At 31.0% G+C, this 72,089-nt stretch overlaps 4 protein-coding genes and 2 long non-coding RNA genes across 6 annotated transcripts; 5 read left to right on the top strand and 1 right to left on the bottom strand.

Moving 5' to 3' along the window:
• Positions 1-24,557: 24,557 nt before the first annotated feature.
• Positions 24,558-25,151, top strand: LOC111639840. Its single transcript, XM_023385790.1, has one exon. It carries the CDS (start codon positions 24,558-24,560, stop codon positions 25,149-25,151), a length of 594 nt encoding a protein of 197 aa, XP_023241558.1.
• A 49-nt stretch (positions 25,152-25,200) lies between these two features.
• LOC111639839 (patched domain-containing protein 3-like) lies at positions 25,201-29,835 on the top strand. Its single transcript, XM_023385789.1, has 4 exons — positions 25,201-25,420; positions 25,486-25,658; positions 25,719-25,803; positions 29,051-29,835. The coding sequence occupies exons 1-4, from the start codon at positions 25,201-25,203 to the stop codon at positions 29,833-29,835; spliced, it is 1,263 nt and encodes a 420-aa protein (XP_023241557.1).
• Positions 29,836-41,866: 12,031 nt separating this feature from the next.
• LOC111639838 (patched domain-containing protein 3-like) lies at positions 41,867-42,855 on the top strand. Its single transcript, XM_023385788.1, has 3 exons — positions 41,867-42,548; positions 42,619-42,706; positions 42,852-42,855. The coding sequence occupies exons 1-3, from the start codon at positions 41,867-41,869 to the stop codon at positions 42,853-42,855; spliced, it is 774 nt and encodes a 257-aa protein (XP_023241556.1).
• Positions 42,856-52,651: 9,796 nt separating this feature from the next.
• LOC111639826 lies at positions 52,652-53,540 on the bottom strand. The gene is made up of 3 exons (XR_002759150.1): positions 53,468-53,540; positions 53,020-53,095; positions 52,652-52,900 (listed from the first exon to the last, which is right to left on the bottom strand). It is a non-coding gene; the product is annotated as an uncharacterized LOC111639826 (long non-coding RNA).
• Positions 53,541-59,101: 5,561 nt separating this feature from the next.
• LOC111639836 (serine/threonine-protein kinase Aurora-3-like) lies at positions 59,102-61,468 on the top strand. Its single transcript, XM_023385787.1, has 11 exons — positions 59,102-59,165; positions 59,236-59,290; positions 59,423-59,587; positions 59,663-59,866; positions 60,080-60,174; positions 60,249-60,385; positions 60,469-60,554; positions 60,634-60,709; positions 60,792-60,929; positions 61,004-61,083; positions 61,457-61,468. The coding sequence occupies exons 1-11, from the start codon at positions 59,104-59,106 to the stop codon at positions 61,466-61,468; spliced, it is 1,110 nt and encodes a 369-aa protein (XP_023241555.1). The 5' UTR covers positions 59,102-59,103.
• Positions 61,469-61,540: 72 nt separating this feature from the next.
• LOC111639829 lies at positions 61,541-63,563 on the top strand. Its single transcript, XR_002759152.1, has 4 exons — positions 61,541-61,594; positions 61,672-61,749; positions 62,238-62,350; positions 63,374-63,563. It is a non-coding gene; the product is annotated as an uncharacterized LOC111639829 (long non-coding RNA).
• The last annotated feature ends 8,526 nt before the right edge of the window (positions 63,564-72,089 follow it).

Below are 72,089 nucleotides of genomic sequence, written 5' to 3'. Positions count from 1 at the left end.
GTTATCTTACCCATGGAACCGTCATTTTAGGGCTTTTTAATTGTGCAGTTTTTAATTAACTCATAATTTCTGCTCCATGTGAGGTGAAAATCACAATATAATTAAATAAAATTAAATAGAGGTGAATATAAATAGTATAAGTAGAAGGCAATTATGAAAAAATGTCATATTACCCGATGAAAGGACATTAGAAGAATTTATGCTCTATTATGTTGTTNTTGATAATTCAACTACGCTTGTTGGAGAACAATAAAAACACTACACTCAACAAGCCACCAATAAAACTCAACTGCCTAACCTATAACCAAAGTCTCCTTTTAATTTGTTTAAAAAAAAAAGCGCTTGACAAACTTGCCCCGTATGCCGAAGTTGCCCCGGTCTCTCCTATATTTTGGAGTGTCTAGAACGAATTAATTGGATTTACATTGATTTATACGGAAATAATTGCTTCGATTTTCGTCAATAATCCGTCCGAAAAGAAACGAAATCAAAGAGGTATCATTGTAAATATAAGATAAGATTACACCAAAAATCCTCATATTGCTTACCGCCTAATTTTACTAGGCTTTACTACTTTCTTGTTTAGAATGGTTCAAATTTAATCTGTACTCAATCGCATAAAACTTTTGTTTTTTTTTATCTAAATATATAAAAATTACATGTCCTGATTGACTAAGGGTGGGACTATGCAGACGCGAATTTAGAGCGAGCGAGAGGTTGCGAGCGATTTAGTTTTCGCAAAGGAAAACCACCCACAAACGAGAAGCGAGAAACAACGCTGGCGAGAGCGAATTTCTGGTTCTCGCACATATCTGACAGGGTTTGATATTCTCGCCACATATTCTCGCTCGCTTGGAAAATTCGCTCGCTCGCGTCTGCATAGTCTCATCCTAACTGACCGAGTGATTGATTCGTCATCGCCGAGAGCAAATGGCTGAACCTAAAGAAGTGAAATTTGGTACACGGTTAGGATACGTCATGAAAATGCACACTAGAAAGAAATAATTGATAACATTTCAGACATTGTTAAAAAATATTTTTATATATTTTGATTTTTTAACCAAATATTCGAACAGTTTCAAATTTGAATTTGTTATTGCATACTGGTTCGATTATAAAACGATTGTAATAGTTCCAGAAAGTTGATCAGGTTGAAAACGTTCGTTTGAAGCAGTAACATATGATTCTCAGCAATAAGGGGTGTATGTTATATAACAATTACTATGGTTATCGAAGATTACCGTTGATAGTAATAACTTAATTTCCAAACGTACAATATTTACCAAATCATTCGAATCGTTTTCCCAAGCAACGCCGGGCTCATTTGGTAGTTATCTTATAATTGCTCTTTAACTTTCACTCTTTCAAACGTCAACTCCAAATTTGAAATTAAAATCTTAACCGAAACGTTTCCTTGATTTGCTCATAAGAAAACCCTGCCACTTCTCACACACAGCATTGACTTCCCTACATTGCTGTCGTATGTAGTACTTTAATTCGTAGCGCGCACCCTGTACATTACATGAATATAAATGACATTAATAGTACATTTGTCTACGCAACAATTCTCATCCGCAGGGTTCGTACCGCAGCACTACGTAATGATTTTGTAAACATTCCCATTTTCTTATAGCGCATAGTAACGATTATCTGCATAACCATCACTTATATCTGTGTCGTAATTTAGGAACCGCCCGTTTTCAATAAATTCATATCCTATCCTTTCTCACTGAAAACACTTATAGAAAACTGGCTAAATGCATAATGCCGTACAGTAAAAATTCGTTCTTATTGTCGTTTAAACATTTCCACCCAACTATCGGGAGTGACTAATCTATTGGGTTTATATAGCGACGAATGTGAAGTATAAATTTCCGTACTTTTTTAAACAAATAATTTTAATCTTAAAGAGAAAAGATTTTCTTGTAAATTTGAAAACTATTACTCAGTGATTAAATTACATTTATTTTACTGAATTTCGGTACCTTGTCCAACATGTTCGTATAAATATTTCATAATGAAACATGACTCAGTTTTGCATCTAACACGTTCCATTAATTCCCTCGAATTTCATTATCGTCATAGAAATAAATGTGAAACGACACGACAAAAAATAAATTAATGTGATAATGTACTAAGTACATATTTTGTTTCTTTAATAAACTTCGATCTTTTAACCGCAAGTGATCATCTTTATAAAGCAAATATGTAACGAAGATAATGAATATTATTGATGTGTTTTTGATATTATGATGAGAAAAAATTATCGATTTATCGCAAATTATATAACTTCCGTGATATAATTCGAGTTTAATTTATAGCGGAAAAAAAATAAACATAATCAGTAGCCTTTTTTGGAAAGACATTGAAGACTAAGCAGTTACATGGACATTAGTCTTGCTGTGGAAAGGTCACTTATTTTAAATTTCTAAAATGAATAATTTCAGTGCTATTTCAACAGTTCGAGAAATTTCTCAACCGAATAAAAACATAACAAATAAGTATTTAAAGAACTGGAATCCATTATTGCGGAATTTATGTGTTTTTGGATTAGAGATTAACCAGAAAGAATTTGGTTTTCGTGGTATTTTAGTGTTGATATTAATGAAAATAATGTTATTTTTTGATCTTTGCATATTTATTTTTATTGTTAAAAATATCTATAGTTTTATTACTTTATGTTTCGCATTATTTTTTATTGCAGCAAAGATTAGCACTATCACAAATTTCTATCACTTTCATTTCAGCAAACAAAAAATTCTTAAGCAGCTGGATATAGTATTTCAAATATCGTCTAGTAGCGGAATAAATAGTACAAGATTGAACATAAATATCGGCTTAATTTGGCTTTATTTTCTTGTAAGTGGTATGATTAATGCTTACTCAAAAATCTTTGATAATAATCAAAATTTAAAACTCTCGGAAAACAACAATTTTATTAGTTGTGTTTTTATTTTTACGGAAACAATGCTAAATTTTTTGTTTATTATGCCACAGAATTTTCTGTTTATGTATTTTGATGCCATCTGCCAGGAGTTAGAAAATGCTTTCAAGCGACTGAATGAAAATGAACTGAAAAGAAATGACCAAAAAGAAAATATTTACCGTGCAATCTCAACAGCCAGCAAATTAATGCAATGTATAAATGTTATTGAAAACATTTTCTCATTTACATTATTTACGTGGACGATATTAATTGTAGGGTTCGTTACAATACCTGCTCAATATGTTATGTATACGCCAGATTCTTTAACTTGGATTCAATATACAAATAGGCTTAGTATTGTTTGTCTTCCGGCATACCATTTCATTAAAATTTGCTGTTCAACTACTCGTGTTTCAAAGGAAACAAAGAAATTTTATTCCTCATTGTTCAACGCGTGTAATCCGCACGATGCTAAATCCATGGACTATATGTTCCGAATATATGTAAAATCTTTGCAAGAATTGCCATGTTTTTCTGCTTGGGATATGTTTAATGTGAACAAAAGTCTTCTACTAACAATTGTGAGTTTTCTTTTAACGTATCTTGTAATCTTATATCAATTCAGCAATCTTAATTGAATGATAATTAACGAATAATTGTTCAGAAATTGGCATCATTTTCTTCATCGAAACACTTTTGCATGAAGTATGCGTGCAGGTATAGAATGAGAAAAGAATATTCTTGAGGCTGAAAAAATTCAATCATAATAAATTATACAGATAAATATGAACGAATATAAATAAATAAGATGGATTTTGTTCAAGAGAAGAGTTTATTTATTTGCTACCTTATCAACTGTGTGGTCATTTAAGCAGGACTTTATTTGTACTATACGAATAGAATTATTTTAAATTCAGGCTGATTGAGCACAGTGTCGAAAGAATATAATATATAATAATAATTTGGATGTACAAGTTCATAGTATATTGCAACTTACACATTTCCACCGAACAGCTAATTTCTTTTAATCAGGAATGGATGTAAATTGATGGAAATCTTCTGTATCTATGAGATGGATTTTTATTGTAAATGGTTGCCAGTAAAAAATTTATTAAAAATCCAAAAATACCTGCAATGACGGCAAAATTATAGAGTTTTTCTATAATTTTAAAGCTGAGTATAAGCCTTTGATAATCTAAACGTTTGTAAAACCTACGAGACAAAAGCATTCCACCTTTCTAATGAAGATGAATCCAACGTAAAAGACAGAACAAATATCTGAAGATTAGTTATTAAGAATATTCGTCTAGAGATATATCTTAGATAAATAATTACTTACAAGACACTATTGTTGACAGACAATAGCTCGAGTCCTTCACTTTTTCTTTCTCAAATTAAAATGTAATGGTTATGTTTCAAACTCCACTTCATAGATTACAGGATGCACTCCATGTATGTGAAAATGACTTTTAATGCAATATGAACTGCTGTGGATGCTATTTAAGAACATTGACTCTCTGATTTCTGGGGTTCGTAAAATATAGTTGAAGCCTTTTGAAAATAACATTAAAAATGAGAGAAAATATCACTGCATATCTATGGAATGTTATCGCGGGATTTTAGCAAGGAGAAATCTTTTACAGTAGTGTTTAACGTTAAGATACACGAAGAAAGAAAAAAACTTAGCAATTAATACTACTTGAATTACTAATACGAACCATTATTAACTTTTCACCTTTCAGAGATTCCAAGCCAGCAACTTTATATATTGTTTAACTTTTGCTATTATCTGTAAGATAAAGAGGTTGAATAAATATTTGAATTCGAATTTAAGCTATTTTTTATTTTTTAAAAGTTATCATATAAAAATAGGTTAAAACGTGTTCATTTAATATGCAAGTTAATTTTTTAAATAAATATATGATTAACTAACAGGTAAGCCCGGCATTGTCCGGGAGAAAAATAAGAACAAACATTAAGATTATTATATTATTTAATACTTTTAACCTTTGTATTATATCATATTGTAGTATTTAATTTATATAATTACAAAGATCTTACGTAAGGGTTTATCGCACCGAGTAACCAATCAAACACATTTAAAAAATTTTTAAAATTGCTCGCTGGTAGCCTCGTATTATGAAATTTTCCTATTCGATTTGAAAAAAAAAAATTCAACTGTTATCTGTTTGTTTCTGTCCTTCTTTAATCTGGAGAACGGAGTTAGATAGATAAAAGTCGAGACGAGATATGCAAAACCTAAGAGCAGGAGACTCGGATGAACTTTATACCAACTTTCTGTTTTTACTGGAAATCAGGTTATTTCAATTGAAATAACCTGATTTCCAGTAATTATGTACGTCATTTAAATTTTAATTTTAATTTTTTCACAAAAATTTAAATATAAATTAAAAAACATTAAACTTATTTAACTTGTATTCATCAATATTAATTAATACATTGGAAGTTGGATTTAGTAAACAGGCAAAGGTGCACTAGCTTTAGTTCATTGTACCCGAACTTCATTTAACCATGAACGATTAAAATGCTTTGGAAGATGAAATAATTTACTTTATTCTACAGAACAGCGTTTCTGAAGCACTTTTGTTGTCCTTTATGTTTATTTCATTTTTTACAATCATGAAAAAATCTCTAAACGATCCTTGTTTGTAATTTTTAATGAGATTTTAGTTTAGCACATTATCTAATTAATTAACAAACCTTGTTTGAGAATAAATATACATTTGATTCTTCCTAAAGTTTGACGAGTCCTTATATTTGTGTTATTTCCTGTGCCTTTCTTGCTTCTTCAGTACTCAGAATAGAAACAATTGCTTCATATTCATCACTTCCTTTTTCTTCCTCCTCTATATATTCCTGCATTCTTTTTCCTTCTGGAGCAATTACAGATAAAAAAATTTCATCGTCTGAAAAAACTCCAGTAGCAAGATAGTTGTCAACGCTCACATAATCCCGCATGCTGAAGTTACCCAAGGATCCTTCAACTTCAGTCAGCAAATATGTAGCTTCAGCTTCTTGGTTCCTGTACCTTCATCTCTAAAAACATTCATAAAATGCTTTTAGTGTATAAAAAATAGTTTTGTAACTTGCTAATCGCGTTTCATAATACTTTTTCCTTACTAAAATAAACGAACTTTCTAAATACAGTAGAACCTCGATTATCCGGACTAATTGGGGATGAAGGTAGTCCGGATAAGGAAAAATTCGGATAATCGAAACAAATACTTTAATCTGTCTTTTGATGATAATACAACACGTTTTATTTTCGATGACATATCGGTAATATTAAAAATAAATACTGTATTTAAATCCTGATTAAATTTTCAAGAAACAAATGTTTGTATTGAATTTGGACTACTACTGACCTGTGCTAACAGACTACCTATTGTTTAAAAGGCCCTCTGGTGGCGCAAGAAGACGGATTTTATAAAATAAAAAGCAGTTGAAACTGCATTTTTATGAATAAAATTTGACAAACTATTTATCGTTTTATGATGAGTAAAATGTTTTCGTTTCATTCCCGGCTTTTAAATAATGCATAAACCTTCGAGGCGCGAGGCCCTTCGGACCGCGAGGCATAGGCGGTGGCCCACGTCGTCCATGCCTTACGCCGCCCTTGGTCATAGAAATGATGTAATTTGAATATAAATTATTTATAAATACGTATGTCAAGTTATATTTTTATTACTACGTAAAATATATTTAAGAGTTTACGACCACTGTGCTGGGTGAGACGCTGTTGAAATAAAAAAAGTTATGCATTTCATCACGTACATAAACAGTGTCGTAATTCGCCAAGTGCAAATCAGCAAATTCGTAAAATTTTTGTTTATTTTGAACAATTCGGATAATCGAAAATCCGGATAATAGAGGTCAAGATAATCGAGGTTCTACTGTATACGGAAAATGATACTTTTTTTTCTTTTATCAAGCATTAATTGACAGATACAATAAAGTAAGCTAGACAATATTTTGTTAAGAGCTTGCCAAACACGAATATTTAAGTTTTTGTTTGTCATATTACATCTCTGGATCTTTAAGGAAAAAAAAATTTTGTCATAAACAGAAAATCTTTCAACATCTGCACTGCAAGCAGAAAAAGTAGTGCCTTCGATGCGAATTTACTGAGCAATGGGATATTCCTTCTTAAATTTTTCTACCCCCTGTGAGCAACGAGTAAATCTAAGGGTGTGAAAAGAAGCAAGTCAGTGGAGGGGGCGTTGGAGGTGCGGGATTAAACGGTAACCACAGGCGAAGATTGGGACACTGAAAAATTTCTCTTTCCTGTGTTAAAACGAATAAGAAAAATATAGCGTTAAATGCTTTTAAGATGTGAAGAAAAATGTACGATAAGTGTAAAATTCATAAAAAAGTTTTCTAAAGATATTTCCATGCAAAAAAAAAAATGGATTAAGCAGCGTTGGGTATAAGTTTACAGAACCAAGGGGCAATGACTCGAAAAACATTGGAAATTACTGCGTTACATCAAGCAACTTCACACTTGCTGAAACTGTTTTTCAGAAAATACTGCCAGTTCTGTAGGCAAAAGGTAATCTATTTACTGCGTAACAAATATTTGGAAATATCTGCTGCACATTTGTCCAAAACGGCATAGTTAATTAATTTATTCATTGCAGAACTTGTCTTAGAACTGTGAGAATTTTCGATCCATTCGGTAATCACTTTCCAATTATCACAGTAATATCCAAATAGATCGGGACTCGAACGTTATCTTACCCATGGAACCGTCATTTTAGGGCTTTTTAATTGTGCAGTTTTTAATTAACTCATAATTTCTGCTCCATGTGAGGTGAAAATCACAATATAATTAAATAAAATTAAATAGAGGTGAATATAAATAGTATAAGTAGAAGGCAATTATGAAAAAATGTCATATTACCCGATGAAAGGACATTAGAAGAATTTATGCTCTATTATGTTGTTTTGATTATTATGGCCTAATGTCTATATAGAAAATATTTTTTACATATATTTTTAATTACAGTTACAAATGTTATAAAATTCAAGATTCATTTAATAACATTGAAATAATAATGGTTTTTAAAATACTTACAGGATTAATAGAAGATTCCAAATTGTGTTTGAGGAAAGAAAAGAAGGCAATCATATCGATAGTTATACTTTAAATTAAATTTAGGTAAATTAGTTCACGTTTTATGTCTCTCTTTTGTTTTATCTTAATATTACGATACATGTACTTTTGATCTTGTAAATGTTTTTATAGTAAAAAGTAAAGTTTTATATTCTTTTACTTTAGGATTTGATGGCCACGTCTCCGTATGGTATGTAACTGAGATACCAATGTCGCAGAAATTGATAACTAAGCTACACCCTACCCTTCAGTACGAACTGCACGGATGCACTATTTTCTATGAACTTTACTCGTTAAAAATCTGGCATTGCAAAAGAAGAAGTGGAAAATACAATTTTCTCTCATTTGCTCATACCTTTCTGCATTCATATCGAATGCAGGCAGTAAGGCCCAGTCAAATTCCCAGGCAACTGTTATCGGCTAGGAACAAGGTTTTCGCGGTTANAAAATATTATAAGTTTTTTATCATAAAATAAAAATGATATAGTATTAAATACAGTGGTGCTTCATTGTCGAAGTTTTCAAATTTAATTTATCTTAGCAAACCATTCGAACTCAGAATCGATGTCCGAAGCAAATTTCTCACTATAAATAAAGGAAAGTTAATTAATTAATTAAACTATTTACCGACCCTAAACGATATACGTCGGGCCCCGTCTTTCACTGCCTGGCGTCCTACTGAGTGGCTGGTCTAACCCATAATGGGCTTGCTAACACATAAATCCTAGTACTCATGAAGTGGAAAGTGTTAAATGCCCTAATATTAAATTAAAAAGAAAACAGCAAATAAAGTACTTGGATATAGTATAATAAAATGAAAATTGCATTAATTAGCAATGATTATATTGGGTTCTCCGTATGATTAAAAAACGAAGTGAATGGCTTTGTGTCTGAGATTTCTAGTTAACAGGACAATTGAAATTTCCTTGTATGAATAAATTTATTATTTAGGCTGGTTATTACTTTATTTGGAAACAAATTTATAAGGAAATGAATAAGATCTTTAAAAGTAAAATTTATGAAGTTAATAATTAATGGAATAACTATATGCATTGTGTTAAAAAATAAACAAATTTTATTTAATAGAGTTGATTAAAAACGTGTTTTAAATGACCTCATATATAACTGCTGATTAAACTAAAGTTGAAGCTATATTTTTCGTCTGTTCTATTTTTTCTTTTTTCCTTCTTTGATAAACACTTTATATTATCTATAAAGCTTTGAATAATATTAACACTACAAACATTTGTAGCAATGAACAGCGATAAAATTTCTGGATGTTGAAATCCAATTATTATACTAACAATACAATGATCTTAACAATTTTTTTTTTATAATGAAATTACTTCAAACATTTTTCGAAAGTATTTAAGTGAGAAGAAGTAAGGAAACTGTCTGAAACACTGCCAAACATTTCAAATCTAACGGGGTCAAATTCAAGAATAATGACCTTTAAAAACTTGTCGTAATTATAATCTAAGAAATGATAAACGGACGAGAATTAAATAACATAAAAAACTTGCTTGAATAATGTCGAAACTTTGAAGAACAGAGAAAAGAGAAAATAAGAGAAAAGCTCTCTTAAACGTATTCGACTGTCATAATTAGTTGTCGGAAAATAATTAGATTTACAATAATTAGAATAACGATGTCGGAAAACAATTAGATTTACAATCGTTACGATAGATAATTAAAATATCGGATTACATAATGTATATAGGTAAATCTAAACCTAGTATTTAAATTATCTCCAGAAAACAGAAAACAGAAATTACTATTTATACAATATCGCGTATAATCAGATTAACTTTCAATAGAATTTCTTTCACTTCGCTTATTTTAAAGTATTTCGTCGCAAAGGAACAACAGATGACGAAAGTAATAAATGAAAGGTCGCGCAATATACACATTAAAAGAAAAATTAAAACACAAACCTAACTTAGAGTGATAATCTCACAGACCAAAATCGATCTACCATGCTCCTTTGGTGTTATCTAAATTGATGATGTTAGAGCTAATATATCTGTGAATAATTCCTATCGCAGTCAGAAAAGATTTTCAATTGAAAAGAAACGAATAAATATATTTATAAATAGTATCTTTATAATGCATATAAACAATAGCCGAAGTAATTTGTGCAGCGATAATTTTAGCTGCAAAAGTGATAAATTTGTCTTCGTTTATTCGCTAGTAATTGCGAATCGTCTTTAAGGAAAAACACTTATTTGCAGGTAGATGATCTATAGAGTAGGGAAATTCAAGATAAAAATTGTTAATGTTTGTGATGCGTGTTTAAAAAAGTTAAGCGATAAAATCGTTTTTATCTTAATCTTACTAAACTTACAATCTAAAAAATGAGAGATAAGCATAATGGGTAATCTTCATTTTGTTGACCAACAAATAACAATTCAATGCTTATAATAGCATATGTTTGATTCTTTCTGCTTGGGATAATATTTTGTAATCTTCAACGTTCATAACTTCTAAATAAATGCTCATAGCATTTTTCCTGTGGTTATGTAATACAATTTTCGCCGTAGGCCGATCAATTGCACTCAACGTACAAATAATATATTCACCACACGAATCAACAAAATGCTACAATTAAATTTGAATTAAACGTCTTATCTTATAGACTATTTTAAAGTATTTCGTGGAAAAGATAAAACAAACTTTCAAATAATTCTTTTAGATAAAAATCATATTGATAAAAATCATCTCATCAGACATAAAAAGCTCATTCATTCGTGTGTTAACTCAAATAGATATGTAGTGTAAAATAAATTACTTATGTAAACGTTTTAAATAAAACCTAACTGTTTTCAAACATTCTAAAGCCCTCGAGTATAAAAATCATAATACATTCTTATTCACTTTTAGAATTTGTACAGTAATTTACACATTCTTGTACGAGTATACATTCGACACCCCTCTATAACACTGTTGATAATTCCGTTTTATATGAATTCCATCTTGTACGAGTCACTTAGATTTTACAAATACGTGTGCCGGGCTGTAAACGGCTCAACATTGACCGAGTTATATATCACATATATAACTCGGTCAACATATATGTGAGAATACGGACGAGGGTCCAGGCCCGATAATCGTCAGATCTGTTAGACCTGCTCACCTTGTCACTGAATGGCTTAATTTTTAACAGAACCCGAATGGTAAGATTCTGTGTGGGGTTGTGCATAAGGAATGAATACCAGACAAGAAGGACTTTACATATAAAATTAACAATTTTAATCAAGGAAATAACATTAAGGACAATTAATAATACAACAAACCATAAAAGATAACATAAGAGTGCACGTATACCTTACGACTATACTCCGTATTACCGAGAAAGTAGAGGATGTGGACGTGATAGGAATTATCTCGTATCACTATCCTAGGGTCTATCTTAATCTAAACCGAGAGAGAGAGTTTTACAATCATATTACCTCGTTGTTCATGTAGACCTTTGTTGATCTCTTCGAAGGAAGGTGGAGTCGGGATAGGACAGGTTCAGTCGTTGGAGGAGTAGCACTCCATATGGCAAGTCTGGGGGAACTGCCCTGAGTGTTTGAAAACCAGCCTTTTTATCTTCATATTCTGCACCATCATGATTATCAGAAATGATGTGTCAATGGACCAGGCGGTGTGCAAAATTCTGAGATACGAGAAGTGGAGGAAAAAACATCCTCATTTCTTGCTAAACTGCTGAGTTACATAGCAGTTTTGCAGGATGTTAANTTTCAGCAAACAAAAAATTCTTAAGCAGCTGGATATAGTATTTCAAATATCGTCTAGTAGCGGAATAAATAGTACAAGATTGAACATAAATATCGGCTTAATTTGGCTTTATTTTCTTGTAAGTGGTATGATTAATGCTTATTCGAAAATCTTTGATAATAATCAAAATTTAAAACTCTCGGAAAACAACAATTTTATTAGTTGTGTTTTTATTTTTACGGAAACAATGCTAAATTTTTTGTTTATTATGCCACAGAATTTTCTGTTTATGTATTTTGATGCCATCTGCCAGGAGTTAGAAAATGCTTTCAAGCGACTGAATGAAAATGAACTGAAAAGAAATGACCAAAAAGAAAATATTTACCGTGCAATCTCAACAGCCAGCAAATTAATGCAATGTATAAATGTTATTGAAAACATTTTCTCATTTACATTATTTACGTGGACGATATTAATTGTAGGGTTCGTTACAATACCTGCTCAATATGTTATGTATACGCCAGATTCTTTAACTTGGATTCAATATACAAATAGGCTTAGTATTGTTTGTCTTCCGGCATACCATTTCATTAAAATTTGCTGTTCAACTACTCGTGTTTCAAAGGAAACAAAGAAATTTTATTCCTCATTGTTCAACGCGTGTAATCCGCACGATGCTAAATCCATGGACTATATGTTCCGAATATATGTAAAATCTTTGCAAGAATTGCCATGTTTTTCTGCTTGGGATATGTTTAATGTGAACAAAAGTCTTCTACTAACAATTGTGAGTTTTCTTTTAACGTATCTTGTAATCTTATATCAATTCAGCAATCTTAATTGAATGATAATTAACGAATAATTGTTCAGAAATTGGCATCATTTTCTTCATCGAAACACTTTTGCATGAAGTATGCGTGCAGGTATAGAATGAGAAAAGAATATTCTTGAGGCTGAAAAAATTCAATCATAATAAATTATACAGATAAATATGAACGAATATAAATAAATAAGATGGATTTTGTTCAAGAGAAGAGTTTATTTATTTGCTACCTTATCAACTGTGTGGTCATTTAAGCAGGACTTTATTTGTACTATACGAATAGAATTATTTTAAATTCAGGCTGATTGAGCACAGTGTCGAAAGAATATAATATATAATAATAATTTGGATGTACAAGTTCATAGTATATTGCAACTTACACATTTCCACCGAACAGCTAATTTCTTTTAATCAGGAATGGATGTAAATTGATGGAAATCTTCTGTATCTATGAGATGGATTTTTATTGTAAATGGTTGCCAGTAAAAAATTTATTAAAAATCCAAAAATACCTGCAATGACGGCAAAATTATAGAGTTTTTCTATAATTTTAAAGCTGAGTATAAGCCTTTGATAATCTAAACGTTTGTAAAACCTACGAGACAAAAGCATTCCACCTTTCTAATGAAGATGAATCCAACGTAAAAGACAGAACAAATATCTGAAGATTAGTTATTAAGAATATTCGTCTAGAGATATATCTTAGATAAATAATTACTTACAAGACACTATTGTTGACAGACAATAGCTCGAGTCCTTCACTTTTTCTTTCTCAAATTAAAATGTAATGGTTATGTTTCAAACTCCACTTCATAGATTACAGGATGCACTCCATGTATGTGAAAATGACTTTTAATGCAATATGAACTGCTGTGGATGCTATTTAAGAACATTGACTCTCTGATTTCTGGGGTTCGTAAAATATAGTTGAAGCCTTTTGAAAATAACATTAAAAATGAGAGAAAATATCACTGCATATCTATGGAATGTTATCGCGGGATTTTAGCAAGGAGAAATCTTTTACAGTAGTGTTTAACGTTAAGATACACGAAGAAAGAAAAAAACTTAGCAATTAATACTACTTGAATTACTAATACGAACCATTATTAACTTTTCACCTTTCAGAGATTCCAAGCCAGCAACTTTATATATTGTTTAACTTTTGCTATTATCTGTAAGATAAAGAGGTTGAATAAATATTTGAATTCGAATTTAAGCTATTTTTTATTTTTTAAAAGTTATCATATAAAAATAGGTTAAAACGTGNAAAACCAGCCTTTTTATCTTCATATTCTGCACCATCATGATTATCAGAAATGATGTGTCAATGGACCAGGCGGTGTGCAAAATTCTGAGATACGAGAAGTGGAGGAAAAAACATCCTCATTTCTTGCTAAACTGCTGAGTTACATAGCAGTTTTGCAGGATGTTAATGTTTTATAACCTTTTTTGGTTATATTAACTTTATTCTAAATTTTTATCCTTTTTAAGCATTTTTTAAGTGAAATTAAAGTAAATTATTTAATTAAGTTTGTTTAGGGTAAAAATTATGTAACTCTTGTTAAGAGTACCTCCGGATTATCACATATATATATATACCGTATATCAATATTAAATATAGCAGTACTCCAGTCCTATGAATGTATATGGTTTCTGTGCTGAAAAAGTGCTTATGGTACGTCACGCGAAAAGAATTATTGATTTAATATTAAAATAATTTCTATGTTAAGCTATAATAGAATAATGAATTTATGTATAAGATTTTGATATTTAGTTGACTGAGAAGGGGCAGTTCCCGAAACGTGTTATTGTACTAATAACCGGATCAATTGAATAAATATGGAATATCGCCAAATGTTGAAACAGAAACACAAAAAATATTTATACTTATTTTTTTACTTAACTTTATAAAATCATCAGCTTCTTGCCTATTAATTTATTAACAGTAATAAGTAATTATACAAGTAAAAGCNTAAATTAAAAAACATTAAACTTATTTAACTTGTATTCATCAATATTAATTAATACATTGGAACTTGGATTTAGTAAACAGGCAAAGGTGCACTAGCTTTAGTTCATTGTACCCGAACTTCATTTAACCATGAACGATTAAAATGCTTTGGAAGATGAAATAATTTACTTTATTCTACAGAACAGCGTTTCTGAAGCACTTTTGTTGTCCTTTATGTTTATTTCATTTTTTACAATCATGAAAAAATCTCTAAACGATCCTTGTTTGTAATTTTTAATGAGATTTTAGTTTAGCACATTATCTAATTAATTAACAAACCTTGTTTGAGAATAAATATACATTTGATTCTTCCTAAAGTTTGACGAGTCCTTATATTTGTGTTATTTCCTGTGCCTTTCTTGCTTCTTCAGTACTCAGAATAGAAACAATTGCTTCATATTCATCACTTCCTTTTTCTTCCTCCTCTATATATTCCTGCATTCTTTTTCCTTCTGGAGCAATTACAGATAAAAAAATTTCATCGTCTGAAAAAACTCCAGTAGCAAGATAGTTGTCAACGCTCACATAATCCCGCATGCTGAAGTTACCCAAGGATCCTTCAACTTCAGTCAGCAAATATGTAGCTTCAGCTTCTTGGTTCCTGTACCTTCATCTCTAAAAACATTCATAAAATGCTTTTAGTGTATAAAAAATAGTTTTGTAACTTGCTAATCGCGTTTCATAATACTTTTTCCTTACTAAAATAAACGAACTTTCTAAATACAGTAGAACCTCGATTATCCGGACTAATTGGGGATGAAGGTAGTCCGGATAAGGAAAAATTCGGATAATCGAAACAAATACTTTAATCTGTCTTTTGATGATAATACAACACGTTTTATTTTCGATGACATATCGGTAATATTAAAAATAAATACTGTATTTAAATCCTGATTAAATTTTCAAGAAACAAATGTTTGTATTGAATTTGGACTACTCCTGACCTGTGCTAACAGACTACCTATTGTTTAAAAGGCCCTCTGGTGGCGCAAGAAGACGGATTTTATAAAATAAAAAGCAGTTGAAACTGCATTTTTATGAATAAAATTTGACAAACTATTTATCGTTTTATGATGAGTAAAATGTTTTCGTTTCATTCCCGGCTTTTAAATAATGCATAAACCTTCGAGGCGCGAGGCCCTTCGGACCGCGAGGCATAGGCGGTGGCCCACGTCGTCCATGCCTTACGCCGCATTTGGTCATAGAAATGATGTAATTTGAATATAAATTGTTTATAAATACGTATGTCAAGTTATATTTTTATTTCGACGTAAAATATATTTAAGAGTTTACGACCACTGTGCTGGGTGAGACGTTGTTGAAACAAAAAAAGTTATGCATTCCANTTATCAGTCATAAAAAGCTCATTCATTCGTTTATTAATTTAAATAAATATGTAGTGTAAAATAAATTATTTATGTAAACGTTTTAAATAAAACCTGTTTTCAGACATTCTAAAGCCCTCGAGAATAAAAATCATAATACATTCTTATTCACTTTTAGTATTTGTACATTAATTTACATACTCTTGTATATAGTAACTGTTTGGATTATGCTTATATATTTAGCCGAATATATATATAAACGTCTAAGATAAGCTATTAGACAATCGTTTCAGACATGCATACAAATTAAAATGTATTAGAAATAGCTGAATAAACCAAAAACTCACTAAAATAGTCAACTATCATCAATTGAATAATGTTGCTAAATGCTTAACTATCTTAAAGTTTCTATATTTAATTTATTATGAAAGCTTCATGCCCATGAATATCCTATCAATTAAAACCCTGATACAATTCAACATTGACCGAGTTATATATCCCATTAATACAATGCTAAAATGTGAAATTCATCTTTGAAAAGTTTATTTACCAAATAACTAATGCATTGTGCACGTTAAGATGCAAAAAAAGTCTTTTTTATTCGCAAAGTGAACGTTTTGCCATTAGTTTTTCCTTTCGAGAATTCAGTCAAAAATTTCATGTAGGCTTCACTAATGTACAGTACATACAGTATTAGTTAATATTAATTAGTATACACTTAGTACTGTAATAATTAAATATTTTAAAATTACTTTCGTGTTTATACCTGTTAGAGATTAAAGTGGCTTTTATAAAAAGTCCAGCAATTAGTTGCTTAACTCTCCTCAACATTTAAAACATTTAAAACCAACATCTGTTACGATATATTATTATTGAAGTTTTTATATTTTTAACTATTATAAAATGGCAAAGGGCTTAATCTGAGAGTAGGGATGGGTTTTATAAAAAATGTGCTAATATGGGTTCTCATCTGGCATTACAAACGCTCCTAGAGAGTCTGCAATGCCAGATGAAGAACAAGAAAATACAGCTTTTTTGGCAGTTTTTGCTCTTTTCGAATCCTCATATTTTGGCAAACCATTTACAGAAAAATTCGAAATTGAGCGTAATACATAAGAAAGTATTTTTCGAACAGATATTCTGATTTTCTATAGGTATTTGGGAGCGGGAAATCGGCGTGATTTCTATATATACAGTCATTCAGTAACTTTTTCATCGAGCGCGGAGTCACTGCAACTCTCGATAGCGTAATATCCGTCCCCTTTACAGTGCGGTTCTATTTTAACATCCAAATAGTGTTATAAAAATTTACAGTCTTATGTTTTTAAAAACTTTTTAAGTATATAAAAGACGATCAAACAAAAATAGAACACGCGAGAAGTGTAAATTCTTCTTATTTCAATCACCCCCGGTTTATATGAGGTTATACAAAAATAAATACAAAAAGTATTAATCCACTTTGTATGATAAAATTTATTCGCGTTTAAGCACAATATTTGTAATTATATTTTTACTTAACTTTATAAAAATTTCCTTGAAAAATACCATTTATTTCCCCATACAGTATTTTCTTTTTACGTGATAAACTAATTTATTACCAGTTTTTCGAATGATGAATTTATCTCTTTCGTAAGAAGATTAAACAAAATTGCCTATTGCAAAAATGTTTTATAAGCAGAATTTAATTTCTACAAGGAAATTTCGAATTTTTTCTTCTTAAAATCTGATTTAAAGAAACTTACATTTGATTTCTTGATTATTACCAGTGGAAACGCCGCAGAAAGACGTCACTGTTTAACGAAGAAAAACACGACACTAAAGTAAATTAACCGATAAATTAGTCGAATAAAGACAAAGGTAAGAATTAATTTTGGTTAAATCATAAGCTTCTCGCCTATTAATTCATTAGAAGTAATAAGTAATTCATATATGATTATTGAGTAATAAGTAATTCATATATGTTTATTGAGTAATAAGAAATTATACAAGTAAAAGCATACAAGACATCAGTTAGCATAATAATTGTATACAATTTATAGGATATTATTAAATTCTATCAAAAATATTTCTACTGTTACCTATATATACTAATATAAATTAAACTACTTTTAGATTCATCTAGCTACTATCAATTATTTTTTTTATTCATTAAATAAATTCACTATTTTTTTACTTTTCTGGCGGTTATATCTAACAGAAGGAAAGTTGACAATCAGGCACAAAATGACCCCTCCTAGATTTTTACATTTTTAGACATTGAACACGTTGAAATGTCAAAAAATGCAAAAGATCGCGAGGGTAATTTCTGTACGTATGGATGTTAGTGTATGTGTGTGCGTGCGAGAGATGTGTGACTCGATTTTGCTCACCCTGTTGGAAGCTTAATAACTCCTGTTCTTTTTGTCGAAAATTTCGGAAATTTTATGAGGAGGTTTCTTTATTAGCGGGATTGATACGTTTCAAATTTTACGGTTAAAGGTGAAGGGAGTGGGAAATAATGTGGGCCGTGTGTATCTCCAATAGGGTTTGAATTAGTGACGATTTTACTCATTATTAACATTTACAATTTTTTTTAATATCAAATTCATTCCTATCCTGAAAATTAAGTTGTTTGCCATTTTGTAATAGTTAAAAATATATAAAAATTTAATAAAATATGATGACTGACGGAGTTACCAGAATTTCAAATGTTACCGGGAAAGAGCAACTCGTTGCTGGTATAAAACTACTACATAACTATTTTAATCATTGTTACCTGTTTTTTTTCTATTTATATAATTATCATTTATCCTCTTATTTTAATACTAAAATGTTCTAAAAGTTATCTTTTATTAAAGTTACGTTTTCTAGTAATAATATTGTAACAATTGTGTACAATTATTATGCCAGCTAATGCCTGTTTATATCATAATCAACTAAAAGAAACTGAAAGGAATATAAAATATTGCCGAATTTTAAAAAGAAGGAATGTGGAAAGATATTTTATTTATGCTAATAATTAAAAAGAAAACTTGACAGCGGTTACAAGAAATGAATACTGTATTAACATTATGTAATGTTTTAAAGTACGATTACAGTGTCTGGTAAGTTTGTTGAATTTTATATTATTGTAATGTTGAAGATCATAAAATAAAAATGAGCACCTGATAATCTTACCATGTTCAGTTCAATGAATTTTAGAATAATTTTATTATTATTGTAACATAAATAATAATTTATATGGCAGCTGAAATTCATTTATAGTTTAAAATCTTACATTTTACAAATCAGTATTTTAAATTGTAAAATTAATAATTTGATATTGTAAAGTTCGAAATCAAATATGTAACTTGGCTGAAGACATTGAAAATTTTGCCGAAAAATGCATTCTGCAGAACTTAGCGTTACTAGAGTAAGAGAAAAGAGAGTGATTTGTGTAAAATATATTGTAACAGAGATGCAAATATGCTTGTATAGTTACTTATTACTCTACGTTTGTTTTTTCATTGATTTTTCTCGTTTGCTTTTCATTATAAAATAATCAGGAATCACCAGAAAGGAATTGTTTTCAAATTATAACCATTCACGAAAATATCGGGCATGCATTCAGACTCATTTCATTTTCTGCAGCCATATTTTCATAATGACGATTGTAGTCTTTCGAAAATCTGCTTTTGCATAGAAGATAGCACAAAATCAAGTTTCGAAGGCAAAATCTGCATTTACTGACATTATTGTCACAAACATTAGAATTTCGAGCTAACGCGATTACTGTACTGTACGTTCTCTGCTAGTTCCGATTTCTACTAGAACGCAATCTTTTGTGAAAATTAATTATTAATTTTTCTATTCTGTGCTTATTTTACGCATAATTAACTTTTCTGTATTTTATAATTTTTATTATTAACTCTGAAGTAACGGAATTTCTTTATAATATGCAAGGTGCGTGCACATTTTCTCACAACACAAACTTCCCCGGAAAATGAGTATTTCTTTGTTTTATTAATAAAGTTATGGCAACACTTGGGCAATCTGCCTAGAAGAAATGCCTTCCGGGAAGTCTTTTTAAGGGTACTTGCCCATATTCAGGCGTAATACTACGTTCGCACACAATCCACGACTCACTTCGATCTCGATTGTAACTGTCGTTAGTCGAACGTCGAGCTGTTCGCACAGGTAACCCGCTTGAGAATAACCCGGTTATTCGCATTTTGCACCGGATGCGCGCCCTCTGGTGTTTAAAAACAAAACTATTCTATCTGGGTCGTTTGATTCATTCTTGTGTATTATCAGCAGTAAAGATGAAAAGCGATAGAAAAAGCAACGCTTACTGTTGGTTCCAAATTGCAATTTCAAAGCCTTACGAGAGTCTGATATAAGTTTTCGTCTATTTCCACACGAAAAACGGGAAAAACAGATGATTATTCGGAAATTGATCGGTTATATATATGAGCTCTGAATTCTGAAAGAGTGGATTAGACTGTTAAGAATTGGCAGTTTCCCGGTTGTCCAGCTTTCACGAACAAGTTATGCTTTCAATTTTAAAACATTTTGTTAAAGTTTAAAATGCCGGTAATTTTGTGTAGGACACGGGGCCGGATTTAAGCATTTCGAAGCCCTAAGCCGAACTCTGTAAGGCCCCTTACCAACCCTTCACAATTTTAGAAGTCAATCATAAGAAGAAAAGAATTAAATCACACTATGACTCTGATTTAATACGGATATTGGAAGAAAAAGACGTGAGGTTTTACTAGTCTTCTGTTTTATAACTAAGTTTAATTAAATTTTTATACCCATTCCATTAAAAAAATTTTTTTTAGATTGGTTTTATCAAATTTTTTAAAAAAGATCTTACGCTAATTCTCAGAAAAAAAATTAATGAAATACTACAGAAAATAAACAGTGAAGTATATTTTGTTGGTTTGTAAAAAATGCTTATTACAAAATCTGACTTCGATTTTCTTTTTTGTATAAATGTATGAGGTCCCTTGAAAGTTGAGGCTTTTTACTTGTAAATCCGGCCCCGATGGGACAATGTCAAACTTGATGTTTTTTAACACAAAGGGCACAAATATGTATAGAACGATCTCACTGATTTGTTTCGATACCACATAATGAAGTGTCCCGCTAACAATAATTGTTCTCATTCTATAAAATTTCTCGATAAACAGCTACAGGCAGCATATATCATTATATCGGACAGTAATATATGATTAATTTTACATTACTAATTACAAGAGACCCAGATAAAGTAGCCATTTTGTAAAAATGCAGCGCCCTCGATAGTTCATGAAAAACGCGAATTGCTAGCGATGATAAAACTGACATAACTACGCGATTAGTCACGAACAGCAACAGACAAAGTAGAAGTTTTTGTTAGAAATAAATACTTTATTTTGCCATATATCTAATAATAGACGGATGTCATCGTCTCTCCAGATGTCTTTTTTTATTTCTTTGCCGATACCACGACACGTGTTCCGCAGCCATCTTGTATTTTTTGCGCGCGTGGGATTATGGGATCTCTCTTGAGTCGATCCCGATTGAACCTCGTTTCAGTCGAGATTGAAACGGTCGAGAGACATCCCACCACGGTATAGTCGCCGACCTTGGTCACAATCTAGGTCGAGATGCTCGGTAAGTATTTGAATAATTAAAATATATTTGTTCTTCCTATTATACTAATATTACAATGTGCCAGCGGCGGGACAAGACCTAAATTTGCTGTGGGCAAGGTACAGTACATTTCGCGAGGCCCTCTGGTGGTGCAAGAAGACGGATTTTATAAAACAAAAAGCAGTTGAAACTGTCAAATTTTTATTCCTAAAAACACAAACTTCATTCTTTAACTAACATTAAAAAAAATTATAGAAACAGAAATTTCCTGCTTTTAGCCTTACTGAACTCCTTAATAATTGTATCGTAATTCAGCTTATATGCTATATATGCTTCAATAGATAAACTTCCAAAGCCGAAAGTCTTTCCTGACCGATTGTATTTCTTAAATAATCTTTTATTAGTTTTAATTTTGAAAAGCTCCTTTCGGCGTAGGCAGTACTTACCGGTATTGTTAACAAAATTCGAACGGCAACGTAATATATTTGGTTAAATTTCTTACAAGTTATTTGTTGTTTTGTATTGGAGCAGCTATTTCACATCTTTAATGAAGTTGGGTAAATTTGGGATTATTGTTTGTAATTCTTCATATAACTCGTAAAGTTGGAAGTCACTGCTCTCAACCACTCGTAAGACTGAGTGTAAATCTTGACTTTTGAAAGAATATTTTTTAACTTGCTTAGATCATAGAGAAAACCAAAATTTTCAAAATGTTGATTTAAAGACATAAATCCCGAATCCACATTGCTTATTATAGAATCAATCATGATGTTAAAAACATCTGTTTCATACCTACTTTTGGAAGACTGTATAGGTTGATCGCTGCCTTTATCATCGAACATTCTTTTCTTTTTGGCTACCCGTTCGTTTTTAGTCTTTTGGCAGTTCATAATAGCTATTCTCAAGAAATTGACGAGAGTCAGACAAGCATTTTTCGAATCCAGATTGTCGATATTCTTTGATCCAGTCACAAAATGTACAGAAATGTTCAAGAGCATTGCTTAAATGGACTTGTAAAGATTGCCATAATTTCCTTACGATATTAACACGCGATAATATCTCATACCATACATGTAATGATATGATAAATTCTAAACTGAGCTTTTCGTTTAAAACCGAATCACAATCACTGAATGTGCCTGATTGTTCCGTTTGATTTTTTAAGCTTTCGATGCATTCAACATCAAATTGCAATAATACGGTCTTCACTGCCTCGATTCTGCTTTCTCACCTTGTGTCAGATAAAAGCTTCATAGTAAGCTTTAATTTGCGTTTGATTAATTCCCAGCGTATGCTGGAAATTGAAAATAGCAAATAGATTTTCTGAATAAAACCAAAAAATGTTTTTGCTGCCACAGAAGAATTAGCTGCGTCTACCAACAGCAGGTTCTAGCTATGACATCCGAAAAGTGTGAAAAATGCCCTGGGATTAATATTTAATATTCGAGTTTTAACTCCACTGTTTACGGGATACTTTACTGCGATACTTTGATTGGCTTTCTAGCCGTTGAGAATCGTGAAAGTAACGTAAACAAACACAATGAGAAATCCCCAGCTCTGGCTGGCAAGGATTCCCCGCGATAGCAACAAAACGCCAGCAAATGTTGCTAGACAAATAAAAACAAATTTGGTATGTCAATACATTTATCGTTTTATGACAAGTAAAATTTTTTCGTTGAGTTTACGGCTTTTATGTAATGCATAAACCTTTGAAGCGCGAGGCCCCTCGGACAGCGATGCCGTAGGCGGTGGCCCACGTCACCCACACATTACGCCGCCTCTGCAATCTGCAATTTTAGAAACTTTCCTACAAAGCTTTTCGTTTGTAATTTATATAAAATGATGTTTCATAAAAATATACCCTTTTTATTTTACATGTTATTCGATATTAAATTTGTATAGTGCCAACACATTGTTACTGACCGTAGAAAGTTTTCCGCCCAATTTGAATGAGCTATTGTATCAATATGTCGAGATCAAGTGCAACAATACATGACTGACACACAGAAAAGTAGGGCAGTTCTAATGACGAGATTGTTAAATGTTATTGCCTGCATTTGGCAATGAATGCAGAAATGTCATTGCACATGAAAACAAATTATATTTTCTACATCGTTTTTTGCATGGAAAGAGCAGGAAAAAGTAAGATATTTTATAATGTTCAAGCTTAGAAACAGCAATTTTTAATCCACAGTGTTCGAGAAATTAAAAACCATTAGTAATTGCATTTCTGTTTGTATATCAATTTGGATATAAAAGTAAATAAGGGACCTGTCTGTGACATCATACAAGATAAGTTTACATAATGCAGATACGTAGAAAAAGATATACATTAGAAAAAAAATCAGTTTTTGAGTGCAGAACAAAAAAATTTAATACGTTTATATTATTTTCAAAAGCTTCTTAAATTTAACAGCAAAATACTTCTAAAGACTCACGCTAAATGATATACATGAACGATTCGGTGTTGAGAAATATGCGAAAAAATGCAACATTGCAATAAATGGACAAATTTCAATATATTTGTTGATTTTTGTCTGCATGAACATTGAGACAAATATAAAAATAATGAAAATTAATTGTCTCGATACAAACTCAAATAAGACGGAAAAGATATCCAAATACTAATATTTATCAAAGTGTCAAGAAATTTTTCAAATTAAAATCAGACAAAGAATTTCAAAACAAATTTCTTGAAACATGTTTGATTAAAGCAATACGTGATAATTGAATTTTTTTTTGACACAATTGAAATAAATTTGTATAAATCCAGATTGAAATTATTTTTAAATTTATTTTAATTTATAGTTTTTAATTAACTTGTAACTTAATTAATTTTCCAAAAATTGTTTTAGGTTTTCGCACAACGTTACAAGATGCTGAAAAACACAAAATTTACGTGTGTCAGTGAAAGTCTATGCAAGTGTTTACGATATCTCGGCAGAAATATTGCACGACATCCGTATTATTACATCATTGCATCTTCCATTGTCTGTGCTTTACTGTGTATTGGATTTTTCAATATGAAAATCATTCATGATATCAATTATTTGTTATGTGCTGACAGAGGAAATATTTTTGACATTCGACAATTCATAGACAAAACATTTCCAATGAACACTTCGGAATTTGACGATTTACAAAGGATAACTCATCTTGCAGTCGTACCTGCGATCTACATAAAACACAAAAAAGACAAGAACGTATTACATAAACATATTTTACTTGAAGTTCAAATGTTAACCGAAATACCAAATAACGTCACAGTGTATGTTGATGAAAGACAAATTGGTTACAACGATGTTTGTGGACGAATCTATGAAAAATGTTTCGAAAATCCTATTTCCACTTTGTTAAATCGTGCGGATGATGTACTTTCTAAGAGACTGAAATTCAAGTATCCCGTAGATATCGATCCTCTAACGTTTTCATATAAGATAATGTTATTCAATTTAGGAGGTGTGATCGTTGACAAAAACGATTATATACAAGAAGTATACGCCATGCGTTTATCATATCCATTAGATTATACCAACACAAGTAAAGCGGAGGGGAATAAAGCATGGAGCAAAGCTCTTCACAGCAGAATAAAAAAAATGCAATTTCAAGTATATTGACACTTTTTTCGAGCCATTCGCTTCGACTGATGATAATCTTATATTAGATATGCAGGAGATAATACCATTTATAAGCGTCACTATAATCGTGGTATGTCTTTTCAGCATGCTGAGTAACACGACTAATAGTTGGATTAGAAGCAAACCGTGGATGGGTGTAGCCAGTGTCATGTCAGCCGGAATGGCTGTAGCTGCCTCTTTTGGATTACTATTTGCGTGTGGTGTAGAAACTACGTATTATAACGTTGCTCTCCCATTTGCAATTCTGGGTATATAATAGGTTATATAATGTGTACATGTATTTTGTGACTAATATTTTTAAATTGCTTTTCAGTGACAGAAGTGGACAATTCTTTCGTAGTGATCGCGTGTTGGAGAACAACTGATACTCGCGATCCAGTTGAAAAGCGGATGAAAGATACGTATTCTAATGCAGCAGTATCCATAACTATAACTTCGTTAACCAACTTTTGTTCTTATTGTATTGCAATGAATTGTCTATTTCCAGTAATTAGAATATTCAGCTATTATGCCGCTACCTGCATCTGTTTTACGTATTTTTTTCAGCTGACGTTTTTCGGCGGTTGTCTGGCTTTGAGTGAATACAGAGAGGAGAACGGTCTTAATCCCATTTATTATAAATCTGTTTCAGGTAAAGTAAAACTTATTAAATAAAACTTTTACAATTAATTTTTTTATCATAATTATGTTGTTGAATTTAAAAAATAACGTAAATGATCTGAAAGATAATGAAGCAGAATTTTATTATAAGAGATGTTTATTCCACACTAGACACGTAATGTTTTGAATAATAATTATACTAAATGAAAATATGAAAATCATAAAATTGATATTATTAGGTTATGATCAGACATACATTATTCAATCAAGAAAACTACAAATAGTTAAGAGTATGCGTTTAAAGAGTATGAAATGAAAAAAAATGTTATTTAAACTCTGTGAAAAACGATTCTTATTTATTAGTAACAAACAATTATTACAATGTACTTATATGCTAAATTTTCGAATGTATGGCAAGACCTTTAAATGAAAAATACTTCTTATAATAGCGGTGAATGATTTTAAGTCAACAAATGAAATTTTACTGTTATTATTTGTAAAACACAAAAGCAATCTAAGTAATGTAACAAAACTCGTGGTTCTTATACACAAAAATATACCTATAAAATGTACTAAACCCATTTTTTTTCTCAAAATTAAAAGTCTGTATATGTTTTTTGACTTACTGTTTTATTGCAGTCTTATGCTATGGAAGAATTCTAACCACGTTTTGTGTGCAGTTACCATTAGTATTTCATTGTTTTCGTTTTTCGTTTATGATCTTTTCATTTTTTATCTAAAATAAAGAGACTTGGTAAAAAAAATTGTGTGAAATCAGTTGAAGCGGACATGATATTCGCATAAAGAAAAGCAAATATTACTGATATAGAATTGTTCAATAAAATGAATTTTTTCCCTGCATGGTACAGGAAAAATCGATAATGCTATATACAGAAATACAAATATCTTAAGGTATATTGATATATTCTCACTGCGTAATAACCTGTCATTTCCATCTTTGCCTTTGAAACTGTGTCTTCCTTGTTGTTTGTTTATTCGACACGATAAAGTGTAATTTACATATGACACAAGGCGTTCTTTACATTATTTTATATACAGTAGAACCTCGAAAACTCGGCCTAATGTGGACCGAAGGATGGCCGAGTTTGTGAAAATGCCGGGTTATCGGGAATGGGGTTAAAAAATATAAGTATGAGTGTTTCCTCAGAAAATACTGTACTGTACTTGTATGTATTGTTTACTTGAGTATATAACAGAAAATAAACTGCCCAAATACCCTTAAACAAAGGGAAAGTACGTACTTTATGAAGGCATAGATCCTTTACTACATGAAAATGAAAATTAATGAATACACTGTGTACAGTAATTTATCTGATAAGACAGACCTCAGAAAAATACTTTATGAGAGCTTTTATACTTTTATAAAGCTGTCTATAATATAAATTAATTAACTAAGGATTTTTTTGCCCTGCCAGGGTGTGGCCGAGTTATCCGGAGTGCCGGGTTATCGAGAGCCGAGTTTTCGAGGTTCTACTGTATTTGTTTTTTATTGCCCATACGCGTTTCAAGTCTATACCCTTCTTCTGTCGGTTACATGTAATTACAAAATACATTAAGATATAGTATTATATCAAAAAAACGAATGTAATTATTCAAAAAGAGTCGTACCTTTTAATGTTTTTAGGTGTTGAGCATATTAAATAAATTGTTGAACATTACAATACATTTTGAAAGAGTATGCTATTTTTTAAATTGAGCTGCAATTTCCAAATTGCACACCTATAAGTTTTCACTGGCCTCTGTGTGTTTTTTTCTCAATCTCGGTAACGGTGATAGATAGTTTAACAGCATATATGATAAGATATGGAGTACGTAGGTACAGAAAACCCCGACTAATTAACTATATACGAACTTCTGGATTGGATCGAAAAGCACGTCATTTCAGTTCAAATATTTTTTCTAAAACAGAGTTAGATAGATGATTTATATGACTCTGTTTTTAACAGGAAAAGCACCATAGGAATAATTCCTAGTTTGGAGGTTTTATACTCCAAACTAGGGAATATCTATGAATACCTGTATAGGTCCACAGGGGTTCCTTGCTGGTTTAATTATGTATGGTAGAATACTTCTTAAAAAAAGAACGAAAAACTGTTTATAATAATAATAATAATGAACAAATAAAATTTAGAAAATTAAAATACGTAAAAAATATTTTTGAAAAAGTAAAAGAAATATTTAAAAATTATATTATAGCGACACCTGAACAAATAAAAATATTAAAACACATAAAACATTAGAACTTAATAACAAATAACACCAACTTTGGAAACGTTTTGTATAAACTGTTAGCGAGTTTACAGCGATCAATCAATAAATGTTTTCTCACCATTCGGGCCACAAATTTTTTTGGGAAAGACCCTACCGTTGAAAAACAGTGACAGGTGAGTTGTAGGCAGATAATTGTAGAGTTACCATAAGTCCGTATTTAGTACGGAGAGCCTATACTTTAAACGGTCTGTAAGTGCCCGTACCGTACTTAGAAAAAATAGTGAAACTGTCAGAACTTTTCAACTGATCGCGCACTTAATAGTTTAATCATAATTACGTAGATTTAAATCTTATAATAGGTGCTAAATTTTTCATAATTATAATTATATTTATCATTATATAAGTAAATGTAACGATTCTGTTGCTTACAGAGCATGCACACATTCATTATAACTGTTTTTTAGTTCGATAGTACTCGTTGCCTACGGTGTAGAATTATTATGTATTATTAATCGTAGTGAAAAAACAATTTCTTTTATTTATTATCTGAAATTTAAATTTACTGTTAAAATGCGAATAACAAATGAAATCTTTATTCAGTCTAACCCTACTCGACCTTCTATGTTCACATTCCTCGAACAAAATTTAACAGAATCAATCGTTTAAATATGCCAACATCCCTGCATAATTTCAGAAATTTTTCGACATAAATTACAGGAGTTATTAAGCTTCAAAGAGGGTGAAGAAAGTCTTGCTTCCCACAAATACACACCCATACACACTAATATTTATATATACAGCATATACGCAAATTCTCCTGCATTCCCTGACGCTTCTATTTCCCAGGTACAAAATTGACTCGTCAAATATTTCAAAGACAGGAAAGTAAAAATTAATTAATATTGCTATAATGATTCTGATAGGAATTTAATATGTTTGGAATTTTTCATTTTCTGTAAAACTTTATAATTTATTTCAATTTAATTAAATTTGTTTTACTTGTTTATGGGTAAAAATTCAACAAGTTTGTTTTCAATATTTTCCAGAATACGGCATTAATAACAGTTATGAAGAAGAGAAGCAGGAAGACATTTTTATGGAATTCTTCAAGGAAAATGTCGCATCGTTTCTGTTTTATTTTTCAAATCAGATTATTATAATACTTTTGTATGTCGTTAGTTTATCATTTAGCATATGGGGAATCATTTTTTTGAACGAAGGTCTTAATGTATTCGGTTTTTATCCCGAAAATTCCGAAATCACCCGAGCATTTAGAGTACATTATAAATATTTTACTGAATATCCATTTACTATTCACATAGTGATTAAGGAAACTTTGGATTATTCAAACGAAGTCGTTCAGAAATCATTAGACGACATGATTCAGATGTTTCGGTCTCATCCGAACGTGGCAGATATGGATATTTCTTGGTTGAAGTATTTCAAAGATTTTCAACAGCATTCAGCAGCGAAATATTCTTTTAAGGGATACGATTTATCCACTAAACAAGATTTTATCGATGCTTTACGAAATGTTTTTTTGAAATTTCTAGGAGCCAAACATTACCAGAACGATATCGTATTTAATCATAATTATACCGATATTATTTGCAGTCGTTTATTTCTTTTAGCAAGAAATGTTTCGGATAGAAACACAGAGAAGAAATTAATCAAAGATATACAAACGATGGCAGAAGAATTTCCTTTCTCCGTTCTTATTCACACCATGATATCGCCATTCGTAGAGCAAAGTATCGTTATTAGAGAAGTGGTCTTTCAATTTTTTTTGGATGACGTCGTTAATAAATCTTGTTATTTTTATTTTCTTTAATCCAAATATTTTGTATTCGGTTGTCGTTGCTCTGTGCATTTCGTCTATTACGATCCAAACCCTGGGTTATATGTCTTTATGGGGTGTGGACTTGGACATCGCTTCCATGTTCTTCTTAGTAATTTCTATTGGGTTTTGTGTTAATTACCCTACTCACATATGTTATTCTTTTCTCACTTCGTCAGATAAAACCATAAAAGGTAAATTGAAACACAGTTTATATAATGTGGGATTTCCGATATTTCAGGGCGCATTCTCAACCGGTATAGGTGTGTTGATTCTTTTACACAAAACTGTGTTTCTGAATAAAATATTCGTTAAAATAATTGTAATAATTTCGGCTCAAACTGCGTTTTATGCATTATTTTTAATTCCTGTCGTATTATCGATTATTCGGAGTTTTTTTTTTTGTGTGTGAATCAAGCTGGAAAACATATGGTACATAAGGAGTAATGAAGAGTTTCAGAAAAGCATATAAATCCGTTAATTGTCGAAAATAAAACAACTCAGTCTTTAGCTAATACATTTGTTGTATTTCAGATCGATATACTTTCTTGTCATTTGTGTATGTAAAATACATAATTACAAGTTGTAGAGTAGGTTTTTGTTTATTAACTCAATTTAATTTAAAACAGACTTCTTAAAGTATGTAACTCTAAAAGCTGATAATTTAAATTTGATGGCGTTTAATTGTATGCATTGACATAACACAATTAATTCTTTCCAGAAGATAGAATCAATGCAACTTTTAAATTTGATAAGTGGATTTTTGGTTTTAAATTACAACTGATACCACTAAAAGAATTAAGAACATGGTGACGTAAAGTTGCAGCCAGGCATTTCGACGATATCACAATAAATTTTCGATCGTTAGAATTAGTTTGGTTTATTTGGTTACGGCAACGGATTTCGAAGCGAATCTTCTTGTCTTTTAACTGTCTTTGCACTGTGGACACTAGCAAGGCATTTTTGCAAGCCCATTATGGGTTCGGCCAGAACTACAATTGGAATTCCAAGTGATGAGATATAGGGCCCGATATATCGTGACGAACCACCACCCGAAAAATTGTTGGATTTTTTCCACTCATCCGGATTCCAATACGAGTCTTCAACAGCGGTAGGCTGCCACTTAGACCGCTTGGCCATTCAGCCAATCTTTCGATACTGTCATTTTTGACATACGTAACAAAGTTACATTTATTTAAATTGTATTCATCAATATTCATTAATACGTTGGAACATGGGATTTAGTAAAAAGACAAAGGTCTGCTAGCTTTAGTTCATTGTACTTGAACTTCATTTAACCATGAACGATTAAAATGCTTTGGAAGATGAAATAATTCACTTTATTCTACAGAACAGCGTTTCTGAAGCACTATTGTTATCCTTTATGCTTATTTTTTACAATATTGAAAAAATTTCTAAACAATTCTTGTTTGTAATTTTTAATGGTATTTTAGTTTAGCACATTATCTAATTGACAAACCTTGTTTGAGAATAATTATACATTTAATTCTTCCTGAAGTTTGACGAGTCCCCATATTTATGTTATTTCCAGTGCCATCCTCGCCTCTTCAGTACTCAGAATAGGAACAATTGTTTCATACTCATCACTTCCTTTTTCTTCCTCCTCCATATATTCCTGCATTGTTTAATCTTCTGGAGCAACTACAGATCAAAAAATTTCATCGTTTGAAAGAACTCCTGTAGCAAGATAGTTGTCAACGCTCACATAATCCCGCATGCTGAAGTTACCCAAGGATCCTTCAACTTGTCAGCACAAGATCATTGACATATGTAGCTTCAGCTTCTTGGTTCCTGTATCTTCATTACTAAAAACATTCATAAAATGCTTTTAGTGTATAAAAAACTTTGTAACTTTTGTAACTTGCTAATCGCGTTTCAAAATACTTTTTCCTTACTGGAATAAACGAATTTTCTAAATATATGAAAAATGATACTTTTTTCTTTTATCAAACTTTAATTCAAAGATACAATAAAGTAAGCTAGACAATATTTTGTTAAAAGCTAGCCGAAAATGAATGTTTAAGTTTTCATGCCATATTAGATCTTTAAAAAACAAATTTGTTAAAAACAGAAAATCTTTCAACATCTACACTGCAATCAGGAAAATTAGTGCCATCGGTGCGAATTTAATGAGGAATGGAATATTCCTTCTTAAATTTTCTCGCCCCCCTTAGAGCAGCAAGTAAATCTAAGGGAAAGAAAAGAAGAAAGTCAGCAGAGAAAGCTGGTGTGGTATTAAACGGTAACCACAGGCGATGATTGGGACACTAAAAAATTTTTCTTTCCTGTGTTAAATCGAATAAGAAAAAATATAGCGTTAATGGTTTCAAGATGTGAAGAACAATGTACGATAAGAGTGAAGTTCATAAAAAAGTTTTCTAAAGATATTTCCATGCAAAAAAAATGGGTTAAGCAGCGTTGGGTATAAGTTTACAGAACCAAAGGACAATGACTCGAAAAACTCTGGAAATCACTGCGTTACAGCAAGCAACTTTACACTTGCTGGAACTAGTTTTTTAGAAAATACTGCCAGTTCTATAGGCAAAAGGAAATCTATTTACCGGGTAAAAATATTTGGAAATAACTACTGCACATTTGTCCAAAACGGTATAGTTAATTAATTTATTCATTGCACAATAAGTCTTAGAACTGTGAAAATTTTTAATCCATTCGGTAAATCACTTTCCAGTTATCACAGTAAGGTCCAAATAGATCTGGACTCGAGCGTTGTCTTACCTATGGAGCCCTCATTTTGGGCTTTCTAATTGTGCAGGTTTTAATTAACTCATAATTTCAGCTCCATGTGAGGTGAAAATCACAATATAATTAAATAAATATAGAAAGTATATGTTTTTTCCAAATTATAAATTAGAAGTTTGTAAATAGTCTGAACTTCTAATTTATAATTTGGAAGAAAAATATCCTGAGTTCATCATGCATTTGAAACTACATGCAAATTACAGATAACTCGTATCCACCACTAGAGGGCTTGAACCTGATACAAAGTGTATAAACTTGACAGTTGGGTATGAAGATTTACTTTGATTTTTAATGTTATAGGCGTCAGAACCTAAAATGAAAGGCTGACGTCTGATCATTTTTAATAATGTAATTTTTATCTATTGTTAATTGTTTTTAATGAAGTGATTTCTTCAAACAAATCTAAAAGGTGTACTTATATGGTGCGTGAAAAAGATGAATTGATAGACTCAAAAATTAAATTAATTTTTTGTAAATAGTCTAAACTTCTAATTTATAATTTGGATGAAATAAAGTTTCATATTATTTTTCTATAACATTTGATGGCCACTTCTCCATACGGTATGTAACTAAGCTACTAATGCCGCAAAAATTCACAACTGAGCTACTCCCTACCCTTCAGTACGAACTGCACGATGCCCCATTTTCTATGAATTTCAGTCGTTAAAAATCTGGCATTGCAAAAAAAAAGAAAAAAGAAAAAAAAAAAATTGTGGAAAATACAATTTTCTCTCATTTACAGATACCTTTTTGCATTCATATCGCATACAGGCAGTAAGATCCAATCAAAGATTTAATAAGATTCTCAGGAAACTGTTATCGACTAGGAACAAGGTTTTCGCGGTTACACAAATTTGATATCACAAAATATAGGCAATAAACAGGGAACTCACTTATGAAACACCTTGAAATAAATGCAAATTTTGCTTTTGAAAATCGACTAACTGCTATTTTGATAAGGACGAGAAAAGTGTGATAGAAAATACGTACTGAAAACACTAACTCATCTACAGAAATTTAAATAGATGTGAATGCATGCTCGATATTTTTAATAATGGCTCTAATGTAACACGAATTCTTTTCAGAAGGTTTGTGGTTATTGTGTAAGTTTAATGAGAAATAAAGGAAAAACATACTTTAAAAAATATTCTGCCCTTTCTATATACCTTCTTATAAATTTATCTGTTAATTCACATTAATAAATAATATCATATTTCTTCTGCACTAAATGTCGATATTTCACTGTAGTCTCACTTACGAAAGGTTTAAAAAACAAAGTGAATGGTTGCTTTGTATCTGAGATTTCGTTTAAAAATTCGATATTTAGTTGATAAGAAAATTGAAATTTCCTCGTATGAATGAATTTATTATTTAAGTTAGTTATTACTTTATTAGGAAACAAATTTATAAGGAAATGAATAGAATCTTTAATAGTAAAATTTATGAAATTAGTAATTAATGAAATAACTATATGCATTGTGTTAAAAAAGAAACAAACTTTATTAAATAGACTAGATTAAAAGCGTGTTTGTAGATGACCTCATATATATAACTGCTGATTAAACTAAAGTTGAAGCTATATTTCTCGCCTGTTTTATTTTTTTTTCTTTGATAAACACTTTTTTATTATCTATGAAGCTTTGAATAATATTAACACTACAAACATTTGTAGCAATGAACAGTGTTAAAATTTCTGGATGTTGAAATCCGATTATTATACTAACAATACAATCATTTTATTCCTCAATTTTCTTTTCATAATGAAATTACTTCAAAGATTTTTCGAAAGTATTAAAGTTAGAAGAAGTAAGGTAACTGTCTGAAACAGTGCCAAACATTTCAAGTCTAACGGTGTCAAATTCAAGAATAATAACCTTTACAAACTTGTCATAATAAATTTTAACGTTTTCCAGTATAAGTTACGTAGATCTAAGAAATGATAAACGGGAGAAAATTGAACAACATTAAAAACTTGTTCGGATAATGTCGAAACTTTGAAGAACAGAGAAGTGCGCTTTCTTAAACGTATTCGACTGCCATAATTAGTTGAGAACGTAATAATATCGGAAAACAATTAGATTTACAATCGTTACGATAGATAATTAAAATATCGAATTACATAATGTATATAGGTAAATCTAAACATAGTATTTAAATTAACTCCAGAAAACAGAAAACAGAAATTACTATTCATACAATATCGCGTATAATCAGATTATATTTCAATAGAATTTCTTTCACTTCGCTTATTTTAAAGTATTTCGTCGCAAAGGCACAACAGATGACGAAAGTAATAAATGAAAGGTCACACAATATACACAGTAAAAGAAAAATTAAAACACAAATCTAACTTAGAGTTATAATCTCACAGACCAAAATCGATCAACCATGGTCCTTTTGGTGTTATCTAAAATAATGGTGTTAGAGCTAATATCTCTCTGAATAATTCCAATCGCAGTCAGAAAAGATTTTCAATTGAAAAGAAACCAATAAATATATTTATAAATAGTATCTTTGTAATTCATATAAAGAATAGACGAAGAAATTTGTCCAGCGATAATTTTAGCTGCAAAAGTGATAAACTTACGTTCGTTATATTCACTAGTAATTTCGATTCGACTTTAAGGAAAAACACTTATTTGCAGGTAGATGATCTATACTGTACAGTAGGGAAATCAAGATAAAAATTGTTAATGTTTGTGATGCGTGTTTAAAAATGTTAAGCAATAAAATCGTTTTTATCATAATCTTATTAAAAGTATTATCTGAAATATGAGAGATAAGCATAATGGATAATCTTCATTATGTTGATCAACAGGTAACAATTCAATGCTTATAATTGCATATATTTGATTCTTTCTGCTTGGAATAATATTTTGGAAACTTCTAAATAAATGTTCGTAGCATTTTTCCTGTGGTTATCTAATACAATTTTCGCCGTAGGCCGATCAATTGCAGTCAACGTACAAATAAGGTATTCATCACACGAATCAACAAAATGCTACAATTAAACCACTCTCTTACCCAGCAGAAGTAATAAAGATTGTATTTAGCTACAATTAAATTTGAATTGGACGTCTTATCTTATAGACTATTTTGAAGTATTTCGTGGAAAAGATAAAATTAACTTTTAAATAATTCTTATAGGAAAAATCATATTGATAAAAATCATTTTATCAGACATAAAAAGCTTATTCATTCGTTTATTAAATCAAATAAATATGTAGTGTAAAATAAATTATTTATGTAAACGTTTGAAATAAAACCTAACTGTTTTCATACTGTTTTCATACATTCTAAACCCTCGAGAATAACAATCATAATACATTCTTATTCGCTTTTAGAATTTGTACAGTACTTTACTTTTGTATATAGTAACTGTTAGAATTGTGCTTATTTATTTAGCCGAATATATATATAAACGTCTAAGATAAGCTATTAGACAACCGTTTCAAGTCTGTGTACATATTAAAATGTATTAGAAATAGCTAGATAAACTAAAAACTCACTAAAATAGTGAACTATTCTGAACTGAATAATGTTGCTAAATGCTTAAATATTATAAAGTTTATATATTTAATTTAGTATGAAAGCTGCATGCCCATGAAAATCCTATCAATTAAAACCCTAATACAATTAAGCATTGACCGAGTTGTATATCACACCAATACAATTCCAAAATGTGAAACTCACTTTTGAAAAGTTTATTTGCCAAATAACTACTGCACTGTGCACGTTAAGATGCAAAAAGGGTCTTTTTTATTCGCAAAGTGAACGTTTTGCCATTAGTTTTTCTTCTCGAAAATTTAGTCAAGAATTTTTTATAGACTGCATTAATGTACAGTACAGTACATACGTTCAGTATTAGTTAATATTAATTAGTATATACATAGTACTATAATAATTAAATATTTTAAAATTACTTTCGTGTTTATAACTGTTAGAAATCGAAGTGGTTCCTATAAAAAGTCCAGCAACCAGTTGCTTATCTTTCCGTCAACATTTAAAACATTTAAAACCAACATCTATTACGATATTTTATTATTAAAGTTTTTATATTTTTTACTATTATATAATGGCAAAAAGCTTAATCTGAGGGAAGGGGTGGGTTTTATAAAAAGAGAGTTAATATAGGTTTTCATCTGGCATTGCAAACGCTCCTAGAGAGTTTTCAATGCCAGATGAAGAACAAGAGAATACAGTTTTTTTGACGATTTTTGCTCCTTTCCAATTTTCATATTTCTGCAATCCTTTTACAGAAAAACTTGAAATTGAGCCAATTACCTAAGAAAGTATCTTTCGAACAGATATTCCGACTATCTATAGGTATTTGGGAGCGAGAAATCGGCCTGATTTCTGTGTATACAGTCATTCATCGAGCGCGGAGTCACTGCCACGACTCTCGATAGCGAAATATCCATCCCCTTTACAGTGCGATTCTATTTTAACATCCAAATAGTGTTATAAAAGTTTACAGTCTTATGTTTATAAAATCTTTTTACGTATATAAAGTACAGTACAATCAAACAAAAATAGAACACTCGAGAAGTGTAAATTCTCCTTATTTCATTCACCCGGTTTATATGAGGTTATACAAAAACAAATACAAAAAGTATTAATCCACTTTCTATGATAAAATTTATTCGTTTTTAAGCAAAATATGTATACGTATTTTTCTTTACTTTATAAGAATTTCCTTGAAAAACACCATTTATTTCCTGATACAGTGTTTTATTTTAACAAAATAAACATGTATTACTAGTTTTTCGAATAATGAATTTATCTCTTTCGTAAAAAGATCAAAATAAAATTGCCTATTGCAAAAATGATTTATAAGCAACATTTAATATCTACAAGGAAAGTTCGATTTTTACTTTTTAAATCTGATTTAAACAAACTTACATTTGACTTCTTGATTATTACGAATGAAAACACGGCAGGGAAAGGTAGCAGTTTAACAGAGAAGAAACACGACACTAAAGTAAATTAACCGATAAATTAGTGGATTAAGAGATAGGTAAGAATTAATTTTGCTTAAATCATAAGCTTTTTGCGTATTAATTCATTAACAGTAATAAGTAATTGTACAAGTATAAGCATATAAGATGTTATTTAGCATAATAATTGTATACAATTTATAGGATATTATTAACTTAAATTCTACTGTTACTTATATATACTAATATGAATTAAACTACTTTTAGATTCATCTAGCTACTATCAATTATTTTTTATTCATTAAATAAGTTTACTATTTTTTTCACTTTTCTGGCTGTTATATAGGCCTATAACAGAGGGAAAGTCCGTAATCAAACTCAAAATGACCCCTTCTAAATTTTTACTTTTTTGGACATTGGACACTTTTTAAAGTCGAAAAATGCACAAAATCTCGGGAATAATTTCTGTATGTATAAATATTAGTGTATATGTGTGCACGCGAGAAGTGTTTGACTCGATTTTGCTCACTCTGTTGGAAGCCTAATAACTCCTGTTCTTTTTGTCGAAAATTTCGAAAATTTTACAGGGAGGTTTGTTTATTAGTGGGATTGATGCATTTCAATTTTGATAGAAAAAGGTGAAAGGAGTGGGGAAATAATGTGGGCCGTGTGTATTTCCAATAGGATTTGAATTAGTGACGATTTTACTCATTATTAACATTTACAATTGTTTTTTTTTTTTTATAAAACCCATCCCTATCCTGAAAATTAAGTTGTTTGCCATTTTAAAATTGTTAAAAACATACAAAACATTAAAGAAATATGATAACAGATAGCGTTAAATATATAAATAGCCTGGAAAGAGCAACTCGTTGCTTGTATATTACTACTACATAATTATTTTAATCATTATTGCCTGTTTATCAATTCATATCATTATCATTTATCTTCATATTTAATCTGGTAAGTTTGTTGAATTTTATAATAATATTGTAAAGGAGGTTGAGGACCATAAAATGAAAAGTAACACCTGAAAATCTTACCATGTTCAATGGATTTTAGAATAATTTTATTATTATTGTAACGTAAATAATAGTTTATATAGCGGCTGAAATCCATTTATATTCTAAAATCTTACATTTTACAAATCAGTATTTTAAATTGTGAGATTATAATTTCATATTGTAAAGTTCGAAATCAAATATGTAACTTCACTGAAGACGCCGAAAATTTTGCCGAAAAATGCATTCTGTAGAACTTAGCGTTAATAAAGTGAGAGAAAAGAGTGTGATCTGTGTAAAATAAATTGTAACAGCAATGCAAATATGCTTGTATAGTTACTTATTACTCTAGATTTGTTTTTTATTTTTCATTGATTTTTCTTTTGAAGTTTGAAGATTGAAGTTTGCTTTTTTTTTATAAAATAATCTTGAATCACCAGAAAGGAATTCTTTTCAAATTATAACCATTCACGAAAATATCGAGCATGCATTCAGACTGATTTCATTTTCTGCTGCCATATTTTCATAAAGACGATTGTAGTCTTTCGAAAATCTGCTTTTCCACAGAAAATAGAACTAAATCAAGTTTCGAAAGCAAGATTTGTATTTACTGACATTATTGTCACAAACATTAGAATTTCGAGCTAACGCGGTTACTGTACGTTCTCTGCTAGTTCCGATTTCTACTAAAACGCAATCTTTTGTAAAAATTTATTATTAATTTTGCTATTCTGTGCTTATTTTATGCATAATTAACTTTTCTGTATATAATATATACAGAAAAGTTATATATAATATGCAAGGTGCGTGCACATTTCCTCGCAACACAAACTTCCTCCGAAAATGAGTATTTTTTTGTTTTATTAATTAAGTTATGGCAACGCAACACTCGGGCAATCTGCCTAGGGGAATGCCTTCCGGGATGTCTTTTTAAGGGTAGTGGACCATATTCAGGCGTAATAGTACGTTCGCACAATATCCAAGACTCACTCCCATCTCGATTGTAACTGTCGCCAGTCGAACGTCGAGCTGTTCGCACAGGCCGCTTGAGAATAACCCGGTTATTGCAAGCGATGATAAAACTGAAGTGGTTAGTCACGAACATCAACAAAGCAGAAGTTTTTTTAGAAATAAATACTTTTTTTTGCCATACATTTAATAATAGACAAATATCAACGTCTCTCCAGATGTCTTTTTTATGTCTTTGCCGATAGCCCGACACGTGTTCCGCAGCCATCTTGTATTTTCTCGGTTGCGTGGTATTGTGGAATCTCTTTTATGACTGGTTCTAGTTTTAAGAACTCTCTTGAGTCGATCGCGATTGAACCTCGTTTCTGTCGACATTTAAACGGTGGCGAGACGTCAAACCACGGCATAATCGCCGACCTTGGTAACAATTTAGATCGAAATGCTCGGTGCCTACGGGATATTACAGACGTAGAGAAAACCCGGAAAATTTCACGTTGCCAGCCCGTCCTGGCCAGGCGCGAACCATAACTGAACTCCAGTGTTTAAGAAACAGAACCGCTTTGCCACTGGTGGGTCCCGAAAATGGGTATTTGTCTTTTTACATTTTATAACAGTTTGTTAGAAATGTTTTCTTGTAAAGTATTGCAATAATTAAAATTTATTTGTTGTTTTTAATATACTAATATTACAGTCTGCAATTTTATAAAGTTTCCTACAAAGCTTTTCGTTCGTAATTTATATAAAATGGTGTTTCATAAAAATATACCCTTTTTATTTTACATGTTATTCGATATTAAATTTGTATTGCTTTTAACACATTGTTTGACAGTAGAAAGTTTTTGAATGAGCCATTGTATCAATATGTCGGAATCAAGTGAAATATTACATGACATAGACACGGAAAAGTAGGGCAGTTCTAATAACGCGGTTGTTGAACCTTATTGCCTGCATTTGACAATGAATGCAGAAATGTCGTTGCACATGAAAACAAAATATATTTTCTACATCGTTTTTTGCAAGGATTGATTTCTAAAAAGTGCATTTGAAAAAAGATGGGTATTTCTTTGTAGGAACGTGCTTAAAGATCACGTTTCAGTATAATACGTTAGGTTACGAGATGTTATGGCGTGGTCAGTGAGAAATATTGACTTTTGAATCGGACGCTTTTCTCAAACACTCTAAAAGAGCAGGAAAAAGTAATATAACTTATAATGTTCAAGCTTAAGAACAGCAATTTTTAATCCACAGTGCATGATGCAATAAGCAGAAGCTCAATCCATTCTGTCGGGAGAGATGTTTGTCAAATGTTAAACCTACTGGTATTACGTGTATTCGAAAAATGAAAAATATTAGTAATTGTATTTTTGTTCTTATTCAATTTGGATATAAAGGTAAATAAGAGATCTGTCTGTGACATCAAACAAGATAAGCTTACATAATGCAGATGCGTAGAACGAGACACATACATTGGAGAAAAAGCAGTTATTGAATGCAGACCAGAAAAATTTTATACGTTTATATTATTTGCAAAATTTACTTAAATTTAACAGCAAAATACTTGTAACTTTTCATGCTAAATGATATACATTAACTATTCAGCGTTGAGAAATATGCAAAAAAATGCAACATTGCAATAAATAGACAAATTTCGAGATACTTGTTGATTTTTCTCTGTATCAACATTGGGATAAATATGGAAATAATGAAAATTAATTTTTTCGATACAAACTCAAATAAGACGGAAAATGCATTTAAATCCTAATATTTATCGAGGTGTCAAGAAATTTTTCAAATTAAAATCAAATGAAGAATTTCAAAACAAATTTTCTTGAAACATGTTAGATTAAAGCAATACGTGAATTTTGAATTTTTTTCAGACAATTGAAATCAAATTTGTATAAATCCACATTGAAAGTATTTTTAAATTTATTCTAATTTATAGTTTTTAATTAACTTGTAACTTAATTAATTTTCCAGAAATTGTGTCAGGTTTTCGCACAACGTTACAAGATGATGAAAAACACGAAGTTTACGTGTGTCAGTGAAAGTCTATGCAAGTGTTTAGGAAATCTCGGAAGAAACATTGCACGACATCCTTATTATTACATCATTACCTCTTTCATTGTCTGTGCTTTACTGTGTATTGGATTTTTCAATATGAAAATCATTCATGATATGAATTACTTGTTATGTGCTGACAGAGGAAATATTTTTGACATTCGACAATTCATAGACAAAACATTTCCAATGAACACTTCGAAATTTTACGATTTACAAAGGATAACTCATCGTCCAGTAGTACCTATGATTTATATAAAACACAAAAAAGACAAAAACATGTTAAAGAAAAATATTTTACTGGAAGTTCAAATGCTAAGCGAAATAGCAAATAACGTCACCGTGCATGTCGATGAAAGACAAATTAGTTACAACGATGTTTGTGGACGGGTCTATGAAAAATGTTTCGATAATCCTATTTCCACTTTGTTAAATCGTGCGGATGATGTAGTTTCTAAGAGACTAAAATTCAAGTATCCCATAGATATGGATCCTCTAACGTTTTCATATAAGATAATGTTATTGAATTTAGGAGGTGTGATCGTTGACAGTAACGATTATATAGAAGAAGTATACGCCGTGCGTTTATTTTATCCATTGGACTATAGTAACACAAGTAAAACAGAGTGGACTAAAGCTTGGAGTAAAGCTCTTCACAGAAAAATAAAAGAATGCAATTTCAAGTATATTGACACCTTTTTCGAGCCATTCGCTTCGACTGACGTTAATGTTATATCAGATTTGCAGGAGATAATACCATTTATAAGCGTCACTATAATCGTAGTATGTTTCTTCAGCATGCTGAGTAATATGACCAATAGTTGGATTAGAAGCAAACCGTGGATGGGTGTAGCCAGTGTCATGTCAGCCGGAATGGCTGTAGCTGCCTCGTTTGGATTACTATTTGTTTGCGGAGTAGAAAGCACATATTATAATGTTGCTCTCCCATTTGCGATTCTGGGTAGGTTATATAATACGTTATATAATGTGTACATTTATTTTGTGACTAATATTTTGAAATTGTTTTTCAGTGACAGAAGTGGACGATTCTTTCGTAGTGATCGCGTGTTGGAGAACAACTAATACTCGTGATTCTGTTGAAAAGCGCATGGAAGATACGTATTCGAATGCAGCAGTATCCATAACTATAACTTCGTTTACAAACTTTTGTTCTTATTGTGTTGCAATGAACTGCCCTTTTCCGGCAATTAGAATATTCGGCTTTTATGCTGCTACCTGCATCTGTTTTACGTATTTCTTTCAGCTGACGTTTTTCGGAGGTTGTCTGGCTTTGAGTGGATACAGAGAGGAGAACGGTCTTAATCCCATTTATTATAAATCTGTTTCAGGTGAAGTAAAGCTTATTAAATATAACTTTTACAATTAATTTTTTTAATCATAATTATGTTGTTGATTTTAAAAAATAACGTAATAAATCTTAAAGAAAATAAAGTAGATTTTTATTATAAGGGATGTTTATCTCACACCGGACACCTAATGTTTTGAAAAATAATTATAATAGATGAAAGTATAAAAATCATAAAATAAATTCAATTTGGTTATGATCAGACATACATTATTCAATCAAGAAAAATACATGTGGTTAACAGTATGCGTTTAAAAAGTATTCAATAAAAATAAATGTTATTTAAACTCCGTAAAAAACGATTCTTATTTATTCGTAACAAATAATTATTGCAATGTATGCTAAATTTTCGAATGTATGACAAGCAGTTCAAATGAAAAATACTTCTTATAGCAGCGGTGAATGATTTTAAGTCAACAAATAAAATTTTACTGTTATTACTGTATTTGTAAAACACAAAAGCGAACTAAAGTAATGTAACAAAACTCGTGGTTCTTAGACACAAAAATCTTCCTACAAAAGTCGCCTGTATCGAAATCAATATTTTTTCTTTCCTTCAGTCGTTGAGTCTAAAACTTGATATTTGAATAAAATGTGGTAAACCCAATTTTTTTTCTTAGAATTAAAAGTCTGTATATGTTTATTGACTTACTGTTTTATTGCAATCTTATGCTACGGAAGATTTCTAACCACATTTTGTGTGCAGTTATCATTAGTATATCATTGTTTTCACTCTTCCTTAATGACCTTTTCATATACTGGTACTGAAAAGTCGATGACGTCATATATAGGTAAACAGATATCTTAAGATATATATTCTCACTCCGTAATAACCCGTCATTTCCATCTTTCCTTATGAAATCGTGTCTTTTTTCTTGTTTGTTTATACGACAAAATAAAGTGTAATTTACATATGACACAATGTGTTCTATGCATTTTTTATTGACGATACGCGTTTCAAGTTCACACCCTTCTTCTGTCGTCTACATGTAATTACAAAATGTAATAAGACACAGTATTATATTAAAAGAATGTAATTATTCAACAAGAGTCGTACCTTTTAATTTTTTTAAGTGTTGAGCATATTAAATAAATTGTAGAAGATTGAAATACATTTTGAAAGACTATGCTATTGTTTAAATTGGGCTACAATTTTCAAATTGCACAACTATAAGTTTTCACTGGCCTCTGCCTGTCTGTTGAGTGTCTGCTATTTTCTCAATCTCGGTAGCGCTGATAGATAGGTAAAAAGCATGTATGATAAGATATGGAATACGTAGGGGCAGAAAACCCCGATCAACTGTATATACAAACTTCCGGCTTGGATTGAGAAGCACGTCATTTTAATTCAAATATTTTTTTCCAAAACGGAGTTAGATAGATGATTTGTATGACTGTTTTTAACAGGAAAAGCACCATGTACTGTACGGTTTTTTATTCCGAACTAGGAAATATCTATGGGTAACTGTATAGGTAGGTCCGCAGGTGTTCCTTGCTGGTTTAATTATGTATGGTAGAATACTTCTTACAAATAGAACGAGAAACAATTTATAATAATAATACTAATGAACAAATAAAATTTCGAAAATTAAAATACGAAAAAAAATTTTAGAAAAATTAAAAGAATTATTTAAACATTATATTACAGTGACACCTGAACAAATAAATAATATTAAAACACATAAAACATTAGAACTTAATAACAAATTACATCAACTTTGGAAACGTTTTGTACAAACTGAAGCGAGTTTGTAGCGATCAATCAATAAATATTATGTCACCACCACGGGCCATAAAATTTTGGGAGAGACCCAACCATTGAAAAGCAGTGACAGGTGAATCGTAGGCAGATAATTCTAGATTTACCATAAGTCCGTATTTAGTACAGACAGTCTGTACTTTAATGGGTCTGTAAGTGTTTGGACCGTACTTAGAAAAAATAATGAAAATGTCAGTACTTGTCAACTGATTGCGCACTTAATACTTCAATCATAATTACGTAGATTTAAATCTGCTAATAGGTGCTAAATTTTTTATAATTATAATTTTATTTATCATTATACAGTAGAGCGTCGATTATCCGAATCAATTGGGGAATGGGGTTGTTCGGAAAACCAATATTTCGGATAACCGATTATGTACGAAAAAATACATTAATTTATCCCATGTTGAAATTTTTTTCCATTGCGTGACGCTTCGCGTTAAATTTTCGTCGATGTTAAGCCTAACGAAGACTATTTTATCGTTAAAAATTATTTTTTATTTTGTACAAACCAGGGCTGTGGAGTCTCGTAAAAATCTACCGACTCCAACTCCGACTTCGACTTTTCCTTACCAATCCGACTCCGACTCCGGCTAAAACACCAAAACTCCACGAATCCGACTCCGACTCTCCGACCCCGACTAACGACTCCACAGCCCTGGTACAAACAAAATAAATTATATCGAAATATATAAAAGCAATAAAAAATTATACTTCAGAAGTTAATTTACTATCAAAAACGTAAAATATTTGAGTAGCTCAAGACATAGCCAAAGATTGCAGCTCCACAGCACTGGGGAAAATTTAAATTTGCCGACTGGAATTCTTTCGGATAATTGACGCTCTACTGTATAAGAAAATATAACGGCTCTGTTGCTTACAGAATATGCACACATTCATTATAACTGTTTTTTAGTTAGATAGTACTCGTTGTTTACGGTGTAAAATAATTATGTGTTATTAATTATTATAAAAAAGTAGAAATGAGTTTTATATATTAAAAAAACAATTGTAAATGTTAATAAACGAGTGAAATCTTCATTAAGTTCGACCCCACTCGAGATACGACACGTGATGTATCTCCTCACCCCGTTGACATTTAATCACCAAAATTTAACAGCATTAATTAGTCTAATACGAGATCCTTCTTGCAAAATTTCAAAAATTTTCGACAAAAAACACAGGAGTTATTAAGCTATCAAAATGGGTGAACAAATTCGTGCCCCTAACCGACTTTAACAAAATTATTAATTTTAATCAAGGACAGACATNAGATAGTACTCGTTGTTTACGGTGTAAAATAATTATGTGTTATTAATTATTATAAATAAAAAAATTGTTTGTGGTACCATCTGTTATGATATTTTCTTATAAAATGCGAATAACAAGTGAAATCTTCATTAGGTTTAACCCCACTCGAGATGTGATACACGACCCTTCTATCTTCACACCCATCGAATTTTAACTTCCAAAATTTAACTGAATCAATCCTTTAATTATGCCAACCTCCCTGCATATTTTCAGAAAATATTCGACATGAATTACAGGAGTTATTAATCTTCAAAGAGGGTGAAGAAAGTCTTGCTTCACACAAATACACACTCATACACACTAACATTTATATAGGCCTATACAAAATAAACGCAAATTCTCCTGCATTCCTCGACGCTTCCATTTCCCAAGTACAAAATTGACTACTCAAATATTTCAAAGACAGGAAAATAAAAAGTTGATATTATTATAATGATTCAGATAGTTTTTATATTTATTATTTTTCTACAAATGAATTTTATGTGAAAATGGCAATAGCACCAGAGGACTTTTTTTTTAACCATATTTGCATTTTATTGCGGAGGCAGTAGCCTCTAAAGAAAGGTCGCCTCCGTGTTTGTAAATTTGTGGACTGTCAACCGGAGCGAACGATGGATGAACAAACGGAAACAAAGTATTGTTAAACGTTGGAATTTTATATTTTTTATATTTAATTAGATTCAGATAGTAATTTAATAAGTTTGAAATTTTCCATTTTTGTTAGAACTTTATAATTTATTTCAATTTAATCAAATTTGTTTTGCTAGTTTATGGATAAAAATTCAACAACTTTGTTTTTAATATTTTCCAGAATACGGCATTAATAACAGTTATGAAGAAGAGAAGCAGGAAGACATTTTTATGAAATTCTTCAAAGAAAATGTCGCATCGTTTCTGCTTTATTCCTCAAATCAGATTATTATAATACTTTTGTATGTCGTTAGTTTATCATTTAGTGTATGGGGAATTATTTCTTTGAACGAAGGTTTTGATGTTTTTGGTGTTTATCCCGAAAATTCCGAAATCACCCGAGCATTTAGAGTATATTATAAATATTTTACTGAATATCGATTTAGTATTCACATAGTGATTAACGAAACTTTGGATTATTCAAACGAAGTCGTTCAGAAATCATTAGACGACATGATTAAGAAGTTTCAGTCTCATCCAAACGTGGCAGATATTGACATTTCTTGGTTGAAGTATTATAAAGACTTGCAAAAACACTCAGCAGCGAAATATTCTTTTATGGGATACGATTTATCCACTAAACAAGATTTTATCGATGCTTTACGTCAGGTGTTCCTGAAATTTCCAGGTGCAAAACATTACCAGAATGATATCGTATTTAACCATAATTATACCGATATTATTTGCAGTCGTTTCTTTCTTTTAGCAAGAAATGTTTCGGATAGAACCACGGAGTCGAAATTAATCAAAGATATAAGAATGATGGCAGAAAAATTTTCTTTCTCTATTCTTATTCACACTATGATTTCGCCTATGGTTGAGCAAAGCGTCATTATTAGAGAAGTGGTCTTTCAATTTTTTTGGATAACGTCGTTAATAAATCTTGTTATTTTTATTTTCTTTAATCCAAATATTTTGTATTCGGTTGTCGTTGCTCTATGTATTTCGTCTATTACGATACAAACTCTGGGTTATATGTCGATATGGGGTGTGGATTTGGACATCGGTTCCATGTTTTGCTTAGTAATTTCTATGGGGTTTTGTGTTAATTACCCTACGCACATATGTTATTCTTTTCTCACTTCGTCAGATAAAACCATAAATGGTAGATTGCAGCACAGTTTATATAATGTGGGTTTCCCGATATTTCAGGGCGCATTCTCAACCGGAATAGGTGTGTTGATTGTTTTGCACAAAACTATGGTTTTGAATAAAGCATTTGTTAAAATACTTGTTATAATTGCGGTGCAAACTGCGTTTCATGCTTTATTCTTAGTGCCTGTCGTATTTTCTATTATTTGGTGTTGTATTTATATAAACAAAGCAACAAACAAGAATATATTATATAACATGGAATGAAGGGTTTGTGCATAGGCAAATAAACATATTAATTGGTTTATATAAACTAATTTACTTTTTACAGAATGATTTTCTTCTTTTTCAGATTTTTTGTTTATTTTCATTTTGTTTTTTCTCAAAATGACAACAGATTTATACAACAAATATGTATAATCACCAGTCGTATAGTAGTATATTTAGTTATTTATATCAACTGATTATAGTTGAATACAGAGCAAGTTTGTTTAATAAATAAATTTTTTTGTTTCTTATGGTATTGTTGCAGTGGGATGCCGTCATTGGAAGCGGTGGATGCGCCGCTTCTCTTGTATTTTTAAAAAAATAAATGCATATTAATTTTAATTATATGAAAATAATCGCACAATATTTTATTATAACCGCATTATGTATTTAATTACAAACTTCTATACTACACGTGAGAAAAAAGAAAAGATCGCTATTGTATATTCGAATATCAGTGGCGGAGTGGAAGCGCTGTATCGTCAAGCGCAGCATCCGAAAGCCAGATTCGCGCACGCGCTTTACAGAGCACCAACCTCACCGGGGCCGTATTCTGGTTACTTATCTCTCGTCTCTTCTTTCACCGACGAGTGACGTCAAAGCGAGAGACGAAAGTCGTCTCTCGTACAAAGTGGCGATTCTGGTCGTTCGAAACAATCTTGTCTTTGTCGTTGATGTCACGATTTTTTTCGGTTGATTATACATGTTTGGGTTATCTGCGCGCGCAACACGGTATAGAACTCTAACGAATGAAATTGTACAATTTTCGAAAGTGCAGAATACGAAAATATGGAGCACGTGGTACGGCACGAGGTAATCAACGTTATCCTCGGAACAGATGGAAATTTTGATAATTGAGCTTCAAAAGCGTCGAAATTTAGGTAAAGGAAAATCGAACGAGAATACAGTAGAGCCTCGAAAACTCGGCCTAATGTGGACCGAAGGGTGACCGAGATTGTGAAAATGCCGGGTTATCGGGAATGGGGTTAAAAAAGGATAAGTATGCGTGTTTCCTCAGAAAATATTGTACTGTACTTGTATGTATTGTTTGCTTGAGAATACAACAAAGAATACATTAGTCATTAGACCAGATGATTGAGAAATTTCAGTCTCATCCAAACGTGGCAGATAAGGATATTTCTTGGTTGAAGTATTACAAAGATTTTCAACAGCATTCAGCAGAAAAATATTCTTTTATGGGGTACGATTTATCCACTAAACAAGATTTCATCGATGCTTTACGAAATGTTTTTTTGAAATTTCCAGGAGCCAAACATTACGAGAATGATATCGTATTTAATCATAATTATACGGATATTATTTGTAGCCGTTTCTTTCTTTTAGCAAGAAATGTTTTGGATAGAATCACGGAGTCGAAATTAATCAAAGATATACAAACAATGGCAGAAGAATTTCCTTTTTCCGTTTTTATACATACCCTGATATCGCCTATAGTCGAGCAAAGTATCGTTATTACAGAAGTGGTCTTTCAATTTTTTTGGATGACATCGTTAATAAATCTTGTTATTTTTCTTTTCTTTAATCCAAATATTCTGTATTCGGTTGTCGTTGCTCTGTGTATTTTATCTATTACGATCCAAACCCTGGGTTATATGTTTTTATGGGGTGTAGACTTGGACATCGCTTCCATGTTCTTCTTAGTAATTTCTATTGGGTTTTGTGTTAATTACCCTACTCACATATGTTATTCTTTTCTCACTTCGTCAGATAAAACCATAAAAGGTAAATTGCAACATGGTTTATATAATGTGGGTTTTCCGATTTTTCAGGGCGCATTCTCAACCGGTATAGGCGTGTTGATTCTTTTACACAAAACTGTGTTTCTGAGTAAAGTATTCGTTAAAATAATTGTGATAATTGCGGCTCAAACTGCGTTTTATGCATTATTTTTAATTCCTGTCGTATTATCGATCAATCGGAGTTTCTTTTGTGTAAATAAAGCTGGAAAAACATCATATGCTACATAAGATGAAATGAAGAGTTTTAGAAAAGCATATAAATCCGTTAATCGTCGAAAATAAAATAAATAGTGTTCAGCAAACATTTGTTGTTTGTTAGATCGATAAACTTTCTTGTCATTTGTGTATGTAAAATACATAATTACAAGTTGTAGAGTAGGTTTTTCTTTTTGTATATTAAATCTTCTCACTTCTTCTACAACTCTTCATCTTTCCTTTTCCAAGGCTATACCTATTGGTGGTGGCCTTCTAATCCTATAGTAAATGTAAATGTATATTAAATCAATTTAATTCAATACAGACTTCTTAAAGTATGTAACTCTAAAAGCTGATAATTTAAATTTGATGGCGTTTAATTGTGTGCTTTGAAATAATACAATTAATTGTTTTCAAAAAATGGAATCAATGCAACTTATAAATGGTTTTTAAGTAGAGTTTAGGTTTTAAATTAAAACTGATAAATGTGCAATATTTGATAGATTATCAAATACCTAATAAAATAACGAAACAGAAGGTACAAATTAGATAATTATGTGTTTTTCTACACGTATTGTCAAATAATAGCGATTAATTCGTATCCAAAATATTATTGCAGGGTAGATTAGTGAAGTCGATAAAACTGTAAACCCTTATAAATCATAATTATATAAGTAATATGTGATCGTTTTGTCAACTTTTTTTATTACGGCGAATTAAGGCCATAGTAAACTTAATGATTTTATCTCCTGCTTTGGTGTAGCTTTTAATTTAGTGGGTGTGTCTAGATTTAACTACTATAAATATTTCCAAGTGTCAGGTAAGATGCGCTATAACTGGTATGTATTATCGTAGAATGTATGAATATCAAAGTGATCAACGTTCCATTAGTTATTTCCACACAATAAATAAATGAAATTGTTGTTGCTAATTGTGAAATAATTTGCTTTTACACAGTTGTACACAGTGTGTAATAAATAGATAATGTTGGCTTAAGGTGGTAATGTGTTGATTAGTTTAAGTAATTACGATAGCATGAACATACATTATATGGCTATTAATAATAAATACAATTACCGTATAATAATACTGCACTTTCCAAACATTCTAAGAAGGGAACGAAATTAGTTTTCCGACCATCTAAATAATAAACAGGAACTTGTTCGAAAAATAACTATAAAAACATTTAAAAATTATGAAAATTAAAAAAAATATAAAAAATAAAATGATAAAAAAGAAAAAGTAATAGAACTCTGACATAATTACTGATATATCAGAGAAAACACTAACATTAGTAAAGGTGGTGGTGAGTTCATTGAAGTATTTTAAAATATAAATAAACAAGATTTAGAAAGTAGGATAGTGATGTAAATACAAGTTGTAAATAGTTACAAAATTCAGTACAGTAATGTGTTTCTAATGTTTTTAAATGTAAATAGTTAATTTACTTTACATCTACTTTTGTCGAGGTCCTCTTTGAAAGAAATCTATGTTTGATAATTAGTGAATATCTGGTTAAAAATTAATGGGTCATAATTGCGGAAATCTTATGGATAGCAGTTAACTCGATATTTATATAATCAATCAAATTATGTGAAAAGTTAATTGTAAGTTATTTACAATTAAGTTTGAATAAAAGCCACTTATGAAAAGCTATCAATATTTAACAGAATAATACAAGAAGAAATGTAGATCTTACTGGAAAAATGGGCTAACATAGACGATTATTGATGTAAATCAAGAAAGCCAAAACTACTGTGCATATTAGGGCATTGTTAATACAAAATTTGGTAAGTTTATTTTTTTATAAAAGTCTTAATTATTGAGTAGTACCAGTCATCCATCTAACATCTTACAGGGAAAAAGTTTAACTTGAAATAACATGACATACATTTTATATCGAAAGCTATTGTATAGGTAATCCGCGCTTGCTGCCTCTTTCGTTTTTATATTTGGTATCGACTTTTATCTGTCTAACTCCGTTCTCGAGATTTCAGAAAGACAGACGGAATAACAGAACAACAGTAGGGATTTATAGATGTAGAATTTTTTTAAATTGCAGCCTAATAAACGTCATTAATTCCGACTCTACACTAGATATGGCATACGACCGTCTTTATGTTTTCACTCCTTCGACCTTTAACCCTCAAAACTTAATATCGTCACTCTCCCTAATATACGAACCTCGATGCGAAATTTCAGATATTTTCGACAAAAGGCACAAGTGATATTAAGCTACAAATTGGGTTAACGGAATCGTGACTGCCACACACATATACACCCATCCACAGCATACACGCACATAGTATTATCCATACTTATAGAGAAACTCTGAAATTTTTTCACTTCCCAATGCTACTAAGTTTCCTGCCAAAAATGTATAAATCTTCGTCGTTTTTTGACCGATTGCCACACTTTCCCTTCGTTATATATAACAGCCGAAAAAGTAAAAAAGCAAACGTATTGTATTAATGTTCTTACACGTAAAGATAAATATATAATAATGAAAAAATACTTAAGAAGTAATAAGAAGTAATTCCATAAATCAATTAAGATTATTGCTTCATAGCCTCTGAAAGCACATAAGAGAAAATAAATCAGACAATTTAATACAACACGTATACTGTCTTAAAAATCAAAATATATTTATTGAATTATATATTCTTACATGGATACAATATTGATTACAGAACTTTACACATTTAAATTTATTACTGAATAATTTTGAAGTTCGTTTTCTTTTGTATCCAGTTCTTACCAGTTACAAATACAGTGAATTCCGGAGCAATAGCCTCCTCTGTGGCCACGAGTTATGCAATATATATTGCAAGATCTGGGAACACATATTTTGTCTTGCATATAAACGAACCCTATAAGATAAATTAAATATTAACGTATCCTTATATTTTAAGGTTACATAAGTGTTATGACTATTATTGTATGTTAAAATGCTTAATAATTAGGATTAAAAGTTTAACGAACACATTACCTATTATGGTAATCAGAAGAACCAGTAAAAAGACTAAGACGAGAGATTTCATCATTCTTCTTTCAGTCGAATTGCTCTATAATATAAGGAAATTTTTTACATGAATATACAGTACTATAAATTTCCTTACAACCGAGTAAATTCTCGGTTCTTAATATATTCTTAATGTTTATCAATTAAATAAATAGAAATCTATTGTGTAAAACACTATAAACAATGTATAATATATTCTTTCTCGTGCCTCTTTGGTATAATCTTAGAAAGAATTATTATAAACAGATAATTTAACTATAATTTTAGTCGATTTTTATGTTGAATGAATACAGTTTAATGTAATAATTGTTGATATTCTAATTATAAAAACACAGCTATTAAACTGAGTTAAATTTTAGAATTATATCTATATTTTAAATTACATACACTCAAAGCAAAAAAAAACTATACTTACTACTGATGCAAACAGGTGGAATTAACAGATATGATAACATTGGTGTGACATATTTATATATAAGTCGTAAAGAATATTTCATCATATCAGAGTAAAATTTTATTGAACTTCCTGCCTATCTCTGTTCTAAGAAGTGAGGCAACACGGGTGTTGAGTGACTTAAATTCTCAGAAAGTATTTCCCAGACATTTTAATTATAAACAAAATTTATCACATTGACACGTGCTATTCAAATAAATAAATAATTAGTAAAGAATAGCGTATTAATGATTTGTTAATTACTCCAAAAATAATTAATTATACATAAAGGTAATTAACGAAATGTTAATTGTATTTATCTAGGAATTAAGAAGTGTTAGTAGTTTATATCGTACAAATTATATGTAACAGTTTATAAATAATTTTGTAATAAATGTATTATGTTTAATAAGTTAAGCAATATCTTCTATAGAATGGGAGTGGAGGTTCCGAGTATTTATATAACGGAAGACAGAATAATATAAAATGAAAATTTGTTATAATAAAATAACAGTAGTTTTTTATTTATTTAATTCAAAATATCTGTTCACTTCAAATTAGTAATGTCTTGTCATTGTTCTTTTGAATCGAAATAATGTGATTTTCCGTGCAACCCAGATAATCTTATGTAATTAATCGGTCCTTCTTCGCCAGCCTGGTTTCGACTCGCATCTATCTAACTTCGTCCTCGACATTAAAAGTGGTCAGACAGAGAGGAAACGGGAGGACAATTATAGAGGAAATTTATAGGTGTATAATTTTTCCAAATTGCAGCCCAGTTAACATTAAATACTGTTTGTTTTGTCGGGTCTTTAAGAAGAGCGGCCGATTGGTGGAACCGCAGAATCGATCCTCATTCTTCACAATGCATCGATGAAACTAATCACATTTTTATCCATTTGTTTTAATTAATTAAATTTAATATACTTTCAGTTTTATTTTAAGTAATTCCTTGTTTTTATCATTGTTTTATCTCGCTTTTGGGAATTAACTATATTTATTTTCATCATTGTTATCACTTCTTATCAATAGCTAAAGATATATTACCGTGTTTTTCCTGTTTATATCTTTCAGTGGCCGAATAAATAAAATCACTTAGCACTGGTTGCTAGTAGATTCTCTCGTCTACTATGTATTTCTCTGGCCACGGGGATTATTTCCGGTTTTTTACTTGTGTAATGTATAAACCGGGAACCAATTTCTCACAGAAAACCCTCTTCAGAGGCATCCCCTTGGCAGATCTTTCACGTGTTGTGTTTCCTTACGTCATAAATAATCTCTTTATTTCAGGAAGTTTCAAACAACACTTGATAAATGCTGATATATTTCACTCTGTATAAATCAACAGTTACAAGATTTTGCTGTGAAGTATTGCTACAGACAAATATATGCAATAACACATCGAATTATTGCAAACGTCTATATCAGCGTTTCTCAAAGTGGGCGATAACGCCCCCTTGTGGGCGCTGGAGGCTTTCAGGGGGGCAGTAGAAGGCTCAAAGAGAATTGAGGGGCGTTAAGGAAATATAGAGGGGCGACGGCAGACAAATTCTACATATAAAAATTCGACGGAATATATATAAAATGTTGACATTTTATAAATTTTTTATTTTTTATTGAAGGTCACAACTTGAATATTTCTAACACATTGACTTTCATTTTAGGTCAGCGTTTCTCAAAGTAAGCAATAACGCCCCCTTCTGGCGCGATGAATAGATCTATGATAGAGGCAGGGTATTGAACGGTGACCAAAGGCAAAATTGGGGTTGAAAAGAGGAAACATTGCGTTTAATGGTTTCCAGATGATGAGAACAATGTACAGTAAGGGCACAAAGTGTAAGATTCATAGAAAAGTTTTCCTAAGAATATTTCCAATCCTTTTCTCACACAAGAGAAAATAGGTTAGGGGGCGTTGGGTATAACTTTATGGAACAAAGGGGGCGGTGGATCGAAAAAGTTTGAGAATCACTGGTCTATATTATTGTAAAATAAACAATGTTAAAAATAAGCGAAAGGAGGTAATTCTTCTAAGTGAAAAAATGTTAAAATTCAGTCAATAAACACAGAAATTTATCATGAGCAGCGTTTCTTAATTATACCTGGCTTTTAGTTTCGTCACCCATATTATTGGCAGAACCGAACCCAGCATGAGTATGAGAAAAAAATTTTTTAAGGCTATAATTCAAGAAACAAACAAAAATGAAAAAAATACAATAGAAACATAATTAATTGCATGTTATCGCTTCTAAACACTAAAGTTAATACAAAACTAATGAGAAAAAAACAGATACTGTAATATACAAATTATATTGTAAGTTTTCAAATACTGTATATATATTAAGAACTAGAATACAAGAACACGAGTGATATACTAGTAAAATATGATAAACATAAATTGTGAATTGTTTTTCAATCAGGTAATTCAAATAAATATTTTAGTTATAATAGTAAAACAATTTAAATAATAATAGGTTTTAATAAGCTTTCTATTAATTTGGAAGGTGCTTTAAAAAAATCTAGACAATCTAGCATTATGTACTCAAGAATATACGAAATCCTTTGTGCATCTGGGAATATATTAAGGATTAAACAAGGTACAAGAATATTACGATATTTATTTTTCTATCTACTAATCACTTAAATCCTTATCGGTTGATTTTTTCAACCTATAAGAAAACAGTCCTCGTTAAATAACAATATAAAACATATTTAAAATAAATGTACTCATAAAAGATGAGAATTGCCTGACTAGAAACAATCACAATCGATAACTCGATATTGTATGAAAGAACGACACAAAGATACAACAATTCTTAAGCCAAATGAATTCCAACTAGCATGATTTAAAACTGAACCTGAAACAGATTAATAACAACTAATTACATTTCTTGGACATTATCATTGCATTTCGAAACAAATCACTGTGCACAAAAGTGTATATCAAGCCTACACATGATCAGATATATATACCATCGACATATAATGATCCAATTGCATATAAACTCTCTGCATTTAGGGCTCTAATCAGAAGACCGTTTATGAATTGCTCTTACATTATAGATACGATATAAGAGCTGATTAGAATTATAGTGGCGAAAGTGTTTGGATTTGGAAGAACTGTATAACACCTAATTTCCACATAAAAAAAGCAAAAAAAGACCAGATGGAAGCTGCAAAATCAAAAAATTCAAATATATAATAAACATCCATCCCCTGTTATAAAAAAATCGCGAACTACAAAACACTAATATTCTCCAAATAATATCTCGAAGAAACAATATCTCGGAACTACCATGCTTACATTAAATCCGAATCTGGTCTTTNCTTGGACATTAACATTGCATTTCGAAACAAATCACTGTGCACAAAAGTGTATATCAAGCCTACACATGATCAGATATATATATACCATCGACATATAATGATCCAATTGCATATAAACTCTCTGTATTTAGGGTTCTATTCAGAAGACCATTTATGAATTGCTCTTACATTATAGATACGATATAAGAGCTGATTAGAATTATTGTGGCGAAAGTGTTGGGATTTGGAAGAAGAACTGTATAACACCTAATTTCCACATAAAACGATCCTAGAAAAAGCAAAAAAAAAAAAAAAAGACCAGATGAAAGCTGCAAAATCAAAAAATTCAAATATATAATAAACATCCATCCCCTGTTATAAAAAAAATCGCGAACTACAAAAACACTAATATTCTCCAAATAATATCTCGAAGAAACAATATCTCGGAACTACCATGCTTACATTAAATCCGAATCTGGTCTTGGAATTGCAACAGCGCAACCCAGATTTTCCTCTAGTCCAAAGTGGAGTGCTTGTTTGGAAAGTTATACTTGGATCCTCAGTTCACTAGGGCGGTATTCAGCCGGGAGACATAATCACGGATATTAACGGTAAACCAGTAAAATCTGCTAATGATATTTATGCAGCGCTAGAAAATAACGCCACGATAAAAGTCACAGTAAGAAAAAAAAATGAAGTGTTCAAACTAACTATAACACCACAAGAAGCCGATTAAAATGAATTAATTTCTTACAGTTTTTAATAGAAATTATAAATTTTTTCATAGTTTTGTTGAACAAAATGTGTTTCTGCATATAAATGAATTAAAGACAATAGAGATTTCTAGTGAAGTTGCTTATACAGAGATACACTGTATCTTTTTTTGTTCCAATAAACTTGTAATTTATATTTTGATATTTTCTATAATTTGTTTTATTTATTCTCTCTTTATTATATTAAACATTTCTGTATCATTGTTTTTTCTTTTTGATTTTTTACACATTGTTTATATCTTGATCTGTATTTAAAATAACCTACATTTACAAACAGCTAATTATCATCCAGTTTTTTCCAGAAAGACTTCCTCTATCTCAAGTGGAGTTGAACTTAAGAAGTCATATTTCCCTACCCCTTCGACTATTAACCACCAAAAATTTAATAACATCAATGGTCCTAATACACAAATCTCCCCGCAAAAAATAGGAGTTAATTAAACTCAGTTTGGCAGAGAAATTCTTACAATAGTTATTCCTGAGCACAATCTGTCTGTACATCTAAAAAAAATTAATGAGAAAGAACATCCATAAGTGTACGCAATACCATACAAGTACGACCAATTGGGAATAGACAAAGAATATATAGAAGTCACGAATAGAAATCTTAACGTAAGGGTGAAAGAGCATAAATACGACGTAGTAAAAAGCCGATATTTTTGACAACAGCGTTATAAAAAATAGCGCAGACTGATGAATCCATAGTTAAATGGAAAAAAGGCCACAATCATTGCAAATGGGCACTCGCCAACGCTTGCATCCACAACACAAAAGAGTGAGATCTACAGATCTAGCTTAACAGAAAAATGTTAAAACCATAAGGATGCGACCATTTCCCGTCGGCATGAAAATATATAATCAGAAAGAACTCGTAAGATGATACATCCACCAGGCTCAATAAAAACCTAAGTTACTATAAAAAAGTTTTTACATGTTGTATTGTATAAAATTACCGTATTTTGTATTTTATTTTTCTTAATTACGTTTAAATATAATTTAAATTTGATGGCGTTATACGAAAAGCCATTAATTCGAACGACTTTAACATGATGACGACCCATGGAATAAGTTTAAAACGTTTGTTTAGCTCAATAAATGTGCTTTCTCAGTATTAAAGTGTGTTCAATTTACAGATTTTAACACGATCGAATAATTAATTAAAAATAAACTATATAACTTTATATTAAGACCATGAGCAGATTTTTATAAATACAAAGTCCATTGTAATTATAAACACTTCATATTGGCAGTATTTAACAGTAAAATAAGATGAAAAGACATTTATCGAACGATTAAGGGAGACGATTCCAATCCGAAGTAAAACCCCAATATTTCTAAAAAACGGTCTGTCCTGCATATGAAAAATGCAGTCTCCCATTACTTTGCCCAATTGAGGGTCTGGCCGTACCCACAATGAACTTCATAAAAAGGACTTCTTAAAGCATATAAGAAAAATATAAAATTTATTAATATGGCGTCATTAAAATCAATTTTTCAACAATACTTTCGAGTTCAATTGTCGAGTTGCTATTGTTGAGTAGAATGTTTCGCTGCGCCGAAAAAGTTGTTTCGCAAATTTCGAGAAATAAAATGAAGAAGAAAAGGTAAATTTAATCAGAAATTGTGTCTATTTATTCTTTATATTATGTAAGAATTAATATAGTTTCTCTGTAGTAGGAGAGAAGATTCTGAACCGAGTGTTCAGGAGAATAAAGATTGCTCATTTCAGGTAAACCATTGATTTCTCTGTAACAATATCGAAATTTTTCTTTGAGTAGATTAACATAACGAAAATTTTTTGATTAATTTTAAAACGATAACGTTTGCAAACATCGATAATTTTTACCTTGATATTTCGTAGAATGGCAAAGATTCGCCTGCAACAAAATGTGACTCCTCGAATCTAGACGAGTCGCAGTTGCAAGCAAATAAACAGAAGAAAGGAAAGTTTATGGGATTTTTAACTAATTTATTCCATAAATTTTTGTTATGTTGTTGCATTTCAGGCGAGATCTCTAATACCGAGGTAAGTATTCGTTCCTTCTGTTTTCCTTCCATTAGCAAATTTTCTAAATAAATAATCATTTCTATAATTTTGTAGCCTTACGAATTGGAAAAAAAACTCGCAGATTCAAAGAAGGAACACGACCGTTTCGATAAAACCAAATATTATATTGACAAGTACAAAATTACTAAAGAAATTGGTCGTGGAAGTTTTGGAACTATTTATTTGGCTAAGACCAAATATTCTAGAAAGAAAAAGGCTTTAAAAATCGTAAAGAAGAAAGTCCCTTCTTCTAATCAGGTATTTTTTAACAAAAATTACCAATATTAAGGGGATTAAGAACAATTTCCGGAATATACACAAAATTCACTAAATATATATATATACATTAAAAGAATAATAATTTTCTTAATAGTATAAGAGTAATCACTGTTTTATGAATTTACACTAGTAATATTTAAACAATATTTAAAATTTATATTTCGTGTGTAATCATCATTAATTTATTCATAGTTTGGTGAAATCCGGAGAGAAACAATCGTTTGGAATTGCGTGTCCGCCCATCCAAACATTGTCAGATTGATTCGATTCCTGCAAACTGACACAGCGTAAGTTTTTCTCTTTTCACCTGAGTTATTTATAATAATTTGTGCTCTGTGAAGTAATAAGTTTTATTTTTTAGCTTTTGCTTTGTCTCGGATTTTGTTGAGGGAGAAACTTTGACCGAATTTATACAAAAGAATGGCCCTATACCGGAGAGAAGAGCTAAAGTGTTTGCCGCTCAAGTGGCCTCTGCTATTATGTATATTCATAGTAATGGTAATTATTTGCTGTAGATTTATTTGCTTGTTTAGTCCAGAGATGTGTAAAGAGTGGCAAAGTAATGTTTTTATTTTGAATAGGAATAATACACCGAGACATTAGTTCAAACAACGTTATGTTAGATGTGTACAAAGGTGCACAAGTAATTGATTTCGGTCTATCCACAGTAAGCATTATACATTGTAATATTCTTGAACTGTAGATTTTTAACGATCTCTTAACTATTTTATTATTACTTTTTTCAGTACGAACGAAATCCAAGAGATTATTGTGGAACTTTATCATTTATGTGTCCGGAAATTCTCCAGAGGAAGCCTTACGGTAAAGACTTGTACTTTCACATTTGTACTTTCACATCATTGGATCATATTGTTGGATGTATTAATGAATGTATTGTTTGTAGATTCGTACTGTGACTGGTGGGCGTTCGCCATTGTGTTATTTCAAGCGTTGGTTGGAAGAACTCCTCTAGAGATTTATGTAAAAGAAGCTTTCGATATTGATAATGTGTATTTATTGCCCCGTTACGACCGAATAAGAGGTAATGTATCAAAATTATTAATTGAATAATAACAATAGCAATATAAGATAATTAATATTAAAATGCGTTTGCAGCTGCTCTAAATGTGAAGATGTCGTATCCTCCTGCATTATCGGATGATGCCAGACATTTTATTTATGATCTATTGCAAAAGGTAAAATTATACTTAACTGTACTTAACAAATTCATATTTGTCTTTCCCCGTTTTATGCACGAAATGACATTTATTTACGAACCGAAGCATGTAATTCTCTTATGTATCTACATTCGACTTTTCTCTGTTGCCAAAAACAATGAATATATACGGCAAATTTTGTGTTTTCTCTTGTATGAAAGCATTCATTCAATTAATATCGTTAATTGTAATCATATGGTCTTTCTGTGGACTTTCATAAATCTGTTTATAATTAATTCACCGATTATATTCAATAAAATGTTGAAAACTCGTTTCATATCATTAAGTAAATTTTTAATGACGTGCTGCTAATTAGTTTAATAACATTTATCTTATCCGAAATAACACACAGACAAAAACATAATCATTCGAATAGTAAATTTGAATTAATTACTTTTGTTTTCGATCATTTCAGGACCCGTACAGACGTCCTCTAGAAGTAAATATAAGGGAACACGAGTATTTTCATAAAGTGCCTTGGCCCAAAATTGTATGTTTTGTTTTCCAATATCGCATTTGAATGTCACTTTACGAAATAAAACAACTGATTTGCTTTTGTATTTTCAGACTTAGGCGTTTTCGGCAGAATAAACTGAAAACGAAGTTCGGATCTTTCTTGAAATCAATGTGGAAGCCGGTTAACAGGTATGTATTTCTATGTACAGTACAGTACATTTAATCAAAGTTCGATTTTGCTCCGTCACTTTTTCGCCTCTTAAATTAGCACTAATTCGAGTGTGGCGGTAAACCAAAATTCCGTAAACATCAATATATAGTATTAAAATCTACACATAAATTTGAGTTCAGAATCTATGTGATTAGACGAGAATCACATAATATTCCCTATTTTTTGGCGCTTTTTAAAATGCGTTATATCGAGATTTGACGGTTTAGTCTTCATCCAAACAAGTCTCATATTTAATTCAATAAAAATATAAGTTAAAACTGAAAAACTAAACATTTTTCAACGGTAAACTGAATACAAATTTGTTAACTTTTTGATGTCGATCAATAGACATAAGCTGGAACCTCGATATAGCGCCATCGATATTTTCTGATTAAATTCGCATTCAGTTAAATTCTCATTTCAATGAGTAATATCACTTGTAACGTTATTATTTTTCTTTATTCAGAACCGTACGTAAGTGGAGAAAATAAGAGTTATCCGAGTATGCTCGGTTGGAGTAAGATGTTTTTGTCAATATCTGAAGAGATCTATTTCTGATTTGATCCGAGTTTGTCTTGGGTAAGTGTTTATAAAATAATGTTTTTGTATTTTACATTAAACATTCAGGAAATTTTACACTCTCACTTTATAAATACTGTATATCACAGTCGATGGCCTAGTTGTACAAACAACACATAATTAAATGACGACATGAACAAGACAAAACCTAAAAGCAGATTAATGCTATTGCGATGTTATATACATAACAAGGATTTTAGGGTCTCGAGCATTACGCATGTATTATTGTCGATACTCTGTATTGGTCCAAATCTGGAATCCAGTATTGTACTTGGAAAGATCTTAGATCTTACAAGAAATCATATCGTACGGCTTTACATTGTATACATTTATATAAATGGGCTTTAAATTTCAATATCTAGCTGAGGCCTCAAATATCCTAAAGTCGTTAGTGATTTTATGATATACTGTACTTACCTAACAAGCGCCCTGTCAAGAAGAGACTAGGAAAGTTATTTGTCTATCCTAAAATACCACTTTCTTTTATTAGAAAAATAATTTTAGAAATCGGTGAGGTCTGTAAGAGTAAATTTATTTTAATTGCCGATGCATCGAAACACGGTAAACAATATTATCGTGCGAGGAGTTGACCTTATGTTTATCTTTTAAGTCCAATTAGAAACTATACTATTTTCTTGTGTTTTACGCGTTTATTACGAAGATAGAAGAGACTAACATAACTAGAAAAAACCTATTTATGAAAGATAATTTTATTTTATCGTTTTGTTACTTTATACACTTTCTGACACACAATCCTGTGGATTCACTCATCTCGTAACCCTGCAAAATAACTCAATTGGATGTAAAGATAAGTTTATTTAGTCACTTTGTTTTGTCACTTAAATTTATTAGAGGAAGGTTATAAAACGTTCACATTCACAATAACATATATTTGGTACGTAATAAATGACACAGGGCAGCAATGTATTTTCAGTTTCTTAAAAAGAAATATTAAGTTATTATTTTATAAATGATTGAAATTTGTAGATAAAAGTCTTAATAATTTCCATTTTATTTTTACAGATCTTTGAAGAAATTTGGAGATTCGTCCCCTTTGTATATAGTTTTTTACTTTTTTCTTCATATATTTGTGTGGTTTATTTATCGTTATCGTTCTCTTTAATTTGTTGAGCAGTTGAGAAATTCAAAAACAGAAATTAAAAAGCTATCAAAATTAAGAAATTTGACGACAGATCACGTTTTTTTTTCTAATGCATCTCACGAAAATAGAGTTTTGTCCAATTTTGACTTTTTAAAATTTGACTTTTTATCGATTTTGGCCTTCCAGATTTCGACTTTTACCGATTTTGACTTTTTTAAATTTGATTTTTTATCGATTTTGACTGTCCAGAATTCGACCTTTACCGATTCTAACTTTCTAAATTTAACTTTTATCGATTTTGACTGCCCAGGATTTGTCCTTTACCGATGTTGACTCTCCAAATTTTGACCTTTAAACGATTTTCACTACGTTATTTCAAATATTCTCGAACTTGACTACCGGATTGTGTCTACTAAATTTGATTCCCGAATTGTTTTCATTCTCGAATTTGACGCATCCTGGTTCTGTCCATTACTTATTGTGTCTTGCGAACGTAAATTTGCTCTGAATTACGTCGAAATGAAAACATCTAGAAATTAATCTTCGGTATCTTCAGTTCTCGAACCTTATTTAAATACAGTACATTAAATGTCTAATAAACTCATGAAACGTTAATACAGTAAAGAAAAGACAGATGGAAGCAATATCTGTGGAATAATTTGCGTCTACCGAAATTGTCAAGACAATGTTTGCTGAATATTCGGAAATTGTACGTGCAATTTTTTATCACGAAAATGTATATTCAAATAAACGTTGCTAAGTATTATTTATCGTTCTAGGTTACGGATAATGGAGTTTTATGTTTAAAAGCGTGTGAAAGTGCGAAGGAATTGATTTACAAAAGGATTTCTTTAAAAGTAAACATAAAGAAATTGAAGAAGGCAATTTCAATAAATTAAAAACCCTTTCAAGGAGATATTTTCCCGATTGCATCAATTTTAAGAATTTAAGAACGTAGATTCAATCGAATTTTATCATGTAATGTGAATCGGAAAACAATCTTTCTATTTGTAAACATCTTGTTGTCTAATAAATGCTTTTATTTGATTTTTCGTGAGTTTATTTTAATATCACAAAAAATTGATAATGTTTATGCTGTTTTAAAATTCAAATTAATGTTAATTACGATTTAGATCTGTTTTTTAAAGTAATCGGTGCCTTTCGTTTGACCACGCTTGCCCAACAAAACGTTTCGTTTGCCCATGCTTGAAAAAACATAGCTTATCCAGATTTTTGGCTGTTTTACATTACAGCATCGCGTAGAGAATTCTTTTCCTAAGAAAGTTGTGGCATTTGTTTTCTTACATTATAATAAAAATGTATAAAAATAGTTTTGTCTGCAAACATCGAGATTGTAGCGAGCGAATACGACCATGTGGTAGCCTAATGATTTTGTTCTCTTTTTGTATGCTAACAAAAAAAAAATGTATTGACGTTCATATTTCATGGTGTTTGACTGACACTAAAATAAACTTATGAAATCATTTATTTGTTTCTGTCTAAAGATTCCGACAAAAATTTCGCTGTAAAAGCTATAGTCACAGAAGATCATTGACTTTTTTTTGAAGGCCTCTTCCCGCTCTGAGAGCACTAAGAGGACTAAGAACCACAATGAGAAATGTAAAATGTATTATAATGTATAATGTGAAGAGGGAGCGAACAAATACTTACTATTTATGGGAATGTTGCCTGCAGAGCAAGGGTGCTGTAAAGGTGTTAAGAAAAGCCTGCCAACATTGTCGGGGGGAAGATTGAGATAGGAGAGAAACAGTTCAGTGAGAATAGAAGAGAAATAATACACCTCTGCAGAAACAATTTACTAGTCTTATGCTAATGTATTTAAGATAGAAGAACATCAGCCAGAAGAGGGTGCAATATACATATATTTATTTATTTAATTTTTTTTCTCTAGATGGCATTACAATCGCGCTGGGCGCACATAAATATAACTTGTTCTTAGGGGGAGGCATGGGTGGGGGTGGCTTGTGGGACTTAAAAGTCCCAGAATCCTGGTTATTTCTATCAGGTTGCTGGAGGGAGTCAATGTGGAGATTTTGCTGCTGGATGGCTTGATTAAAATTTTTCTCGAGCTCCTGAATCAGAAAGCTTACTCCAGCCAGGCTTTGAATGGCTTTGTCTTTAAGTTCTGTCCTCATGTTGCCGGCGGCCTCTATACACTCTTTGACAGTGAAAAGTTTCTCTTTTATTCCTTCTTCTAGCTCCATGATGATATCTTGAGACTTATCCATGCTAACTCTTTAGATATTAATTTACTGGATTGACTTTAATTTTATTTATATACTATTCCTACTATATTACTATTCCTACTGTATTATTTTAAAACTTTACCTAACCCAGGCACCAGAATGAAAAAAAAACAGCTCCTCACAAAACAGCAACACGTCTTAACAGAACACTTTCCTGAACTGCAATGGTAAAGCATGGTTAAAAACAAAGAGACTGGATTTTTAAACAAAGGAACTGGTTTCTATTGTTTACAGGCAGGGGAGAAATTGCCTAATGGAGAGGAAACACTATATTAAGATTTATTATTATTTAAATGAAATATTATATCTTTGTACTATATATGAATAAATAGGTATTTTTGGACTTTATCATTATTATTAGTTTATTCACAATAACATATATTTGGTACGTAATAAATGACACAGGGCAGCAATGTATTTTCAGTTTCTTAAAAAGAAATATTAAGTTATTATTTTATAAATGATTGAAATTTGTAGATAAAAGTCTTAATAATTTCCATTTTATTTTTACAGATCTTTGAAGAAATTTGGAGATTCGTCCCCTTTGTATATAGTTTTTTACTTTTTTCTTCATATATTTGTGTGGTTTATTTATCGTTATCGTTCTCTTTAATTTGTTGAGCAGTTGAGAAATTCAAAAACAGAAATTAAAAAGCTATCAAAATTAAGAAATTTGACGACAGATCACGTTTTTTTTTTTAATGCATCTCACGAAAATAGAGTTTTGTCCAATTTTGACTTTTTAAAATTTGACTTTTTATCGATTTTGGCCTTCCAGATTTCGACTTTTACCGATTTTGACTTTTTAAAATTTGATTTTTTATCGATTTTGACTGTCCAGAATTCGACCTTTACCGATTCTAACTTTCTAAATTTAACTTTTATCGATTTTGACTGCCCAGGATTTGTCCTTTACCGATGTTGACTCTCCAAATTTTGACCTTTAAACGATTTTCACTACGTTATTTCAAATATTCTCGAACTTGACTACCGGATTGTGTCTACTAAATTTGATTCCCGAATTGTTTTCATTCTCGAATTTGACGCATCCTGGTTCTGTCCATTACTTATTGTGTCTTGCGAACGTAAATTTGCTCTGAATTACGTCGAAATGAAAACATCTAGAAATTAATCTTCGGTATCTTCAGTTCTCGAACCTTATTTAAATACAGTACATTAAATGTCTAATAAACTCATGAAACGTTAATACAGTAAAGAAAAGACAGATGGAAGCAATATCTGTGGAATAATTTGCGTCTACCGAAATTGTCAAGACAATGTTTGCTGAATATTCGGAAATTGTACGTGCAATTTTTTATCACGAAAATGTATATTCAAATAAACGTTGCTAAGTATTATTTATCGTTCTAGGTTACGGATAATGGAGTTTTATGTTTAAAAGCGTGTGAAAGTGCGAAGGAATTGATTTACAAAAGGATTTCTTTAAAAGTAAACATAAAGCAGTTGAAGAAGGGAATTTCAATAAATTAAAAACCCTTTCAAGGAGATATTTTCCCGATTGCATCAATTTTAAGAATTTAAGAACGTAGATTCAATCGAATTTTATCATGTAATGTGAATCGGAAAACAATCTTTCTATTTGTAAACATCTTGTTGTCTAATAAATGCTTTTATTTGATTTTTCGTGAGTTTATTTTAATATCACAAAAAATTGATAATGTTTATGCTGTTTTAAAATTCAAATTAATGTTAATTACGATTTAGATCTGTTTTTTAAAGTAATCGGTGCCTTTCGTTTGACCACGCTTGCCCAACAAAACGTTTCGTTTGCTTATGCTTGAAAAAACATAGCTTATCCAGATTTTTGGCTGTTTTACATTACAGCATCGCGTAGAGAATTCTTTTCCTAAGAAAGTTGTGGCATTTGTTTTCTTACATTATAATAAAAATGTATAAAAATAGTTTTGTCTGCAAACATCGAGATTGTAGCGAGCGAATACGACCATGTGGTAGCCTAATGATTTTGTTCTCTTTTTGTATGCTAACAAAAAAAAAATGTATTGACGTTCATATTTCATGGTGTTTGACTGACACTAAAATAAACTTATGAAATCATTTATTTGTTTCTGTCTAAAGATTCCGACAAAAATTTCGCTGTAAAAGCTATAGTCACAGAAGATCATTGACTTTTTTTTGAAGGCCTCTTCCCGCTCTGAGAGCACTAAGAGGACTAAGAACCACAATGAGAAATGTAAAATGTATTATAATGTATAATGTGAAGAGGGAGCGAACAAATACTTACTATTTATGGGAATGTTGCCTGCAGAGCAAGGGTGCTGTAAAGGTGTTAAGAAAAGCCTGCCAACATTGTCGGGGGGAAGATTGAGATAGGAGAGAAACAGTTCAGTGAGAATAGAAGAGAAATAATACACCTCTGCAGAAACAATTTACTAGTCTTATGCTAATGTATTTAAGATAGAAGAACATCAGCCAGAAGAGGGTGCAATATACATATATTTATTTATTTAATTTTTTTTCTCTAGATGGCATTACAATCGCGCTGGGCGCACATAAATATAACTTGTTCTTAGGGGGAGGCATGGGTGGGGGTGGCTTGTGGGACTTAAAAGTCCCAGAATCCTGGTTATTTCTATCAGGTTGCTGGAGGGAGTCAATGTGGAGATTTTGCTGCTGGATGGCTTGATTAAAATTTTTCTCGAGCTCCTGAATCAGAAAGCTTACTCCAGCCAGGCTTTGAATGGCTTTGTCTTTAAGTTCTGTCCTCATGTTGCCGGCGGCCTCTATACACTCTTTGACAGTGAAAAGTTTCTCTTTTATTCCTTCTTCTAGCTCCATGATGATATCTTGAGACTTATCCATGCTAACTCTTTAGATATTAATTTACTGGATTGACTTTAATTTTATTTATATACTATTCCTACTATATTACTATTCCTACTGTATTATTTTAAAACTTTACCTAACCCAGGCACCAGAATGAAAAAAAAACAGCTCCTCACAAAACAGCAACACGTCTTAACAGAACACTTTCCTGAACTGCAATGGTAAAGCATGGTTAAAAACAAAGAGACTGGATTTTTAAACAAAGGAACTGGTTTCTATTGTTTACAGGCAGGGGAGAAATTGCCTAATGGAGAGGAAACACTATATTAAGATTTATTATTATTTAAATGAAATATTATATCTTTGTACTATATATGAATAAATAGGTATTTTTGGACTTTATCATTATTATTAGTTTTTTTACTTATTATTATTTAATTTAATTTTAATATTATTATTAAAATTTTTTATACATATATATATACACATACATACTTGTCATATATACGTATATATATGACAATCATGAGGAAACATAATATTCAGAGAAATTCCCTGTAGAAAAGTGATACAGCCTAGCCAGGAACAGTAACAGTTTGCAGCGACAAGCGGAAAGGGTTTTATTCAGGACCATAATGGCTTGCACACTGAATAAAGCAATCTTTTAGTAAGTTAAAACCCTCAATGTCCTCTACTAAAGCATGGAGAGGAACCAGCCAAGTCTGCAACCGGTTGCGATGGAAAGTGATTAATTTTCTTCGACAGATATCAAAAAGGTTACAGTCATATATGATATGTTCAATTGTGTCAGGAACCTGGCAACCACAATTACAATTTTGGTTATTTATGATTTTGAATCTATGTAGATAGCTATTTAGTTTACCATGCTGTGTTAATAAAGTTGTAGTGAAATAGTCATGATGTTCCCAATTAATTTTAATCCTGTGACTAACAGTTGGAAAGAACCTATGAGTTAGAGCACCATTTGTGTCTGTTTGCCATCTGGAGTCCGATTGCTGAATTGATCTCTGTCGAAGAATGCGCTTAGCATGCCCTAATGGAAGGATTGAATAATCTATATTACTGTTTAAGTATGCACTAGTTGCCAGGTCAGCTAAGTCATTCCCCGAGCAGGCAGAGTGTGCCTTAACCCAAGAGGCCTTAGTATTGTGCAAGGCAACACATTTTTTGAATAAGTTGTAGCTTTCTAAACTTAGTTTGGTGGCTATTTTAGGTTTTTTTAAACATGCCAAAGCAGTCTGTGAATCAATGCAGAGTAGCACATGGTTCAGTTTAGTTTCGATTATGTAATTTAGAGCATGCCAGACAGCTAAAATTTCAGCCTGAAAAATGGAACAATCCTGATGTAGCTTAAAGTCTATACAATGCAAAACTTGCATACCTGACAGAAAAGCCATAGCTGCCCCTGTGCCGCGCTCAGATTTCGAACCATCAGTGAATATCTTAAGTGGATGGTGCTCATTGTAATCTATTAATTAATGCGCCTTCATATGAATATGCAGGGTGAGGAAGGTGCTCCATGCTAGTTTGGATAGCATACTGAACACAGTTATTATTTAGGTACAAAGTACCTTCCTTCTATTTTATAAATATTAAAATAATCATAAATCTCTCTAAGCAGTAGATCCAATGGTAATTTGTTAGCTATAAGTAATGCTGTTTCTCTTGAAATAGTCCTGTACCCCTTTATTATTTTAATACAGATTCGTCTGTGAAATTTTAATAGCATATCCCTATTTTTTTGGTACTTGAGAGCATCACCCCAGACCCCTACAGCATATCCCAGATACGGTAGCACAGCTCCTTCGTAAATAACATCTAAAGTCTTAGACCTAAGTCCCTATCGTAGGGTCGCTATTCTATTTAACATGTGAAGCAATTTCTCTGCCTTTCCCAACTGCACACGGATGTGAGGTGACCAGCTAAGTTTGTCATGTAATGTAACCCATAGGTATTTAATTGAATTTACATATTTCAAATCTATACCATTTAAAGTCAAAGGTGGTTTATTAATTTTTCGTTTTCTTGTTACAAATAGCAATTTAGTCTTGTCAGTATTAAATTTTAATTTTGTTTCAAAAGCCCAATTTTGTAGACTGGCTAGTATAGAGCTAGCTTTCTTTTTAAGAGAATATATATTCTTGTCAGTCATTGTCACAAGCAGGTCGTCGGCAAAGGCGAAAAGTTCACTTTCGGTGGAAGCCTGATCCTAAAAACAGTGTTCATTAGAATACTCCACAGAGACAGGCCAGAAGCAGAACCCTGAGGAACACCCAGTGATACATCCTTAGTGGATACTGCTGTATTATACCCTAAAGACACCTTCCTGTCTTGAAAGTAACTTGCCACAAGATTGTACAGGTTCTTTGGTACTTCAGCAGTTTGAAGCTCGCATAGGATTAAAGCTGGGCAAGCAGTGTCAAATGCCAAGGAAATGTCCAGTGAAATTACTATGCAAATCTTTTATTACTTAAGGCATGTTGCATTATATCTCTAACTTTAATCGGGGGGGTCAACAGTACTCATCTGTGAAGTGAAGCCATATTGATATCTATTTAGGAATTTTTTCTGATTTATGTGGTAATTTATTCTATTTATTATTAATTTTTCTAAAATTTTTCTTAATACTGGGAGGTTTGCTCCCAGTATTAGGGAAAAATAGTAAAGAACCTAAAGGATTTCGGATTGTCAAGAGTTTTGCCTGGTTTCAGAATGAGTTTCACCACTGCATGTTTTCAGGCAGTGGAGAAAACACCAAAAGATAAACACAAGTTGTAAATATTAACTAGGGAGTCGGGTGAGTTGCTAAAGACATTTTTTATAATCTCTGCATTTAACCCATCCTGACCAGGTGCCTTCTTATTGTTTTGAGCCAAAATGATTTCTTTAATTTCCGAACAAACAAAGGGCAGATCATCATCCGTGTGGTATGGCTGCTGAATACAGTTTCTTATTTCTCTGTGAGAATCACTATCATTTTCAGTATTATCAGTATGAAAGAAATGATTTAAGAGCATATTGGCTATTTCTCTGTTATCATACAGAGTCTTGCCTTGTACATTTTTGATTGCTAATTTGGAAGAACTAGTAATAAAGCTTTTCTTTAATAATTTATAAACGCGCCCCCATGGATTAACATTGCCCTCGTCTGTACATAATCTCTTTCAGGATTCAGTTATTGATAATTTAATTAAAGTTTGATAGCATCGCCTGGCTTCTAGATATTGTTTAAGATTTGTATGTTCTGGACTACTAGATCGCTGAAATCTTCGTCTTAACCTATTGACATTTGCTCTGGAGACCGTCAATTAATGACTCCACCAGGGAACAGAGTGTCTATACCATTTTTTGAGAGGAATACTTTTGTCTGCAGCTTTTTGAATAATCTCTATGAATTGTTCAATAATGTATTCCACTGGATGATTTTGTTGTATTAAATTGTTAATCTCTGGAATATCTTCAGAGAATGTTTTGCTAAATCTGCTCCACTCAGCTTTTTGGACATTATAGTTTTTACCAAATGACTCGCTAGTTTCTGGAGTCC

The sequence above is a fragment of the Centruroides sculpturatus genome, unplaced genomic scaffold (assembly GCF_000671375.1).
Source record: "Centruroides sculpturatus isolate CEXI.00-Female unplaced genomic scaffold, Cexi_2.0 scaffold995, whole genome shotgun sequence".
In the NCBI taxonomy this organism is placed as follows: Eukaryota; Metazoa; Arthropoda; class Arachnida; order Scorpiones; family Buthidae; genus Centruroides; species Centruroides sculpturatus.
Note: the sequence above shows the minus strand (reverse complement) of the source record. Positions and strands in the feature narration are given on the sequence as shown.

Excerpts from the sequence above, each read along its gene's own strand:
- LOC111639840 (XM_023385790.1), top strand. The coding sequence starts at position 24,558 with ATGAAAATCATTCATGATATCAATTATTTGTTATGTGCTGACAGAGGA.
- LOC111639839 (XM_023385789.1), top strand. The coding sequence starts at position 25,201 with ATGCAGGAGATAATACCATTTATAAGCGTCACTATAATCGTGGTATGT. Across the intron at positions 25,421-25,485 it reads TCTCCCATTTGCAATTCTGG|TGACAGAAGTGGACAATTCT; the intron begins GTATATAATAGG and ends ATTGCTTTTCAG. Across the intron at positions 25,659-25,718 it reads CAATGAATTGTCTATTTCCA|CTGACGTTTTTCGGCGGTTG; the intron begins GTAATTAGAATA and ends TATTTTTTTCAG.
- LOC111639838 (XM_023385788.1), top strand. The coding sequence starts at position 41,867 with ATGTTAAAGAAAAATATTTTACTGGAAGTTCAAATGCTAAGCGAAATA. Across the intron at positions 42,549-42,618 it reads TCTCCCATTTGCGATTCTGG|TGACAGAAGTGGACGATTCT; the intron begins GTAGGTTATATA and ends ATTGTTTTTCAG.
- LOC111639836 (XM_023385787.1), top strand. The coding sequence starts at position 59,104 with ATGTTTCGCTGCGCCGAAAAAGTTGTTTCGCAAATTTCGAGAAATAAA. Across the intron at positions 60,175-60,248 it reads TTCCTGCAAACTGACACAGC|CTTTTGCTTTGTCTCGGATT; the intron begins GTAAGTTTTTCT and ends TTTATTTTTTAG. Across the intron at positions 60,710-60,791 it reads TCTCCAGAGGAAGCCTTACG|ATTCGTACTGTGACTGGTGG; the intron begins GTAAAGACTTGT and ends TATTGTTTGTAG.